Here is a 71,732-nt window from a genome sequence, read left to right on the forward strand (position 1 = left end):
TATTACTAGGACATCTTTCAACTTCTCTAAACCTTGAATTTTTTTTCTGTTGGCTGGTAATGGTAGTATCTTCCTCTCTGGGATGTGAAGACTGTAAGAGAAAAAAATAGATCAAATGTTCAGCATAGCTATTGGTAGAGGTAAGTCCTCAATAAAAGCTAACCGATGGGTTGGGGGTGGTAGCTCAGGTATTAGAGTCACTGCACCATGTGTAGGAAGCTCTGGGTTTGATTGATTTATTTATTTACTTATTTATTTGGTTTTCAAGACAGGGTTTCTCTGTGTTGTTTTGGAGCCTGTCCTGGAACTAGCTCTTGTAGACTAAGCTGGCCTCGAACTCACAGAGATCCGCCTGCCTCTGCCTCCCAAGTGCTGGGATTAAAGGCGTGCACCACCACCTCCCCGCTGGGTTTGATTCTTTTTTTTAAATTTATTTATTATATATACACTATTCTGTCTGCGTGTATGCCTGCAAGCCAGACCTCATTACAGATGGTTGTGAGCCACCATGTGGTTGCTGGGAATTGAACTCAGGACGTTTGGAAGAGCAGGCAATACTCTTAACCACTGAGCCATCTCTCCAGCCCTGGGTTTGATTCTTATTGGTCCTGGTGGCACACACCTATTATCCCAGCAGCTGATGCGAGGCAGGGGCGGGAGGATCCGGCGTTCAAGATCAAACATGCTACACAGTGAATTTGAGGCTGCCTGTGATGTATGAGACCTTGTCTCAAAAGAGAAAAGGTGACTAAGTGACTTATTTTTTTTTCTTTCTGCAAAGCATTGAGAACCAAGGGGATGTTCCAACAGGGACATTTTGGGAATGAGACAAAGGAGCCATGAGAATGCATCCTGCCCCAAACCCAGTGAATGGAAGAGCATAGCTGTAGATCAGCACTACCAACTACTAACCTTGAAAATACACAAGTAACTTTGCTTGAGGCCACAGCCCAGTCAGGCTGCTCCTGCTGGGTAATGGAGTGCAGGAAATCTCAGGAAACCCTGTTCATGAAGCCACTGACAGGCTATTGGTACTGACTTAGGCTCATGGATTTTTCTGATGGTGTTGCTGAACTTTCATTAGACTGTACAGTCCTTGTCTCCGGCATAAGACTTGCCAAAGCCTTAAGTCATTGCCGGCCATCTCCAGCTTTTTCTCTACCTCATTTCATACAGACATTCCCTCTGACCAGATCCTTGAATGTTTAATCTCATCTTGATATTTGCCTGTGTTCTGGTTCAGTTCTGTAGTTGTATTTTCTGTTTACTCTAGTCCCATGTTGGAATGCCAAAATGTAGTTGGTTGTTTTACTCTTTCAGCTCCCAAATAAATCATACAGGAAATCTTATGAATGCCCAACTTTAACTTGGCTTGTCTCTGGGAAGTTTTTCTTAAATTATCCTGTCTATCTTTTGCCTCTGGGCTTTTATTTGTCTCTGTCTGTATAACTTTCTTTCCTTCACTTTCCTGTCCTTGGAATTGTGAATGTATACCAATTAGGAGGATTTTCAATGAAGTTGGATTCACATAATATTTGCACTCTCAATTGTTGATGACCATCCAAAATATCCTTCTTTCCACTCCGTGGCTTGCTTTGTAGCTGGGTGACTGGCCCCTGATGCCCTCCTCTCCTTCTCCTTTTCTTCTCTTTATTCTCTCTGCCTTCCAGCCCTACCTATCCTTTCTCCTTCCATTCAGCTCTTTATTAGACCAATCAGTATTTTAGACAGGCAAAGAATCACAGCTTCACAGAGCTAAACAAATACAACATAAAAGAATGCAACACATCTTTGCATCCTTACAACAAAAGACCCACAGCATCAACAAATGCAACACATCTTAAAATAATATTCTATAACAGTTTACCCCGGTGACTACTGATCACAAGTGCAAAAAGTTTTCCCAGTCCTAGCTCTGTTCTCCTTAGAAAGTACCCTGAACTCCAGAAGTTCCTTTTGGCTTTGTTCAATGTCCCTTTTCACTTTCCTGTCCTTGGGACTGTGAATGTATACCAATTAGGAGGATGCTCAATGAAATTGGAGTCACATAATCTTTGCATTCTCAATTGTTGATGACCATGCAAAATATCCTTCATGCTCTTGTTACAAATAATAGAGCTTTTGCCTTTTGTGATTTTTTTTGTCATTTTACATTCAATTCCAGACATGTGAATATTTATTATGTGTGATTTTGAACAAATTCTTTCATGTCTCTGATCCTCAGATTTCTCATCATGAAACAGGGCTAGACATACACATGGTTTTCATTACTGTAAAGTAATGCATTGAGATCACATATATCTGGACCAAGTATTCAGCAATTGTTTATTTAGGTAGCCCAAAATATAAGGCAATTGTTGACTGCAGTAAGAAGAAATGAAAGTTATTGAAATAGAAATGTCCACAGGTGAGAGGCAGCCTCATATGCATTAGTATTAATAAATGACAAGGTAAGATTTGAACTCAGCTCTTCTGGCCCAAGAATGTACCTTCATCACCAGTAATTTGTAATAAAATGGGACATTTTAGTGTCTTAAACTGCCAGGCTGCTTTTTAAAAGTCCCATAAGTGGCGTATAACCACCAGAATTTCTGGAGGCTGGGAAGTCAAGATTCTGACAAATTCGGGTTGTATTGAGACCTGTATCTTAGTCTACGTATAATTCTCTAGTAGAATAACACAGACTGGGTAAATTTCTAAAGAAATGAAATTGATTTGACTCTAAGTTGTAGAGGCTTGGAAATTCAAGGTCAAGAGGCCTTGGTCTGCCTTGGTCGACAATAAGTCTTGCTGCATAAAAATAAGTCTCAACTATGTCTCAAACTTTTCTCCTTTAAGTTGCTTCTTGCCAACAGCTAATGCCCAGATCAAAGGGCAGTCTCGGGCAAGGGTTCTGCAGAAGGCAGGCCCATTGGATCACAATGGGAACTTGGAAACTATGCTGTACTGCAGAGTAGAAGATAAGGGAACTTGATGTTTATGTTCTGGCCTCTATCAGCTAAGCGCCTTCGAAGAGGTGCTAAAGTCTCAGGCCTTTCTAGTTTGGCACGTGCAGGAGAGGGGAGGGGCGAGCGGCTTCTATAGATCAGCCTCCAAAATACAGCAGGTGCTGAAGTTGTGCGTTTTTATTCTCTATCTTGAAAGCGATCATCCAACTTGTTTATGACTAAAATGTGAGATACAGGAAGATCTCTCAGGAGGTTTTCTATTAGTGACATGACGTCAACACCACTCAACTCTGTGCTGGCATTTTCTTTATGTTCTCTTATTCTACCTCGGAGTCAGAAAATGTGGGTCTCACTGGCCTGCTCTCTGATAATCCCTTTGTTTTTAATTTGTCTAAAACATTCTTGGTTCCCGTTATTAAAGCTACCATTTCGTGTTGTCCTAAGTGCTCTCTGTATTGTCTCAGCCAGTGTCTGCGGTCACTCTGCTCTAATGATAGCCAGGATCACCATGACTGCTTTGCTGGACAGAGAAATGCCCAAGTGGTAAGTGGTGGAGCTGGTACTCAAACCTCCTGGCTCTCAAGTCCACTCTTGTCATGATTATTCTGAGCTGGCTGGCTCTCTGTGGGGACAAAGTCCCTCTAAAAGCAGCTTGCGTTGACTTGTGTTCTCTCTCTGCCTTCTCACCAGGGACATCCAGCCACCCTGAATGGGACCACTAAGTACTCGATGCTGCTGGACACTTTCTTGCTCTCTGAACTTGGTGAGTCAGTAGTAGAAAGTCCAACTTCACGCCTTCCCATCTCCACTTCTGTACCATCCCTAGATTGCTTGAGGTGACCTCCAGGTTGTACTCCACAGGTCAGGGGTTTGTCATTATAGAACATCTCAGTAAAATTCCTAGAATATCCTCTTTGATAAGGAATTGGTGCAGCTTTGGAAGTGACGGCCACGTCACAGGGCACACACAGTGAAGCTTTCAGCCATGCGCGTCAATCAATGTAAAGGACAACTGTTGGGAATATTATTTTACGGTGCATATTTTTGTTTATGTTGCATTTTTAAACTCTGTGAAGCTGTGATACATTACCTGTCTCATCTGATGGTCTAATGAAGATCTGAATGGCCAATGGCGAGGTGGGAGAAAGGACAGATGAGGCAGAGAGAATATATAGACGGAAAAAGCTGGGAGGAGGGGTTTGGTCTGGAGTAGTAGCCCGAGAAAGAGGAGGACATCAGGGGCCAGCCACCCAGTTACACAGCAATCCATGGGGGTAAGATTTAAAGAAGTAAGAAAATGGGAAAAACACGAGACCAAAGGGTAGACAGGATAATATAAATTAAGAAAACAGGCAGGAAACAAGCCAAGCTAAGGCCGGACGTTTACAAATAAAGACTCCGTGTGTGATTCATTTGGGAACTGAGTGGTGGTACCCCAAAGAGCCGATGATCATAATATCACGTTACCACAGATAACATTTACATGGGTGGAGTTCGCTTATCTGCACTAATTTACGAGGTCCTTGGAGAAGATCTCTGGTGCAAGAAAGGGCTCCTGGCCAATGAGCTCCAAGATGACGCAGCACCTGCTGTGTCCTTTGAAAGCAGTGTTAGAAGGTGGCGTATCCACGGAATAAAGCCTCTGGAGAGGGGCTGTAAAGACGCTGGTGTGAAAGAGACACCACCGCCCGGCTCCAATTACGACTTTTTTCTGCCGTCTTTCTTCTATTTAGATTCCAATACGTCTCTAAGTATTTCTATTTAGCCAATGAACCATTTCCTGGTGTTCTAATTAATTCAACTTGATGATTTCAGAATTATTAAGATTAATGTAAATTTTTGGATGTTCCTTGACTTATATAAAAATGTCAGGTTTTTAGTATATAAAGATATTTCCCTTAACTTAATGAGTTTCAATGTCTCCTCTTCCTGAGAACTCATTTCCACCATAAGGATTTAACGTGTGTCCTATTTTTAAAGTTTTGCCCACTTTGCAGTTGACGTAATCTGCCGGTTGTGATGGTTTTCATTAGTTACTCTGTTCTATAATGCATCAAAATGGGGTAAGAGTTTGAAGTGCCAGGATAATTGCGTGTAATTTCTCAAGCTCTCCCAGTGTTTACACAGACCTTAAATTCGTGAGCTTGTTTTGAAGAATGGTAACTTCCCCTTTTCTCTCTCTGGCAGCTGTCCCATGTCTCAAAAGAGCCGTTTCCTGAAACTTAGGGTATTTTTACTGACATCTTTGCATTCCTCTTGGTGATCTACTTAGACCCAAGAGGAAGCAGCAATCTGGAAGTCAATAATGACAGTCTGCATAACTTCACAGTCAGATCCACTTCCCTGCTCCTTTCTTGGTGTCATCATTACTGTCTGCTGTTCACCTGCCAGCTTCCTGATCATACACACGGTCTGCATTCCTCAAGCATTTACATCCATTACACAACGCCAGACTCTGCAGTGGCTAAACATTTATTTCTCACTGTCGCAGAGGAGGGAGTTCTAAGATCAGGGTTCTGACGAGAGCTCTCTTCTGCCCTCCAGCTGACTGTCTTCTTTCTCTGCCCCAATATGGTGGAAAGAGTGAGGGAATTCCTCAAGAACCTTTTACAAGGGCACTAACCCTAGCCACAGGGGCTCCATCCTTGTCACCTTCCAGTCTTTGAAGATTCCACATTCTCTTATCATCATAAGGTGGGGGTAGAATTCAACAAATAAATCTTGCTGTGCTGAAAACTCAATCTGATCCATCTTTTTAATAGTCTACTTACCCCTACTTATCCTGGAATGTATCAGAAAATTATGGGGGACTTGAGATTAAGTTCTGCGATTACAGGACCTCACTCTCTAGCTGGTTGCAATGGAAACCCGCACGTAGAAGCTTGAGAGACTGAGGATTTCTTTCCTTGAATAAGAAAGCATGATGGGTTATCTGGTCAAGGCAGCAGCTGAGGACCAGAACTGCAGCTAACATGTCCTGGTACGCTGGCCCGAGACTGTGACTTTTACACTTCCGACTGACTGAAGTGACTCCCTTGCTGGTCATTCTGTGGAGGGTCAAAATTGTATGTCAACTGATTTGGTCTTATGCTTCAGGAAAGCAAGAGGTTTCCTGAACATCCCACAGCGTTCCTGCTGAACAGAACTAGGTGTGTGATGGAGGAGTCCGGGAAGGTATTTAGTGGGTCAATGGCACACATCCTCAGAATTACATTAGAGAGGAGGAAGGAGAAGCTGATACTGAGCAGGTACCCAATAGCGTCTAACATAGAGGAAGCCAGAGAAAGGTAACGTGAGCAGAGAATGAGGTGAGTCATGAAAACACCAGCGATGAATGCAAAAGATGTTTCTGTGCAGTAGGGACTACCTTGACCAGGTCATATGACTCTGGGTTTGCCTTATCAGAGTCACCGTGACTCTGGGTTTGCCTTATCAAACTCACCATGACTCTGAACTTGCTGATTCTGACCGTTGGCCTGCAAATATCAGTGATGACTCAGCTTTCAAAGGCATGCTCACAAAGCTGCGGACTCAGAGAGAATGCTGGAAAGTTGGGTAATTCACAACGAGACTGTTACTGACATGTATGCCGAATAGCATTATTTATCACTGTTCTATCTATCTCCGTAGGCAAATGTATGCTACCTGCAAGGCCAGGTGTCATTAGAAAGAATCAAAGAGGACTGTGGGTGCAATGATTTTGATGGCCAGGGTCTAGATTTTGCAAACCACAGCAGTCTGCATTCCTGCCATCCCAGGTAGGAGTGCTCGTAATCAAATGCTATGTCGATGGCCACACATCTGCACCCCTAGGCTGCGTACAGGATCGCTGCTGTACCTTAGACTTTCTTTTCTTGGCTTCATGGATTAACTTCTCTACCCTACGGCTCCGTTTCTTGTTTAGATGTGTTAATATAGTAACAGTACTTTCACCCAACTCCTGACCTGCTGGTCAGTGAGGAAACTGGCAAGAACCAGATGAGACTACTTCCGGGGATGAGGACAGAAAATACTGTAGAGGGTAAAGCATTCTACGTGGAAGATGATAAAAAACGGGATGGAGGTATCACCACCCCTAAAGTGATGTTGTTTTTGACTTTAACTATAGTTGAGAGTTGCCTGCGAGGAATTGAAGTTTTCAAGAAAGGAATATGGACACAACCCAACCATGGTGAGGCCGGGAAGCAATTAATGCTAATGTCTCCTGCTATTATTGATAGACAGCTGATCAGGGAAACCCTGCATCCTAAGGGGCGTGTCTTTGAGAACACAGGGCAAGATGGAGAAGCTGAAGGAGCAATCTGGAATAGCTAGTGCTGCAAAGTAGCTATTTCCAATTAATTAAATTCTCCATGTCTCTGTAGCCTAGACATCTCTCCTCTTATATCACGGATCTTATTTATAGATTTTAAATCTCAGAGGTAATCTTTGGTTTGCTCAAAGTATCTCTTACCCATAGCAGTCCAGCTCAGGACACAGGCTGCTGTGATGGGGGTCTATGATTACGACTCTTTCCCTCTCTGGGATTTCAGGACTTCTCATCTGCCTGTGGCCATCCCATTCCAAAGCTCAAGTCCTATTTGGCCTGGACCCCAGTTTGTCAAGGATATATATTTCTACTTTCATTCCAGATAGGGTACTGATGATCCATCAGAGTAATGATTCTTTCTGCCTGTCTAGGTGAATCAATAATTTTGGAGATGACTTCTAGAATCATGAGTGAGGGGTTATTTACCAGAGGGTGGGAAACCCTAGAACAGCTGTACAACTGAAAGATATCAACCTGGCATGCATGACTACTTTTCCATAGTGGCACGGATGGAGTTCAAGCCTCCAGTGAATGTTCTATGCTTTAGTTTAGCATCTCCAAAGACAACATGCACCTAGGGCAGAATTACATGCAGCTGGCAGGAAGGGAGTCCTGGAAACCTCAGAGCCCCTTCCCCTTCTTCTATGAGGGAACATCATTAGGCCCCATCTTGAAGGTCTCTTTGGGGGTATTCACTTCTGCTCTGATAAAGTTGGTGATGGTTTGTTATGCCCGGAGGACAGCACTCCACAGCAGAGGCTCACTCACATGGCTGGGATTTGATGCTCATGACTTTTCTGGAGCTAGAAGGGAGAAGCGGTATATGTTTCATGATGACCTTCTAACAGCAAAGTGGCTTGGTTTTCAGCAGGACATTTTAAGGGAGAGCATTTTAGAAGAGGAAATGGCTGCCAAGCCTTTGAAAGATTAGATCCAGCCTTGCTTTCCTCAGAACAGCACCAAATTTGAGACAACAGGGAGGAGGACACATTTTGTGGCCATCTTTAGCCTGTGACAGCCTTCTGCCGGAGTTTAGAAGTGCAGATGTTTCCTGTGTTTGATCCACTTTGGTGGTCAATAAATCTGTCTCTGCATCATCTTGTTCACGGATTTGGTCCTTGTCACAGGGAGTTCTCTGGCTCCAGCATCCCCCTTCCTTTGTCTGCTATCTAGGTGTTTGGAAAACTATTGTTGGGGAAGTGTATTACTGCAGAGGCCAGACTGAATTCAACTTCATGATTACGTGAGTGATGTGTGGGTCAGAGTTAGAGGATACATAGAGCTGTCCTAGGAAGTCAGACACAGAGCTGAGCGGGGTGAGTACTGAACGGCACTGTGCAGTCTTCCCTGATGCTAGGAAAGGGGAAAAGGAGGAGCCCAATTGTCATGTGGTATGGGATTATGTTTCATCCAAATATTGTGTCATGTTCTCCCTTTTACGGTCACCACGTGCTGCTTCCCAGTAGGATTTAGATTTTTCACTTTTGAGTGCCGTGCAAGGCAATCTGTCCCTGGAAGAGAAAATGTTGGTGGGTATGTTTAGATTTCTTTGAAAAACTTCTTCTTGGCTTGTGCCTTGGAGTTATTTAAGTGCTTTTCATTGTTAATGTCACAATTTTGTTTTTGTGACAAAGCTAGTATAATGTCCCCAAAAGAGAATGAAGATGAGAAATGCTTGCAAAGAGAGTATTATTCTTGGAATAAGTGTGATAATACATATGTGTGATGATATGTCAGAAGGATGGCGTATGGACAAAAGTCGCTCACACGGACAAGTTAGTCATCACTTTGCTAACTGAAGAGCAGAAGTGGTCAACAGGCTAGGATGTCTCTGCTTCAGAGGTAGACCTTCTTAGGGACAGGAAGCCACAGCTATGGAGCGAAGAAGCACCAACTGTTAAGTAACTGAACCAGCAGCATAGAATCTTTATGTTGTGCACCAGGGTGATTTTCTCAACTGATGGTCAACATTAGTTGAAAACAATCAAACTTTCCTTTTATCTGTGTGTGTGTGTGTGTGCATGTGCATGCACGTCTGTGTATGTGTGTGTGTGTAGGGGAACATATGTATGTATGTAGGGGGACATATGTGTGTATGTTCATGTGCCTGTGCACATATATATGTGTGCATACTCATATGGAGACTTGTGGTCAACCCTGCTGTCTTCCGTGATAATTATTCCTTTTTTTGGTTTTGAGACAGGGTCTCTCACTGAACCTGAATCTTAATGATGTGGCTAGGTTGGCTGGTTATAGAGCTCTAGGGATCCACTGTCTCTATCTTTTTAGTGTTGGGATTACAGGTGTGTACTGGATTTGAACTCAAGTCTTCACACTTGCAATGCAAACACTTTAATCACTGAGCTATCTCCCTAGCTGCCTCCCCATAATGTTAATTTTTTTTTCCACTAAAAACTGGGAAGAAGCACCAAACCTCATTAGAGTCAAAGATAATTTTGAGCAATTTTTAAATTAATATTTAGCAAATGTGTAATACAAAAGATCCCGAGACTGGTATCTTTAAAAGTTGACCCAAAGTGATGAAACAGACTCTTTCTCATAAGAGCACAGAACATTGTGTACTTTAATTTGTAAACATGTTCAGCGGGGTGGGGGGGGGAGGAAAACTGGATCACGGTGAACCTGCAGCTGAGGAAAATGCCCAAATTTATTGGCTTAGCAGCTAACACACTATGCTAATCCAGGGATTCCAGAAGGTGGACTCAGACCATATAGCCACTTGTGAATCTCTGTACTAATAGCCAGGCTTTAAAAGATGATTTCTTTGTTTCTTCTTTTTTTTTAAACAAAACAAAAAATGTGGTTTTGGTTCAAAGCAATGCATCCTAAAAATTATCATCCTTTCTTTTATCCAACCTACACTTGTTCCCTTTCTAGTCCTCTCAACTTTAGAATTAACTTAACTAATTCACAACTTAAAGATTTCTCGTCGGTCTAGGGATGAAGTCCAACTCCCAGCACAGTGCACGGTCCTTCCCATTGGTGTGATTTTTATTTCTGAAGCATCTTTCATTCTCTGTTCAGGTTTCTCAATGGTTACCTGAAGCCCACTTGAATCAATATTACAAATGCTGATCCTTCACTGGGTCCTATGGAATTAGAGTGTCAGGGAGGCAGGACCAGAAGTCAGCATCTCAATGTCCTGTAGATATTCTTGCTCACTGACATTTGAGTTGCTCGTCACAGTCCCCACAGTCTCAGCATCTCGGAATACCTCTGTAGGGAAGTTCCATGTGATCAATCAGAATACAGGCCATCACTATTGGATGAGAAAATGTTGAAGTCTTGGTCTAGATGAGAGAAGAATATGCAAACCTGCCAGAGAAAGACTGCACAGTTATTGTTCCCGGTGGTCTGGAGAATCATCAATAATAGCCATATTTTTGGTTTTGAATAAGTGAATTTATTCAGTATTCAGAAGCCAAAGTAAAAGAATAAATAGAAGCGGTAGATGGACAAATTAATAGATCATAAAATTGGGTACTCATAACATCCAGCTGAAATAGGTTGGGGAACTCCTGATTTCTTTTTCCACTGTAGACTGTAAGTGGAGTTTCCTGTCTAGAAAGCAAATTAGCTCTGTGCCACCAGCTACTCCCCAAATAACCACACAGAGACTTATTCTTAGTTATAAATGCTCGATGGATAACTTAAGCTTGTTTTTGGTTAGCTCTTCTACCTTAAATTAACCTATTTCTATAAAGCTATGTGCAGCCCCAAGGCTTCTTTACCTTATGTAATACTTCCCATCCTGCTTGCTCTGTGTCTCATGGCGTCTCCTCTGACTCAACTCTTCTTCTCCTCAGCATTCTCTCTGTCCCCCAAAATCCTGCACAGCCATCAGTCAATCAGCTTTTTATAACAAGGAGAGTCACTCGTCTTTACAGTGTGCAGAAGGATTATTCCATAGCATTTCTCCCTTTTTGTTTAATTAAAAAGGTATGTTTTAACTTTAACATAGTAAGATTATAAGTAACAAAAATAATTATCAAGTAAGAATTACATCTACAATATCCATTCTATTTATATTTGGCAAAATTAGAGAAAATATTCTATTATTTATCTTATTTTTGTGAGTCTAAGGTTCTATATCTAACTTACCTTTTGTCATAACTAAGAAAAACTTTAAGTCTAATTATTTATTCTTTGACTTGATGAAATAAATACCCCAGAAGGCTGTAATGTTACCTAACAATAGGGACATCAAACTGCCTGCACAGTCACCCAAAGTTCTTCTGTTAATGCTGGGGCATCCAACTTTGGCCTACAGGCCTAGTATTATCTGGCAGACACTTCTGAGAAGGAGGGAATTATGAAGGACTGTCCTACCTTGTCTTGGCAAACTTTGGCAATTACTTTCTTTTGCATCCTACTGGTCCAGTTTGGACAGTATACTATCAGCAATTGAGGCAAGGACAGTTTCTACCCACATGGCTAGCTTTTGACATAAAAAAGCAACACCATACAGAGGTTCTTTGATTCCCATAATCCTCTTTTGAAGTAGATTGGTATTGTCTCATTGTCATAAAAAGCTTTCAGTCATTAAGCATATTTAATGCAATATTCTGTAGGCTTGGAGTGTTTGAAGACTATCTATCTATCTATCTATCTATCTATCTATCTATCTATCTATCTATCTATCTATCTATCTATCTATCTACATCTGTTTAACATTGAAAACATACCTAACATGACTACAAGTTTATTATAGATGACTAACTACTGAACCTGTATTTTTAATAATACATTATACTTATAAATGAGCTGTGTAAGTACAATACCCCAAACATGAGTGGAAACATACATACAGTGTGCCCTGGGAACTCCTTCTGCCAATAGCCTTTAAGATACCAGCCTACTTGGGCATGGTCTCTTATACTATAAATACAGCCCTAAAGCATGTGTGGACTCTCTCTCTGCTGTTGGATTTGGTTCCTGTTTCCTATTTGTTCAGGGGACAGTGATCTATGAGTCTATCCCTGAATAAAGGACCCTTTATTATACTCAATTCTGAGCTAGTGTGGGGTTATTTTATAATGCCCATCTTCATCTGGTATCATACAGTATAACAAAATTAACTTTAAATTTGTATCAATAAACCAATATCCATACCAATGTAAAATATTTTTGAGACTAATAGTTGTTTTTTGAATTAAAGTAGATTCAATAGTCTACCTTTTATCTCATCATTTCTATATCATACCCCCTGTTTTCCTTTAGAAAGAGATCTTTGAATTTAACTCCTTCGTCTCATTTATTCTCTGACTATGACCAACAACCACTTGTAACCAATCCCCCTTAAATGATAACAAATACCCATAACCTATATTTTGGGAATTTGGTCTCTGTTTTTTTCTTGATTGTTTCCTGTTGTCTGGGGGTGTTGGCAACTTTGGGAGAATGTTGAGAAAATCAGGATAATTTTCAAGTTTTGGCTAGAGTATTCTGTGAGGCTAGATCATCATGGCCAGCAACCTTGAAACTATTCTGGATGCTGAAACAACCGGACCATCCATATTTATTGGTGTCTTGTCTCTTTGTTCTGAAAATACACAATTTTTTAAAGGTTAACATACACATCTGTATTAATATAAGTATAGACTGTGCATTATACACAAATTAAACAAAGATGATTTTTTTGTTTTACATTTAAGCAGGTAAAATATAGATCGTATGTCCTGTAGTTCTTCTAGATTTATTTCTTTACGCCTGTAGTCAGGATTTTCAGGGGGTCTTCCTTGATCAAACCTGATCATCTTTAACCTTGAAGAAATCCATAACCTTCTGTTTTCTGTGGGGAAAAACCATACTTCTTCCACAAAGCAACATGTCTTTTGACTTCCACTTAGAAATCAAGACATTTTTAAAATTTTTATTTAATTTTTTTATTTTCCATACCAACCCCAGTCCCCCCCCATTCCCTTCTCTTGCCACTCTACCTCCACTCCTCAATGGCCTTCTGAGGGGAGTCAACAAAGTCTGTCATACAAAGTTGAGACAGGAAGTATCCCACCATAGGGAATGGCGCCAAAAATCCAGTTCATGCACCCAGGATAATTCCTGGAACCTCTGTCAGCCCCCTCTCCCCAATAGATCAAGCCACATTCAGTGGGTCTAGTTTGGTCCTATACAGGTTCTCCAGCTCTCAATCCAGAGTCCATGACCTCCCACGAGCTCTGGTAAGCTGTCTTTGTGTGGTTTTCCCAATCACGATCTTGACCCTCCTTGCTCATATAATCTTTCTTCTCTCTCTTCAACTGAACTCCAGGAGCTCAATCTAGTGCTTGGCTGTGGATCACTACATCTGCTTCTGTCAGTTACTGGATGTAGGTTCTATGATGACAATCTTGGTAGTCACTAATCTGATTACAGAGGAAGGACAGTTCAGGCACCCTTTCCACTATTGCTAGGAATCTTAGCTGAGGTCATCCTTGTGGATTCCTGGCAATTTCCCTAGCATCCAGTTTCTCCCTAACCCCATAATGGCTCCCTCTATCAAGATATCTCTTTCATTGCTTTCCCCTTTCGTCCCTCCCCAAACGGAGCCATTTTGAACCTTCATGTTCCCATCCCCCATTCTCCTTTCTACCCTTACCCCCCTCCAGTTTTCTCTTCCTGAGGCCATGGATGTGTGTCCCTCTTAGGAACAACCTTTTTTACCTGGCTTCTCTGGGGTTGTGGATTGTATAGTCTGGTTATCCTTTGCTTTACATCTAAAGTGTATAAGAGCATTATCCCACAGCAGATATGTACCCCAGATCCATTTTTAAATTGGATATTTGGTATTTTGGTGTCTAGATTTTTGAGTTCCTTATATATTTTGGAGATCAGCCTTCAGTCAGATGTGGGGTTGGTGAAGATATTTCCCCATTCTGTATGTTGCCGTTCTGTCTTATTGACTATGTCCTTTGCCTTGCAGAAGCTCTTCAGTTTCAGAAGGTCCCACTTATTTATTGTTGCTCTCAGTGTCTGTATTTAGGCATTATATTTAGGAAGTGGTCTCCTGTGCCCATGCATTCAAGACTACTTCCCACTTTCTCTTCTACCAGGTTCAGTGTAATTGGATTTGTTTTGAGGCCTTTGATTCATCTGGACTTGAGCTTTGTGCATGGGGATAGATATGGATCTATTTGCATTCGTCTAGATGTTGATATCCAGCTATGCCAGCACCATTTATTGAAGATGCTTTCTTTTTTCCATTGTATAATTTTGGCTTCTTTGTCAAAAATCAGGTTTTCATAGGTATGTGGTTTAATATCAGGGTATTCAGTTCGATTCCATTGGCCCACATGTCTGTTTTTATGTCAATACTAAGCTGTTTTCATAATGGAGCTTAAAGTCAGGGATGGTGATGCCTTCGGAAGATCCTTTATTGTACAGGATTGTTTTGGTTATCCCGTTTTTTTTTTCCATATGAAGATAATTATTGCTCTTTTGAGGCCTGTACGAATTGTGTTGGGATTTTGATGGGGATTGCATTGAATCTGTGGATTGCTTTGGTAAGATTAACATTTTTACTATTTTGATCCTACCTATCCAAGAGCATTAGAGATCTTTCCATTTTCTAACATCTTTTTCAATTTCGTTCTTCAAAGTCTTCAAGTTCTTGTCATATAGGTCTTTCGCTTGTTTCATTAGAGTTACCCCAAGATACTTTATATTTGTGGCTATTGTAAAGGTTGATGATTCTCTGATTTCTTTCTCAGCCCATTTATCATCTGTATATAGGAGGGCTACTGTTTTTGTTTTTGTTTTTTTGAGTTAATCTTGTGTCCTGCTACAGTACTGATGGTGTTTATCAGTTGTAGGAGTTTCTTTTACTTGTTTGACTTGTTTTTCTTGACTTCCTTTAAGGGATTTGTTGATTTATTCCAATTTTTTGTTTGTGTTTTCCTCCATTTCTTTAAGGGAATTTTTCATTTCCTCTTTAAGGGCTGTTGTGGAACCACTAGTTTCTGCTGCTGCCATATTGGTCTTTCTGTTGTTGAATGTATCTTCTACTGCTGTCTACCCATCTCTTCCTGTCGTCGGTGCAGGTGGGGCCTGTGGCTTCAGTGGTTGCTCTTTCTCCAGGTGCAGGTGGTGCCTGTGGCTCTGGTGGTTGCTGATGTGGTGGTGGATGGTTAGGGGTTGGGAAGGATGCTGCTTCCTAGTCACTGGGGCTGCAGTAGGTGTGGGAGGGGTACAGGATGTGAACCCAGGTGCAGGGCTGTCCAGCCAGGAGCTCAGGCACTCACTTCTTCCTCTAGGTGCAGGTGGGGTCTCTCTCTCTGGTGGTCACTAAGACAGTGGGGGATGGTTGAGAGGGCAAGGAAGATGCTGCTGCCTGGTCACTGGGGCTGTGGTAGGTGGGGGAGTGGTATTGGGTGTCCGAGACATTTTCAAAATACATAGGTCGCTTTAACACAGCAGCCTTCATAATCCAATGTATTTTAGCAGCTGCCCCTCGTTCATCAGCAGTCAAAAAAATTAAAGATAACACAATAACATGCAGAATCCAGACTCTGTGTATTTTCCATCTTTACGTGGCTTATTATATTTTTATTACTTTATTCCTTTTTAAGGACTTCATTGTTTTTAAACTATTTTTTTCTATGATTATATATATATTTTCTCTTTTCTCTCCCAAGACTATGTATATTTTCAAACACACTGTAACCTGTTAGAAGTTTTTCTGTCTGGATCTGTCCTTACTGGTCATCTATATTGCTTTGTGATCCTATGAGACAAATCTTAAACTGCTATGTCAGCTGTCTACCCTACTCAGCTTAGTGCATGGCGGGAGGGTATGGCGGCTGGCGGCTGGTTCCATCCAGCAGGCAGCTGCCAGAAGACATGTCTCTGCACTGTAACTGGCATGAAACTGTGACACTAGGAAGCCATGTTTAGCTGGTTTTGTATGTTTGAAACCATTTTTAAAGCTTTCTCAGGTTTTATGTGGATCTATGTTGCGTGATGGTGGGTGCCATTGTAAGCATTTTCCGTCTAGACTGCGGATCCGTTCTGCCAGGCACATTCCAAATAACCACACAGAGACTTATTAGTTATAAATTCTCAGTCAATAGCTTAAGCTTGTTTTTAGCTAGCTCTTATGCCTTAAATTAATCCATCTCTATTAATCTATGTGCTGCCCTGAGGCTCGTTTACCTAATGTCTGTATTTCCCATCTCGCTTTCTTTGCATCTTATGAAGTTTCTTCTGACTCCATCTTCTTCTCCCCAGCATTCTCTCTGTTCTGAAAATCATGAGAGCAACACCTCTTCACAGTGTTCAGAAGGACTATACTGTAGAATAATTCTGCAGTGGTCCTTGTAACATCACAGAGCAATGGTAACCTCTGTTGGAAGTGGCTCACCTTCTAGTTGTTCTCAAGGGCACAATGTTTTCACTTTTGTTCTTTCTTCCTTGTCACAGAGTCAGTGATGGGGCAGCCCACGCTTAGAGAGGTGTTCTTGGAGGACACACCAGGATAAGCAGGTTTGTAGGGAGCTTCTGGAAGAGCTAATACCATACAGCAGAAGGCAGTTTATCGAAGCAATGCATGCTAGAGGTGTGGAAAGAAAGCAGATGACAGTTCCCTTTGCTCAGAATGGAAGGAGAGTGAATGAAGCCTCGGCACTCTCGAGAGGCTATCACAGCGCTCATCCTTCTCGCATGGTCTCTCTCTAAGTGTCTTCCCTCATTTCTCATGAAACAAATACCTGCATCATGAACTGAGGCATCTGAAAATGCTGCCCACCTCCATCTCTGAACCCCCCACCGCCTGCTGGACCACACTCATCTCAACTAAGCCCTGGTCTTTGCTCTGCTGTCCCTTCCTCACGAAGCCATCACTTCAACACTTACATTGCTATCTCATGCCACTTACGCCACGTTCTTACGGATTTTGGAGGTAACTGAGTGTCCACAAGAGCTTATGGACTGAACAGATGAAATCAGGTAAATGATACGACTACCTGGTAGCCACCCCTCTCTTAGAATCCGTGGGTTGTCTGTTTGTGTTTAAGGGGTAAATACATTTTGGGGTTGCTGGTGTTTAGAAACCCATTTCCCCCCACCTTTTCACGTTAACTCAAAAGCCAGCAATATTATCCCTTTCCACAACCCTCCCAGGGCTACAGGTCTCAGGGCTATAGGACTTAGGGGTGGTGATTCCTTCCTTAGGTCTAAATCAGGTTGGCCAGGAAAGCCCACTCTTTCTGCAGACTGATAACACTTTGCCACGAGTGCGTGCAGCCTTGCAGTAAGACGCTGCTTTGAACAACAGTGAACACAATAAAAAATAAAAACGAACAGCTGGGTAGATACCTGAGTAAGCCGCTGAGGATGAGAGCATGAGCAGTACTTGGTGGAGATGGCTGCTGGCACTGCCAGCCATTGAAACTGGGTCCATGTTTCCCGCTAGCCACAGCATAGACAGACCAAAGCAGGCTGCCAGGCGCTTTGCTCGATATTCCGGATGGGAAGCCCAGCACAGTGTGTTAGCTCCTTGGTCAATACAGCGAGCAGACAAAAAGCGCGGGTTTATAATCCTAGTCCTTGGATGACAGAGGCAGGTGTATAGCCCAGTTTGAGGCCAGCCTGGTCTACATAGTGAGTTCCAGGACAGCCAGGGTTACACAGAGAAACTCAGTCTTAAAGAACATAAACAAAACAAAAGGAAAAAGAAAAAAAATATGTGTGCAGATTACACAGGCAAGTATGAAGGGCACGGGATAATTCTCAGAGCAGCCGGTGCCGGGTGCAAGCAGCAAAGGGATTTGATCAGGGAATCATGCATATTAGTGGGTTATACATATAAGTGGGTTATAATGAGCAACGTACGCTCCAGGTCACATGCCTTGTGGTTTTTAAGGAAGGGACTCATTTGACTCATTTGACACAAACAACTTGAAGGGAAGTATGTGACCATGGGGGGGGGGGGGGGATGGCGGCGAGGGGCGGGACAGCCTCTTTCTCTCAAACCTGCTCCTAAAAGTCCTGTTCAGCTCCAGATGGAAGTTCTTGACACATCCCTTTCGGCAAGTTCAAACACCAGGCTCTCGCGCCCCCTCTGGAAAGCAGCCCAGGAGCATGGCTGAACCGAGCTTCTATGGTTTGGGGCGGCGGGGGTGAGGGGTGAGGGGCGTGGGACAGAAGATCCTTATCTGACTTGCTGGGGGCGAGGGTTGGGGGGCTGTCCTGAGCAATGCAACGACCCTTGGATGTATGGAGACATCAGCAGGTGAGAAGGAGGTGGTCCTCGGTGGTTTGTCACTCTGCCACCGAAGGCAGAGGTAGGAAGACGGGGTTGGACCCCGGGCTCTCAGTTCCAAGCTCCATCCAGAATACACAGGGTACCGCGCACCAGGCGGGACGGGGATGGGTCCTACCAGTAGAGGGCGTGGCCTGGAACGGGGCGTGGCCTGGAGTTTGGCCGGACTCCAGCCACGGGGCGGGGCCTGGGGCGGGGCGGGGCTTTAGCGCCGGGAGGCGCTGGCGGCCGTGGCGGAGTGGAGCGGAGCGCAGGGGAGGGGAGGGGACGGGCGGGCGGCCGGCAGCGCCGAGGGAGTGAGTCACCTGACCGCCGCTTGCAGCCTGCAGTCGGGCCGCGCCGCGCCTCGGCTCCGGTGAGTGGCTCGGGCGGTGCGGGGCTGTCGTCCTTCCGTCCTTCCCGGGGGTCATCCGGGCTCGCGGCGGGCGGTTGCGCGGGCCTGGAAAGGGCGGCGGGCTGCGCGCTGTTTACGCGCTGCTCCGACTCTCGGGCAGGCCGAGCCGGCGCCGCCCTGCACCGAGCTCCGCGGGCCGCGTCCCGATCTGCCTGCGTGCCGGGGCAAGGCCGAGCCAGCCCGGACGCCAGGACCTCCCGGCGGTCCGGGCTTCCCTTTGTTGCAGCTTTACGCACGTTTGTAATTTTAGACTCACACTGCCTGGGCAGAGTGGGTCTCGGTGATAACGACACCCGCTTTGTGTTCGTGTCCGGTAGCGCCCGGGCCAACGCGTTCTCGTTCTTCTCCGGCACTTTGGTGTCATTTAGTGGAATTGCACCGATGGCTTTTATGTAGTGAGCTGTCTACGTTCAGCAAGGGGTTGAATCAGGGCAGACGCTGTAGTAATTCTGAAAGAACGTGTGTGGGAAAAATCCAGCTCCAGCGACAGGCTTGGAAGAACAAAGACTGTTTTTGCAGGATGCTGCTCTTTTTTGGAGAATTGTATAGAGTTGTGACTGCTCGCTATGGAGGCTGCCCCTGCTGGGTCTTTGTTTAGGTATTTCAGCGCTCCTTTCAGCCCACTGGGTTTGCGTGGAAGGCAGTTCGGAAAGATTTAAGGATGGACACTCTAGATTTGTTAGTGGCTGAGCCTTTGAGTGCTACACACGTTCAGAGAAATGGGAAGAGGTATGGGTTGGCCTATTCTTCCTACTCTTGTGGTAGTGGTGCTGGCTCTGGGCTGGGCTTGAAGGCGCTTGCCACTTCTGGCTTTAGACGTCGTAAGGTAGTGCAGGGGAAAAAGACTCCTAGTGAGTCATCTTGGAGTTCGTTGGCTTTGGAGGAGGATCGCCTCTTGTATTGTTGTTTAACCGATGGATCTGTCAAGTGGCTTCCCTTTGTTCGCTCCGTTGGTTGGATAACAAGGTAGGGTGACTCTTTAAAAGAGTTTGTGTTGCTGAGTCATTCCCCCCAGTCTGAGAGGTAATTAGGAACAGCTGGTGCAGATACGCGCATCACATGCCTCCACTATAAAAGGCCGAGCAGCACACAGGAGAGGTTGCTTCAGGAGGCCGGAGGGGGCCCAGCTGCGGGCTGTGTGTTTTGATACAGGTAATCAGTGAGTGACGTGGAGAGCACGCTTAGGACGTGGCCAAGTATAACACCGAGGTGGTGTTTAAACAGCAGCCTCGTGGCCTACTGCCGGATAATCAATTTGTGCTGGAGAAATTTCAGATAGAAGTGAGGCATTCAACAGTGTTGGAACGAAGCGTTTCCTTCTCTTGGTGCCCTAAATGAATCGTTTCGCTTTTAGTGTTGATGCTGAGTGATGCATCCATGCTTAAGTTATTCTTTATAAAAGTTTGTTTTTGATGAGGTCACAAAGGGGATTTCCTTTCAGGGCTTTTAGGTTTTCCTGCATAGCTAGTTTCTAGGGTCAGAGAGTTGATAAAGGAGAGAGTCAGCAAGGTTTTCTTGGGTCAAGCCTAGAAAGAGGGGTCTATGGGAAGACAGCATGTGTCTGTCTTACTCTTGTGATTTTTATGGATTGGGTGTGATTGCCTTTGCTTGAAAAATGAGTACTTACACATACCCGTCACTCCTCAGTGCAAAGTTTAGAGATGGAAACGCGTGTGAGGCGGGGGAGAGCTGGCTTCTCCCCTTTGACAGAAAGAATGAAGTTTTGTGTGTGTGTGTAAATTTTCTTTACATTTATTGATTTATTTTTTGTTTTCTGCATTTATTTGTGTAGTGGCCAGAGGACGGCTTGCTGTGTGGTTCTCTCCTTCCATCATGTGCTTTCTGGGGCTTGAACTCAGGTCATCTAGCTTGGTGGCAAGTGCCTTTATCCATCAACCATTGCATGGGTTCCAAGAGTGATGATGAATTCCTTATTACTGGTGGTCAGTTCCTTTAAAGCATTTGTTGCAGGAAAGCAGTTACTTTGTTGCTTTAGGAATTTAGGGATTATCAATCATGTATCTTTTAGGAATTAGGAGCTTTTAGGTACTGTTCAAAATTATTTTTCTGAGATGAAAATACCCAAATTTTGCTTTTAAAAATAAAAGACAAAAAGTTAAAGAAGCAGAGTGACATTATTGCTTGTGTATTAAGTAATGCGCTTCATCCTGTTTTCTTTTGAGGAATACAAAATTCACTTACCATTGTTACTCCGAAACTGCAACAGGGTTGTTTTTGTTTTGTTTTTAATTTCCAGTCTCTTCCCGAGAGATTTAAAAATATTCTTAGTATTTAATTTTCACTTCATATGTAGTTTTTACATTGGAAAGACTGGAAGATGGGCCAGGTGGTGGTGGTGCACGCCTTTAATCCCAGCTCCCAGGAGGCAGAGGCAGGTGGATCTCTGAGTTTGAGGCCAGCTTGGGCTACAGAGCTAGTTCCAGAACAGGCTCCAAAGCTGCACAGTGAGACCCTGTCTTGAAAAACCAAGGAGGAGGAAGAATAGAGGATGGTAATTTCTTGCTACATTGTTGAAGTTAGTGATAGCAATAAGAAATGGTACAGTTAGAGTAAATACCGTGTTATTGAACTTGGAGGTGAGACTAGTGGGCAGGTGGATGCGTGTGATCTGCAGAGCAGGAGAAGGACAGCAGGAATACTGCTTGATAATTTACACACTGAGTATAATATTTAGAATAAAGTCTTTATAGTGTTCTCTTACCCTTTGAGAGCCTATAGGTTTCACCCCTTTTTATAGTCTTGTGGGAACTATTAAAACTGTGCATTTAGATAATCCCTTGGGAGGTGGCATTCTATTTCTTAAAATGTCAGCCTCTTAGGAGTGGTTACTAATTTTTGTTTTACTTTTTTTTTGTTTTCATTTATTCTTTTCTCTCTGTTGATGTGTGTGGGCACTCGGGTACCATGTAGGTCTGAGGACAACCTGTAGGAATAGGTTCTCTCCCTCCACTATGTGGCTCTGGGCATCAAACTCTAGTCCTGAGGCCTGGCAGCAGGTGTCCTTACCCACTGAACCGACTCACTGGCCCACGAGGTGTGGCTACTATTTACCATTGAGTTCCACCTCAAGGCCTGTGCGTTTGTACCTCTCTCCTGTGCCGGTAACTCTCACAACAATGGTTACAAAACTTGTTGAAACCACCCAGATGGCAGAGAAATCTTCACAGCATGAAATTTTAAACAACCAAGCCCTTCAGTTTTTTTAGCTTTCTGTTAATGGGACACTTGCTTGATCATTGACCCCTGTATCTCTTGAAGAGTCAGCAAAATGAAGAGATTGTTTTAGGTGGTGGGATGGATGATCTATGACATGCTTCTGATTTTAGAAAGATATGCCAAGTGAGAGACTCAGCTTGTCCAAAGTTTGGGTAATCTGACTGCTGTTTGCTAAATCCAGGCCCTTTGCAGAAGGTAAACATTTCAAAACAGCAGACAGATTACTACTTCGCATCACCCTGCCCGCCCCCCCCCCCCCCCCCCCGGTTTCTGCCTTAGTATGGCATTAACAGATCTGAAGCTGGGGTACCTGTGCAGTTGACAGAGAAGCCATACACTCTGGGTGGGAGATGTAGACCTGTACTGCTAAAGATCAGGTCTGGCTAAGTTGTCATCTTTTAGGCCTTGAGGCTAGCTAGCTTTTTAACTTACTTGTGTTTCTGAAAAGTGGTGGTGATGGTGGTGATGAAGATGGTGGTGATGGTGATAATGATGATCGTGATAGTCCATCATTGATTGCTTTGAAGATCTTGTGTGTCACTGTCAACCAAGTCGTCAGGACATACCATAAATTGGTAGGTCCTATTTTCTGGTGTCCAGAATGAGGCAGGTTGTACTCTGACTTACAAGGCCTCGTTTGGTGGCTTCTGGGAGCTGAAGTTGCAGCCACCACCACGGTGAGCTGGCTGCATGCCATCCGGTAGGTATCACTACTAGACATACAGCTCCAGAGAACACTAGCGGTAAGTCGGTAGCAGCTTTCAGGTTGGTGCTTCTGGGCTCTCAGCCTTGGCAGAGCTCTGGAGCACTCTAAGCTGTCATGCCAGTTAAATGTCACTGGTTTGTGAAGAAATGAAAAGGACTTAGAATTCTCTGTCTGGCTCCTCCTTGACATCCTAGCTGAGGATGCTCTGACCCATCAGATGTAGCAGCCTGGCCATTCCCTCTCTGCTTATTAGTGCTGGACTGGAACTGGCCTCTCAGTTCTGTTTCCTGGCCTCTGTCCAGTCTATGGGGAGCACGTGTAACATGTACATTTACCTTCCAGTCGCAGCTTGTAAGCCCTGCATTTTCTTTAGACAACAAGCCTGGAGAGAAGTTATCCGTGGTAGGGACCCAGAGACAGTGGGTTGGGCGTGTTTTTAGCTGTAGTTGTACCTGTGATAGTTAGGGAGCTGCATCAAACACTTGGATTTGCTTTCTACCCGGTGTGAGTTTCCTGCTGGTGAACAGCTGCCTTTCAGTGTGCCTTGGCTGTGTTGGCTTACCAGGAGGTCTGCTGACTGCCTCGGAGTTATCCAATATGGGCTAGTTCTGGTTCTGTGGGCTTTGAAACTTGGCAATGTTTCAGCAGCTTGACGGAGAGGGTGTTGTGTGTCTTTGTTGGCTGTGTATTAAATTGAGACACTTAGATTTGGAGTTTCTGCTGTCAGGCATTGTGATTACTGAGGAGGTAGCTGCAGTTGACTCCTTGTTCTAATCTGCTTCTTGAGATACAAAGGAAGCTAACCTTGGGATTAATTTTATTACCTGTAGTTGCCTTAGAGTGAGCAAATATAATTTGGATTGTGGACTTGTTAGCCATCTTGTATCCCTCACACTTCCTTTCAACTCATCCCTCCTCAGATCTTTCTTAGTTCCACTCAGAACCTCAGAGTTTTGGGTGCATTTGTCCAGTATTAAACCAGCCCCAAGGCAAACCTGGGGAGCAAAGCAACAGGGGCTGCCCAGCAGTCCACTGCTGTCAGGACACCTTAGACTGCCCTGAAGCGGACCAGCCGCAGGCTCTCTTCTCAGTGTAGGGAGAGATTGAAAATGTTCGTAATGCGCTAAAGTTGTGTACAAATTATATTCTGTTAAAAGGACGTTTAAATGCATTTTCTTAAAAGCCTTAGGATATTCTTTGTTTTAAAGAATAGTTTTGTAAAAGAAATTATTCCTGTTTTCTGTCTGCCGTGGTCATTGTTTAATTGCTGTGCTGAGACACCATGACCGCGGCAGCTCCTATAAAAGATAGCATTGATTTGGGGCTGGCTTACAGTTTCAGAGGTCTAGCGTGTTTTCATCGGGGCAGAGAGCATGGCGGCACATAGGCAGACGTGGTGCTTGAGAAGTAGTAGCCGACAGTTGTACATCTGAATCTGCAGACAGCAGGAAGAGAGAGATGTTGGGATTGGCTTGGGCTTTTGAAACCCTAAAGCCCACCCACAGTGACACACCTCCTCCCACAAGGCCACACCTACTCCAACAAGGCCAGACCTCCTAATCCCTCTCAAGTAATGCCACTCCCTAATGAACAAGCCTCCAAATCTGTGAGCCTATAGGTACTGATGTTTATGTCCTGTAGTTTCCTGAGGTGTCTTTTTCGGCACAGCACACCGTTTCCCACTGTGTACGAGCCGTCCTTTAAATGAGAAGATTCAGTAAACTAGTTTATGTCTCTCTTAAGAATAGTTTCTTCATTCTAGTAAAAGTCTTTGTTACCAGGCAGGACAGCCCTCCAGGAGAGGATCATAGGTGTGTCTGGTTAGCAAGACTTTTAATGGTGGAAAGCCTGCCACCCTGCCAAGGAGTCATCCTTGCTGACACGCCTTCAGTTGTAGCTGCCATGGAGAGAAACAAAGGAAATTCCAGTTGATGCTGAGTCTGTGGCCACTGCCGAGTAGCGATACTCAATTTTATGTCTTTGTGGTAAAGGACTCCCCAAGTGCTGATCAAGCTCCAGGTCTTTGAGTTTCTGTGAGGCGTGTTTTGTGTCTGAGGACTTTCATCCCTGCTCTAGTTGGGTTCAGGCTTCTGGCATTTAGGGCACCCATCCCGACAATGGGCTGACATAGGCTGAAGAGCTCACATAGGAGCTCGCCTCTCCCCAAAGTCTTCTGCTGTGCAGTGCAGCTGCTCTCCCTGGTGATGGTCAGGGTGGGGGTGATGCATGTTTGGGTTTAATGAAGCTTTGTTCTTTGTCTCCTCATGCATGCTGCGACTCTTCACACATTCACAGGCACATCTGATAAGTCTGGGTAGATAGTAGGGTGGCTTGCTAAATTTACCTCAACGTTTGTGACATCGGAGCTTGCCAGATACTGGGTTTGCATGCAATGTAAACTTACGGCTTTCTATACCTGGAGCCTCTCTAGGTTTGGCAGAACTTTATAGAAGGATTCCCAGTTGCAGTGAGATATGCCAGGCGATCATAGATTAGAGAAGCCTCCATTTGGGGAAGTCAGAAGAGCCTTGGGAGCACTAAGATGACGATGTGGTTGGGTGGAGGATACTGCTTGCGTTGGCAAGTTGAAGTTTAGCTTGGGGATCAAGGTTGGAGATACCAACAGTGTCTGTTCCCTTTGGGTGGCAAGATAGCCGCCACAAGCGTATTTATCTCAGTGACTAAGTTTTCTGCAAGGATGCAAGGAGACAGATACCCCGCACACCACCACCACCATGGGATGCTGCTCCTTTCTCTCCTCTATGTCAGTAGCCCTCCAAGCCAGTGTTGACATGGAGATGTCAGTGTCAAGGGAAATGAACGGAACCTCTGATTGGCTTTAATAGGGAATGCCTCTGCCTATGTGGCAGCTAGATGTCTTCCTCTGTTACTCCCACCCCTTTGGCTTTTGTTTTCTCTTGTGTTAAAAGGTCTCTCACTGAATCTGGACCTTGTTGATTGGGCTGGCTGGTTGGTCAGTACAGTCCCATGCTCCCCTCACCATGCCAGTGCTGAGCACCGGAGTGTGAGCTGCCACTATGTTGCCCAAGGATCCAAACTCTGATCCTCATACTTGCAGAGCGAGCACTTAGCATGGGCTCCGCCCTAGCCTCCTCCCCCCCCAGCCACACACTAAAATGAAACTATGTATTTTGGTAGTCACTGTGAGGCCATAGCCGTGGATTTCTGTGTCTTAAAGTCAGTGGTGGATTTTCCAGTGTTGATTGCATCTTTGTTGGTGAGAACAGAAAATCCCATTGTGAAGACGGAAATGTTACTTGCCCTTCAATCTAATCCACATTTAAAATAAATGTGAGCAGCATTTTAAACTAAGGCCTACTTTTATGCTTGTAGTAACTGCCTCATATTTATAGAGTAATATGTGTTTCTAGCAGAGAATTTGAATGCCAAAACTGAAGGAAGTAAAAGAAAAATACTCACCTAATGAGTGTGGTGACGGATGGCACCCGTATTACTGCACAAGCTAAATTTACCACGCCTGTTTGGCATGCATATAATAATCTGAGTATACATCTGAAGTTGAAGACTGAAGTCTGGTGTGATCTTGAGTTTATGTTTTTGCTGTGGCCTTAGATAAGCCCTTGAATGTGGTGACCGGCTGAGGTGTGAGGACTCAGCTTGGCCCTCTAGAGCTGGGGGCTTCGGGGAGAGGCGGACTGTCCTAATTTTTTTCCTGTTGCCGTGATAAAACACTCTGACAATCAGCTAGCGGGAGAAAGGGTTTGTCCTGGACCGCAGTTCAGGTCCACCGGTCCATAGCGCGGATTCTAACTGGTCTTGATAAGAAAAGCTCGGAGTCAGCTGTTGTGGGTGAAAGCTCAAGGGTCAGAGATGCAGGGCGGCCAGTTTCTAGAGTTCTTTCCTCTGCCAGTGCTCAGACCAAAGGGGCGATTCTGTCCCTATGAGTCCTCAGACTGCATCCCAGACTGCATCCATATCTATAAATCCTCAGACTGCATCCATCTCAGACTGCATCCATATCTATAAATCCTCAGACTGCATCCTCAGACTGCATCCCAGACTGCACCCATATCTATAAATCCTCAGACTGCATCCATCTCAGACTGCATCCACATCTATAAATTCTCAGACTGCATCCTCAGACTGCATCTCAGACTGCATCCATCTCAGACTGCATCCCAGACTGCATCTCAGACTGCATCCATATCTATAAATCCTCAGACTGCATCTCAGACTGCATCCGTATCTATAAATCCTCAGACTGCATCCATCTCAGACTGCATCTCAGACTGCATCCCAGGCTGCATCCCAGACTGCATCTCAGACTGCATCCATATCTATAAATCCTCAGACTGCATCCCAGACTGCATCCATATCTATAAATCCTCAAACTGCATCTCAGACTGCATCCTCAGACTATATCTGAGTGCCTGACCCCTCCCCTCTTATAGTCCTCTCTTCACCCGCCCACTCCTATCTCCACCTACCTAGGGCTGGGATTAAAGGCGTGTCATCCCAAATTCTGGGATCACCTTTGTGTGAGCTCCGTTTGTCTTTTAAACAGATTAAATCATGTGTAGCCCAGGGTTTTTTTGAACTCACAGAGATCTGTCTGCTTCTGTCTCCCCAGTGCTGGGATTAAAGATGTGTGCCACCACTGCCTAACCTCTATGGCTAACTAATGGCTTAGTACTGCACTCTGATCTTCAGGCAAGCTTTATTTGTTATAGCATATATAAAATATCCCCACATTCTGCCTGGGATGTCGAGGTTAAGAGCTAGTTACTTCACATCCACAGTTAGGAAACAGAGATGAACGCGCCCAGAGTGCTAGCTCAGTTTCCCCACACTGGATCCTCCGCCCAGGGAGCCCAGGGAATGGTCCTGTTCACAGTAATGATAGGTCTTCCCACATCATTCGGGACACACCCTCAGAGGCATGCCCAGAGTCTGACCCTGCCCCCCACCAGATGATTCTAGAGTCTGTCAAGTTGATAATTAATACTAGTCATCAACAGAGATCCCCAAAGAAAACTGGCAGCAGTGTGCCAGAGAGGCTGGTTGGAAGTCCATGAACTGTGCGGTCCTGGAAGCCTAAGGACTGTAGGGAGAAGCTGGAAAAGGTGGAGTATTGCTGAGGTAGCTGTGCACAAAAACATAATTTGCCCTTGGCAGACTGGCATGAGATTGCACAGAGAAGGAAGTAGAGACAGTGTGAGTGTGGATTGCTCTTCCTGGGGAAGAAAAGTAGAGAACCCCAAGTGTGTATTAGCCAAGGTTCCCCGGAGGAACAGCCACTAGAACTGCTGTATATTAAAAGTGGGTTAGTTAGATTGGCTTACATGATATCACCTGGGTGGCCCCACAGTGACATTTGCACTCCAAGTGAGAACCAGAGCTGCTCAGTACACCAGGCCAGAGGCCTTAGCAGTCCCCATCTTTTGCCGAAGGCCTGGGGGATTCCTCGAGAGCCACTGGTTTTCATTCCGTGTGGGAAGGCTGAAAATCTGAGTTCTGATATCTTTATGGGATGGCGCAGCAGAGAGACGGCGACGGCGGCAGCAGCAACTAGTAAGACACGAAAGCAGGCAAAGCGCGGAAAGCCATTCCCATTGGGCTTCCTTAGATTCGGCTGCTGCTGCATGGTGCTGTCCCTGCTGAGATGGAGTGTAGAAGGAGGGCCCGTTTGTTCGTCCTGGCCACCCTACTAGCTTAGCCTCGAAATAACCACACAGAAATTGTATTCATTAACGCACTGCTTGGCCCATTAGCTCGAACCTCTAATTGGCTGACTCTTATATTAATTTAACCCATTTCTATTAATCTGTATATTGTCACATGGCTGTGGCTTACCAGGTAAAATTCCTAGTGTCTGTCTCCAGGGCCTCCATGGCTTCTTCCTCCCAGCTCTGTTCTGCCCTATTAACAGGCAAAGGCAGTTTCTTTATTAACCAATGAAAGCAACACAGAGACAGAAGACCTTCTACACCAATGGATAGTCCCATTGTAGGCCGTCTGATTGAGAAGAGCCCTCCCAGGAGTGAAGAGGCTTGCCTCGGGTGATTTCAGATCTTGCCAGGTTGACCATGTTAGCTGTCACAAAGGCAATGGGGGGGGGGCGTCAAGAAATTTCAAGAGGATCCTCCCATTCATCCCCTTGCTGTATCTCGTCACTTTCCCTTACTCCTCTTTTGTTAGAATCTAAATTCATTGTTTAAGATTGATTTCTCTTTAAGACACCTTTCCTATTTGAAAAATCTTTAGACATTTTATCTGTTCTTACAGCCAATTTACCAGCAATTTCTGTTTAACTGAACCCAACTGGGTTTTGCTACTATTTCTGTGAAAACCTTTCAAGTTTGTTTTTAGTGAAATCGATACAATGTTGTTTAAAGTATTAAAAAGTTAGAGGGAACAGCCTGGTTCTCTGTTGTAATTCTGCTGAGATGTAGTATCTATTCATGTCTGGTGTTGAACTCTTTGGTGACCACTTCTGTGTCTGAAAGATGTTTATGTGCCAACCTGACACTTTGTTCATTTCCTGTGTCCCCTCCCCCTCCTAATCTTGTTAGTTTTGTTTCTGCTATTGAAAGCTTGTCCCACTCAACTCTGAATGTTTTCTCTTTTTTACTGTTTTCTTGTTCTCATTAATTTAAGCTGAACATTGCGTTATAGTCACATAGAAATGCTACCACTCTTTCTGTGCTCTTGGATTCTGTCCCCTCTCCAGCAGTTTTTGTCAAGGCCGGTAATATTTTCATTCTGTCCTCTAGCATGATGCCATTCTATGAGAACCGGTTAACAGTGCTTATATGATTTTAACTCCATTGTATTGGGTGTGAACTAATGCCATTCTATGAGAACCAGTTAACAGTGCTTATATGATTTTTAACTGCATTGTATTGGGTGTGAACTAATGCCATTCTATGAGAATCGGTTAACAGTGCTTATATGATTTTAACTGCGTTGTATTGGGTGTGAACTAATGCCATTCTATGAGAACCGGTTAACAGTGCTTATATGATTTTAACTGCGTTGTATTGGGTGTGAACTAAACTATGTGGTAATGCATTTCTTTTCTCATTGTCTTGGTGTCAACCTGAGCATTAAAGAACAACAACACACATTCATAGCATAAAAATTAAATCATACGTCAGGTATTATCCTAAACATATTATGTATACCATCTCTTTTTCCTGAGAAAAATAACTTCTGATTCTAAGAGAAAGAGACAGGAAGTAACATGCTCAGCTGGCTGGGAAGACACCAAGTGCTACTTTGTCCCTTGAGTGGCCGCCGCCCCACATCTGAGACTCTGATAGAGTCCTTGCTCCATTCTAGGAATTCTCTTGCCTTCGCTTTAGTGACATCTGGTTGTGGATCTTGGGATGTCTGAAGTGTGTACTTAGGCATGATACAGGCTTTGGGGAGGCAGAGTGACCCAGAATTTCACAATTTGGGAGATTTTCAGCCCCCCCTTGAACTTTTTATGGGAGGCTTAAGTTAACTGGGGTGGTCATTTTTTGTCCATTACTTGCTGTTCATCTAAAAAAGAAATCTATAGCTACCTCATTGGAGGTGGGCGGGGCACACTTCCTAATAAATGAGCGAGTCAGGACATCCCTGTCACCACTCGTGGTCACTGCCGTGAGGAAACAAAAAGAGGAGGCATAAGCAAGGGGAAGAAGTGAAATCACTTGTGTTCAGATAGCGTGATTGTGCACAGAAAAACCAGTAAAGAATTACAAAGAGGCTGCCAGAATTAATGAATTAGCTCAGGTTGTTGAATTTTGGTTCATATCCCAGAAATACATTTGCAATTACATAGTAAACCTAGAAAATAAAGTATAAGAGCTCAAATCTATTTACAGTGCTACAGAAATCACAAAATGCATAGGAATAAATTTAGCAGAAGATGCACAAACCTCCTTTGCTCCAGACATCATCATTATAACATTAAGAGACATTAAAGAAGTCCTTGGAACATGGAGAGGGAAGTCCTACTGATGAGCTGGAGAGCTCAATTTGTTAGCTGTTCTCTCTAAATAAATAGTTTTATTGCAACCCTAATCATAATTCTACTAGCTCATCTGACTCAAAGATAATAAAAAAGTCTAGGAAGAATTAAACCTATTTCATGCAAGAAGATAAAAAATGGCCAACACAAGCACATGCAAGGGTACCTAGCCACCAGGAACACAAATAAAAACCGCAGTGAAATACTCTGAACACAACCATAGCGAAGATTCAGAGGATGGCACCGCCAAGGGTTAGTGCTGGTGTAGAGCCACTGGAACTACCGCACACTGCTGGTAACGCATTAGTCCATCAGGGAACTATTGTGTGATTGCTAAGGAGCATCCTCCTCCCTGTCACTTAGCTCTTGTCTTCCTAGGCCATGCCCTGGGAATGCGGAGCGAGTGTGTGTCTAGGCACACGCTGTTTTATTAAAAGTTTAGTATCATCCCCAGCTGAGACCAGTCACTTATCTGTCTCTGTCACCAGTTAAGTGGGTGAACAAATTGTAGCACATTTGCATAATGGAATATTTGCCAACAGCAGCAGCAGAAAGAAACATCAGATGTTCTTAGCATCAGTGTGTGTGGAAAAAGATCACAGGACAGAATCCATTTGCATGTCGAAAGGGAGCCTTGTGTTACCGTACAGTGATGGTGACAGACCCCAGGCCAGCGGCTTTGCATAGCCAAGTGCATTGAGGAGATGACTGGGAGAGCCATGCGGATTCTGTGGGGCCACAGAAACCCAGCCGCCTCGTTGCTGGTCTCGTGTATATACACTTTTCAAAGCCTCGTGTATATACACTTTTCAAAGCCTCGTGTATATATAGTTTTCAAAGCCTCTTGAAACTTGGAGTGCCGAGGCTAGCCTGGGTTATGTAATGAGATGTGTCTTAACAAACACATCGTAGCAAAATAAAAGCTCATTGAAGTGTATAGCTCAAACACAGGCAGCTCATCGTGCCTAACGTGAAGGCCACGGTTGATAATGGTGACTGATGGCTGATGAAAAGTCTGGATTCAGGAAGGATACTTTGTTGGTGTGGACCAGTTCTAGCGGCTTGTGTGTATTTTCATAAAAGATGCAACAGTCCTTGTAAAACTTTAAGTAGTTGGCCAGCGCACTGGGCAAACAAAAGACCCGATTGTTTTCTAAGTTCTCTGAGGGAAGAACGCAGCAGGTAAAGCGATGGGGTGTCTTTGGTTTTCAGTTCTGTAGCTTGTACCTCTGTTTTTTTAGTTTGTTGTTTTCTTTCATATTGTTCCTGAACTGTCTTCCAGGCTTTTCTGAACTTAGGACCCTGAACAGGCAAAGATGAATCTGCAGATTTGGGATATGAGAAACCTTCTGTTGCTGATGTCCCAGTGGGAGACTTAACTCTCTCTCCAGCTCCCTAACTCTCCAGCTCCTCGCCTTTAAGCCCAACTCGGTCTTCCAGTTTCATATACAACATTTAATCCAGCAAATGTATGACAGGCCAGGCAGTGGTGGCACACACATGTGATCCTAGCACTTGGGAGGCAGAGGCAAGGAGATGTCTTGAGTTCAAGGCCAGCCTGGCCTACAGAGTGAGTTCCAGGTCAGTCAGGGCTATATAGAGAGACCCTGTCTCGAAAACCTAACAACCCAAAGAAAACAAAAACCAAGAAAACAAAACAAGACTGACCATTACTTAACTCTGTAACTGTTGACATTGGGAAAAGAGAGAGACCCAGCCCGAATCAAGCTGTAACTCAGTGCAAGGTTCTTAGGGACGTTTTCTGCCTTTAGAAAGCCCGTGTGCTGCAGAAGCAGAGGGGGGCAGGAAGACACTACAGGGGAGGGAAGGGGAACTAGGGGGAGGAGAGGTGTGGGGGAGGACGGAGAGGGCGAGGACCAGCGTGCTGAAGCCTACTGCTTTCTATGCTGACTTCAAATTTGAATATTAAGAATTCCTGCGTCTTTAACTGCAGAGCATTTGAATCCTGCTCTCTGGGTCTTCCTGAGCACCAGCCTTTGAAACTTGCCCCTCCGGTGTTCCCTGGCGAGTTCCACTTTAGTTCTCCTTAAGGCTAGGGAGCTAACCCAGAGACTTGCTGTCAGGGGTGGGTGACTGATATGTAAGCCTCCAAGAGGGTAAAGGAACTAGCAGCTCTCTGTTACTGGTTTATTCCTCCTTCTGGCTTTTTCCTGGCCTGTGAGCCAAGTCTCAGGAAGACAGCGCTGGATTAAATTTCCACCAAGCTTTTGATATTAAGGTTTGTTTTTTTTTTTAAAAAAAAACTTAATGAAAACATGTTTTTGAGGATTCTTTTCTATGGGCAGCCTCACCTTAATTTTTAACATTTTAAAGAAAAATAAAAGAAAGTCCTTAAGGCCAAAGGACTAAATGTGTACAAACCATAGTGTGTCTGTCACCTCCTTGAAAGATTGACATAAGGCCAGCTCCCAGATTTCAGGACACTCCCATTGTGGGTAGCTTGGTGTGGGATTCAGGAACTAACTTGGAGAGTTAGAAGCTTATCAAGGGTCAAGATAGATACCAGGTCCAGGAGTTTGCCATCAAACCCCCTGCCTTTCAGTTAAGTGGCCATGAAGTCACAGCAGGGGATGCTGATGGGGGAGACAGAAGTGTCAGGGAGAAGACACATCCAGGGGACTGGATCAGCTGTGGATCCAGAGTGTCATTTATGAAGAAAAGCCATGATGAGTGTTTTTTTTTATCAGGTAAACATTTTTTTAAATTTATTTATTAAAGATTTCTGTCTCTTCCCCCGCCACCGCCTCCCATTTCCCTCCCCCTCCCCCAATCAAGTCCCCCTCCTTCTGATGTCCTTCGTCAGTACTTGTCTAGACATATGGATATTCATGCACACACACAGGATTAACAAAACTCTTTTGACATATTTTTTCTCATTAATTAAATAGTACAATTAAATGAAAAATGGCCAGCTTTTATTTTGATACTTACCATCAATACCTTTGGGTATCTTGAATTGCTGCCTTATTTACCCTGGATCCTCGTGCTCATTCTGAGCACCTAAGTCACATTTTTGAATGGGCCTTTCTTTCCTTTGTGTTCCTGTGGTTCTCAGTGCACAGACAGAACTTGTGTCACTGTTCAGTGAAGTCCGAATGTTTGGATGGCAGTCTTGTTTCCTGTACCCCCTGCACTGAGACCTAACACACATCATTGTCTTGAGACTGTGGCAAACTGTTCCTTGTACTCTTGCAGCTTCCTGGCCCCATAAAGCCACACCCTAAACCTGTGCTCTGTGAGGCTTCACAGACCTGACCCTGCCATCTAGGCCATCTCAGATTGAGTTTTCTGGTTTGTACATTATCTGAAGATTAAGAAGTGATGAGTCTTAGCCTTTTGTCTTAATCTCGGTGTGAAAGTGAAAACACCAGCCAAACAGCAACTGTATTAAAGTGTAACTCATCCATCATGGGTAGAGAACAGAACATCTCCAAACTGAAGTCCAGGAAGCTCTGAAATGCTTGCTCATCCTTCGTCAGCTTGAGGGAATGAGTCAGCAGTTTAAGGCCGGTACCTCTGCTGGAACTGAGACACCCGTGCCTGCCCGGGAGTTAGAGATGTGAGCAGCTAGAGTGTGGTCGTTTGCTGTTAGGTTCGAGAAGTGTTGGCTGGTGCCTGGTGGATGTTAGTAGCAATGCACGGTCACCACGTAGTTAAGTTGTTAGGTAAAAGGATTTCTGACCGCTTAGTTCGGGACACCCCTGGGTACTGCCCGCTGTAAGGAGGACAGAGGTCAAGGTGGCTTTGTTTTTGCCAGTCACTGTAGTGAGGGTGTTTACAGTCGTGGCTGTTCTCTGACTCAGCCGCTTGTGGAGTGGTAGCTCCCAGAGGCCTGAGCTGGGATCCTTTGGGCCTGTTGTGGTTCTGGAAAAGTCATCTAAGTGCTTCATTCTGTGAGGTCTGATCAGTGCACTTCCAGTCACGGGTGGAACATTCGGAAGGTGTCCACGGTCTGGGTTTGGGTTGTATTAAAAATGTCAAGTCATTCAGCAGCGAGTACCTGTAGCCGGACAAAGTTCCGTCTTCTGGATTGTGGCAGAGCGCAGTCTAGACAGAATTGTGACATTTAGACTGAGGCCGAGTAGGTGAAGAGGCCGCCGCCCGCAGTCGTCCAAGTGGCTGGCGTGTGGAGAGTGGAGGCTCTGGGCTCTGCGGGTGAGTGGCAGGTGGGAAGGGCTGCGACAGGAGAGTGGCATGGGCAGGTGGAAGTGATCTGAGAGAGCAGAGGGTTGGCGAGTGCCCCGAGAGCCCACCAGCCACGCGACTTTTAAGAACATGCTAAGAAACTGGGTATGACTTTCAGAAACTTGAAGAGTTCTAAGGTGTTCAGCAAGGAAGATCAGGCAGAGACAAAATCACTGTTTGAACGCCACTTTATATTCAAATGGTGATACTTTGTCTTACATTGTAACATTTGAGGAAACCAAGGCTTTCTGCACAGGCTAAACCATGCTTTTGGTGATACCATGGCTTTTCCTGACTTTGGCCTCCCAGAGTGCAGCATGTGGAAAGTGAATTCTAAGATGTGTCCTGACACAGGGGACCGCTTTTCCTGTGCTGCAGAGTGCACTTGACCTTGTGTTGATTGGAGCCTCTGGATGGGAAGCTAAGCCTGTGCCTAATCGCTCCTCATTGTGGGTGAACAGGGTGTCCATCCCAACGTGAGACCTGGCCATACCCATGAACTGTCTCCAAGTAGAGGGCGGGATTTGGAATGAAGGTTCTGGCCAGCCCTTGGCTCTTAGCTCAGTATTTTTCAAACATCTAGGAAGTCCTGGGCTTAGGAAGTTCTTACTCCTTAAGAACCTTGCCTTAAAATTAGAATTACTGTCATCAGCCCGCTTTGCTTGAAGTTTGTTGAATGAATCTAGATTGTCCCTCTGGAGGCTTTTGTCTCCATTTCTGTGTTAGTAACAGTACACATTTTACTTCATGCTGACAGTTTGCTGTTTAAAACACATCTCTCCCCCCTCCCCGAATATGTTAAGTGACATCTTCCCTGTGTGTTTGCAGGTTGCTGACAGTTAGAAGCATGCTTTCCACTGCTCTCCCTGATCCCGTCTGCCACCCAGGATGTCTGTGAGTGAGAGCGCAGTGTTTGCCTATGAGTCCTCCGTGCACAGCACCAACGTCTTGCTCAGCCTCAATGACCAGCGGAGGAAGGACGTGCTGTGCGATGTCACTGTCGTGGTGGAGGGCCAGCGGTTCCGAGCCCACCGCTCGGTGCTGGCTGCATGCAGCAGCTACTTCCACTCGAGAATTGTAGGCCAGACTGATGCTGAGCTCACCATCACACTGCCTGAAGAGGTGAGGGGCCACAGCGCTGGCCGTCATAACCAACTCTTACCCAGCTATCTTTTGACTATGAACCAAGCACAAGCTCCAGTCTCTCTGAGTCATTCCCAATGCTGGTAGGGAGGTCAAGTGGACAACACTTCAAAAAGTCACTAGGTAGTTTCGCTGTTCTTGAAGAATGCGGTGGTGTTAGTTTAGCACTTTCGAGCTAAGGGCTGTGAGAGTAGCGTGTTTTAGGAGAGTCTTAGCGCTTTGGTCAGAGTTTTAAGTGCAGTTTGTATTTTGAACCCAGGGTGAACGCTCTGTGCACATTTGCGGGCTCTTTCCACCCCAGCCGTGCAAACACAGCCTCGGTGTAAATGCATAGGGCATAGGGGTGTGTTCGGAGGCCTTGCCTCCCAGAGCTCTGAGTCTCTGCTGAAGCCATACAGAGGCAGGATTAGAACCTCTGCATCTGGATCATTAAAATATTTTTAGAAATATTTGGCACAAGGCGGTACTCGCCTTTTTTTTAAAGATTTTTTTTTTATTTTTTAGTGTGTGTGTGTGTGTCTGTGTGTGTGTGTGCGCGCGTGTGAATGCGGGTGCCAGCAGAGGCATCCGATACCCAGGGCTGGAGTTACAGGCAATTGTGAGCCTTCCCCATGTGGGTGCAGAGAACCAAACTCGGGCTTCTCTGCAAGAGCAGCCAGTGCCATGATCGCTGACCTCTCTCTCCAATCAATACTTTGGTGTATTGTGCTGTTTTTGATAGTTAAGGTATTTCTATAAGTATTTTATAAGTACTTCTCATTTTTAAAAATTCCACTCTATAGTTTATTACTGTTCGTATTGTTTGGCCTTTGGGAACTGCACTAGCCTCAGACACCCGGCAAAAGCCATTGCCTTTTTCCCCTGGGGGCTATGAGTGGGTCTGTCCTGCTTTATTTCATGGATGACTTCTTTCCAAGTGCGGAAATCACGGTTATGTCTTACGGAGTAAACCTTATTGATGTGGAATTCCTAAAGTGAGGTTCAGTCCTGTTGAATAGGGGTGGGCCCTACTTTGCCGGTCTCCCTTACTTCTGCATTTCCAGGGCTATCTTTTCTTACAAATTACCTGCAGCCACCACAGATGAGTTCATGGCTCTGCTGCTCTTCTCCTGCTGTCCTGGCTAGACAGCTGTCAGGCTGCTAGTCAGCTGGGAGTGACACGTTTATTTTTGTCTTGTGTGTTAACAGGTGACAGTTAAAGGATTTGAACCTTTGATTCAGTTTGCCTACACTGCCAAGCTCATCCTAAGCAAAGACAACGTGGATGAGGTGTGCAGGTGTGCGGAGTTCCTGAGCGTGCACAATATCGAGGAGTCCTGCTTTCAGTTTCTCAAGTTTAAGTTTCTGGACTCCACCGCGGAGCAGCAAGAATGTGCAAGGAAAAAATGCTTCTCCCCCCACTGTCAGAAAGCAGACTTTAAAATCTCACTTTCAGACCAGAAAGATCTAGAAATCATTGAAGCAGAGGAGTACTTGGAAAAGAAAAGTATTCAGGCCCCTCAGTGTGACCCGCAAAGGTGTCAGGGCAATGTGAAAGCATCGCCCTCTCTCCAGGACAGTGCCAGTCAGACGTGCCAGGCCATGTGCTTGGAGAAGGATGGAGCCCTGGCATTGCCATCTTTGTGTCCCAAGTACAGAAAATTCCAGAAAGCGTTTGGAACTGACAAGATTCGTACTCTAGAATGTGGCATCAAAGATGTCCATGCTGCTTCTGTCCAACCGAACGAGACGTCTGACCTCGAGTGTTTGGGGGGAGCACAAGGCTTTGCAGATTTACAAGTGATTTTAAAATGTGAAGGAGCGAAGCCAGCCATGGAGAGTGAGGAGACAAAGCGCAGAGACCCCACCCCTCAGTGCCCCGTGGCGCAGACAGAAGCGGCTCCTTTCCCTCCCAGTTCTGCAGACCCTCACGGGCTCTATTCCCTGCCACTCTTACACGCATACGACCAGTCGGGTGACTTGGGCTTTGCTGGGGTGCAAAGCAAAACAGTGAAAGCAGAGAAACCTTTGTCAGCTCCAGATGCACAGGAAGAGAAACCGTTCAGTGAAAATCAGGATTTATACCTGAAATCTGAGACGGGCCCCAAAGAAGACAGCAGCAGCCTTGCTTCTGGTGATCGGAGTAGCGTGGAGAGGGAGGTGGCGGAGCACCTGGCCAAAGGCTTCTGGAGTGACATTTGCAGCACGGACTCGACTTGCCAAACGCAGTTGTCACCTGCTGCGGCCAAAGAGGGCTCAGAACAGGGCTTCTCGCAAAGGCGGTCCGAGTGTCCCTGGTTGGGTATCAGGATCAGCGAGAGCCCAGAGCCAGGCCAGCGGACTTTCACAACTCTCAGTTCCGTCAACTGCCCCTTTATAAGTACTCTGAGTTCCGAAGGCTGCTCGAGCAACTTGGAGATGGGAAACTACGATTACGTGGCAGAGCCTCCGCAGGAGCCTTGTCCGTACACTTGCGTGATCAGCCTGGGCGATGACTCTGAGACCGACACGGAAGGTGACAGTGAGTCCTGTTCTGCCAGGGAGCAGGAATGTGAGGTGAGTGGACGTGTGCTCTCACTGCGCGCGGCCTAGCGGAGGGAGGGAGGGGGGAGACCACGTGACAGATGCGGCGCTCTCACTGCACGCGGCCTAGCGGAGGGGGGGGGGACCACGTGACAGATGCGGCGTGGGGAGCCGGATGTTTGGAGTTTGAAAGACTACTGTGTGTGTATGTTTCACATGGTATGTGTATAGATCATGGGGGAGACCCCCACATGGGCAGTGTAACTTTTGTAATCAGATGCCCCAGCAGGGAGAAAGGATAGCAATGTTGTCATTGGTGGTTAATGGTAACTTTTGGAAGAAAACATCATGTTCATAGCCCCAGATCGTCAAACCTGAGAACAGTCTGGTATATGAGCCGTGGTTGGCTCTGAGGAGCTGCAGGGTTCTGGCATGTAGGGACGTTTTCGTAGACCTAATTTTTCTTATACATTGCTTTTAATTATTAATTTATTTTATTTTTCGTTAGCCATTTTAGTCATTAGTTTAATGAATATCTCAATAATTCAGCTTGGTAACTTGTAGCTACTGACTTAAATTAGCCACATCAAGCTTGCCCCATGCTTTTGGTGTGTATAAGTTTATATTTACTACGTAATACCTACTTTGTGTAACATTCTGCTTCAGTGATAGTAAGTAGGGACCCGTGCATTAGAAATTAGGTTTCTTTAGTTTGCAAAAGTCACTGAGGCCATTCTCACTTTGCTTTTATAAGGAATTCTTAATCACACTTCTCTTTTTGTGCGCGCCTTACTTGCTCTTTAGTCTGTGGTGGCCCGAGGTCTGTCCTTGGAAGGGTCCTAGAGCACAGAACGGTGTCAACACTCATTTCTGTATCAACAGCATTTCTCTGGAATGAAAAGTCACTGAACACCTATGTCCCATTTCCCTCCTCCCAGCCTATAGCTTGCCGTTAGCTCTCGCTATTGGTTGCCTGTTACAGTTACTGCCCATAGTAGGTGAGATAAGTAGGGCTTGCTCGCCAGAATTTGCTTGATTTTACTTAGGATAGTGTTCTTCACATAGCAGGCTTTCTTATAAGGCTGAGTAATAATAGGTCGCAGTGTGCGTGTATGCCATGTTGTCATTATCTGCTCACTTCAGTCTGTCTGTCTTGGCCATTGTCAGTGAATGCAGGAAGGCAGACGTCACTTGGAGATCTGATTTCAGGGGACTCCGGGCCACATGGCATGCACACAGTTTTCATTTCTGCTAGAGCTTGACGGTGGCTTTCATAGCAGATTGCTGGTCTCCGCCAGCCATGTACAGAGGGCCATTTCTCCATGCGCAGTCTTCATCGTGGTCTTTGCTTTGCAGTGAGTCGAGGGTGTTAGTCTGAAGAGGCTGCCTTTCCCTGGCTTTGGGAGGAGATGGATTGCAAAGCCAACAGGGTGCAGTCACTGGAGCCTTCAAAACAGATGAGAAAATAGTTCAGGAAAAAGTATTCCTAACTTGTTTTCACAGTGTCTCCATTGGCAAGTGAGATGTATAGCTTTTTAAATAAGGCATATGAAGCTACATTTTTGGCAGAAGTTTTATGAAGTGCTGTAGAGATGACTGGCACAATTACTCGAGTACTGCACAGTGCCATTGCTGTGTGGTAGTATTCAAAGATAAAGTGGATTTTAGTACACATTAAAATACGTTAACGTAGTAGACAGGAAAGTACATATTACCATAGAGCAGTAGATGAGTTCCAGTTTGAATGCGGTGCTGTGTGGTGGCTGTGTCTGGTTCGCTGCAGTGTTTGCCTTCTGGATGCTCTCCCAGCCACGAGTCGTCAGCTGAACTGTCCGTTCTTACTGGGGTGGATTCTGTAGAAACTGGAAAGCAGAGGCCTTTGTTTAAGGATTTATCTTACTTAGGTGCATATCTGTTTGGCCGTGTGCCATGTGCATATGTGTGCTGGTGCCCACAGAGAGCAGAGGGTGGGATCCCCCGGAGCTGGAGTCAAAGGCAGTGGTGAGCTACCTGACCTGACGGGCCCTGGGTGTAGAACTCAGCTCCTCTGCAAGGGCAGGGAGCACTTGAAGCTCTGTATCGCTCCAGCCCATGGTCTTTTCATAACACGTTAAACTCTGAGGAATGTGCAGTGCGTGCCTTCATCTGTAGCTGATGTGCAGTGTGTGTCTTCATCTGTAGCTGATGTGCAGTGTGTGTCTTCATCTGTAGCTGATGTGCAGTGCGTGTCTTCATCTGTATTTGATGTGCAGTGCGTGTCTTCATCTGTAGTTAATGTGCAGTGCGTGTCTTCATCTGTAGTTAATGTGCAGTGCGTGTCTTCATCTGTAGTTAATGTGCAGTGCGTGTCTTCATCTGTAGCTGATGTGCAGTGCGTGTCTTCATCTGTAGTTAATGTGCAGTGCGTGTCTTCATCTGTAGTTAATGTGCAGTGCGTGTCTTCATCTGTAGCTGATGTGCAGTGCGTGTCTTCATCTGTAGTTAATGTGCAGTGCGTGTCTTCATCTGTAGTTAATGTGCAGTGCGTGTCTTCATCTGTAGTTAATGTGCAGTGCGTGTCTTCATCTGTAGCTGATGTGCAGTGCGTGTCTTCATCTGTAGTTAATGTGCAGTGCGTGTCTTCATCTGTATCTGATGTGCAGTGCGTGTCTTCATCTGTATCTGATGTGCAGTGCGTGTCTTCATCTGTAGTTAATGTGCAGTGCGTGTCTTCATCTGTAGTTAATGTGCAGTGCGTGTCTTCATCTGTAGTTAATGTGCAGTGCGTGTCTTCATCTGTAGCTGATGTGCAGTGCGTGTCTTCATCTGTAGCTGATGTGCAGTGCGTGTCTTCATCTGTAGTTAATGTGCAGTGTGTGTCTTCATCTGTAGTTAATGTGCAGTGCGTGTTTTCATCTGTAGTTAATGTGCAGTGCGTGTCTTCATCTGTAGTTAATGTGCAGTGCGTGTCTTCATCTGTAGCTGATGTGCAGTGTGTGTCTTCATCTGTAGTTAATGTGCAGTGCGTGTCTTCATCTGTAGCTGATGTGCAGTGTGTGTCTTCATCTGTAGTTGATGTGCAGTGCGTGTCTTCATCTGTAGCTGATGTGCAGTGTGTGTCTTCATCTGTAGTTAATGTGCAGTGCGTGTCTTCATCTGTAGCTGATGTGCAGTGCGTGTCTTCATCTGTAGTTAATGTGCAGTGCGTGTCTTCATCTGTATTTGATGTGCAGTGCGTGTCTTCATCTGTAGTTAATGTGCAGTGCGTGTCTTCATCTGTAGTTAATGTGCAGTGCGTGTCTTCATCTGTAGTTAATGTGCAGTGCGTGTCTTCATCTGTAGCTGATGTGCAGTGCGTGTCTTCATCTGTAGTTAATGTGCAGTGCGTGTTTTCATCTGTAGTTAATGTGCAGTGCGTGTCTTCATCTGTAGCTGATGTGCAGTGTGTGTCTTCATCTGTAGTTAATGTGCAGTGCGTGTCTTCATCTGTAGTTAATGTGCAGTGCGTGTCTTCATCTGTAGTTAATGTGCAGTGCGTGTCTTCATCTGTAGCTGATGTGCAGTGCGTGTCTTCATCTATAGTTAATGTTCAGTGCGTGTCTTCATCTGTAGCTGATGTGCAGTGCGTGTCTTCATCTGTAGTTAATGTGCAGTGCGTGTTTTCATCTGTAGTTAATGTGCAGTGCGTGTCTTCATCTGTAGCTGATGTGCAGTGCGTGTCTTCATCTGTAGTTAATGTGCAGTGCGTGTCTTCATCTGTAGTTAATGTTCAGTGTGTGTCTTCATCTGTAGTTAATGTGCAGTGCGTCTCTTCATCTGTAGTTAATGTGCAGTGCGTGTCTTCATCTGTAGCTGATGTGCAGTGTGTGTCTTCACAGTATTCATGGTTCCTGATGTTTCTTTCACATCTCAGGTAAAACTGCCATTTAATGCTCAGCGAATAATCTCGCTCTCGCGGAATGACTTCCAGTCCCTGTTGAAGATGCACAAACTGACCCCAGAGCAGCTGGACTGTATCCACGACATCCGCAGGAGGAGTAAGAACAGAATTGCCGCGCAGCGCTGTCGCAAGAGGAAACTGGACTGTATTCAGAACCTTGAATCAGAAATCGAGAAGCTGGTAAGTGGGCGGGTTTCTCGATGTTATTAAAGCCATGCTCTTTCATTTTACAGATAGTTATTTAAATTCTAAGGAAGGTTCAGAGTCCAAATACCATTTTAAGAGAAATGAAGATGTGCAGAAAGATTAGAAGATGTGAAACAAGGTTTCATTGACTGCTTTGGTTATGTATGCAGTCCGCATTTTTAGCATGAGATGCTGAGATGTGCAGGTGGGGAACTATTTCTGAGTTGGTTTATTAAAATGATTTTCCAATTTAATGACTCTTCTAGCTAATCCTTAGTGGTTGAATAAAGATTAAAGTAATTATACAGTTCTTTATGATGTTTGATGTCTATAAAAACTTGTTTCCCAGTTGGGTAGAACTGTGGACCTGAATTACCTGTTTGGGTTGATACCAAAACCAAGCAGATGAGCCAGTGTCTCCCTGCCAAGGGAAAAATCCTGATGTGAAGTTGTGCTTTGAATAGAAACGTATGAGATGCAGCAAGATCCTCCGTGAGATGGGTACTTGCTTATCGGACCTCTCTCTTCCAGCTTCAGAACATAAACTAATTGGAAGACATATTAATGTGTTCCCGTTTCTAGTTCCCTCTTGTGGTGGTGGAGGTGTTGTGTGAGAGGAAGCTCCAGTCCCAGGCCAGCTGAGGGCTCCATGTGGGCCAGGCCAGCAGTCCTCAAATACTCACTTTTGTGTCTTTGCTAATCATGGGTGAAAAAAAAAAAGAAGACCAGTTGTGTTTGCAACTCATCTTCAAGCTCTGGGCGAGACTAGAAACAGTATAATGGAAAATATGTGTGTATGGCTTTAACAGAAGTTGAAACATAAAATTTTATTATGTATGCACTGTGCACATACTTTAGGGAAAGGGTATAGTTTAACTAAAACGATGAAGGAGAAACTGGATGAGATTGCAGAGTAACTAGAGCTCCTGGGATCACAACAACATTCTCACAGCTAGCGGGCCTATGCACACCTTATGAACTGTAATCTTTCGTATTAGCCCACTCCAGTGCTCATGCCTGTGAAGGATGAGATTGTAGGGTGTTGCTCGTTGTTAGGTGCTGTGCCAGATGCTTTCACACTCTTGGGCTACGGGGAACTATTTGAGCTGGCGTAGGCTTGTACTAGAGTGCTTGTTTTGCTTCCTGTATTGTTCTCTTCCCCTCAGCTGGTCAGAATTTATAGTCATCGTAGCATTTACCAGTTTTCTCACTTTCCTAAAATAAACAAGGCTGATGAAGGTTTACTCTGTTTTATACAAGCGAATGTGCTGCGCGTTTGAGTGTAGCTTGGCAGTTCTCCATTGCCTGGCTCGAAGGTCCCGTGTCTGGGGACTGATGCAGAAGCTGGGTTGCAGGATTCTATATCTAGGGTGATGAGGAGGACAGGAGATGCAGCCGAAGCGTGGGCGGGATAATGTTACTGAGCACTTTATAGTTACAACGCTCGCTCATGAAGAGCAAATGGATTAATGTGTCAGAAGAAGTCCCAACTATTAACTACTGTATAGCCCTCAATAAATGCTAGTGTTTCTTGTTACAGCCATATCATCATTGGCTCATATTCAGTTTTCTAAGCCTCTGCTGGCTTCCTTCCTGCTGTCTTCTATCATCTTAGTTCACGTTCTGCTACTGTGATAAGCACCACAACCAGAAGCAGCTGGGGAGGGAAGGGTTTAATTGGCTTACACTTCCACACCGCAGTCTTCTAGCAGGAGACGTCAGGGCAGGCACTCAAGGTGGGAACCTGGAAGTAGGAACTGAGGATTGACTTCCATGGCTTTGCTCAGCTACCTGCCCAGGACCACTTGCCCAGGAGTGGCACCGCCCACAGTGGGCAGGGTTCTTCCTCAGGGATCATTAATCAAGGAAGTGCCTCACAGGCTGGCCTATGAGGTATTCTGTCAGAAATACGTTCTCAGCTGAGGCCTTCTTCTGGGATGACCCTAGCTTGTGCACAGCTGTGAGCTCTGGTAGGGCCTCCTCCTCTCCCTTCCTCTCAGCCCAGAAGAGCTCCTTTCATCTGGTCAACAGAAAGATGGTTTTCCAGAGCAAGACTGGTAGTTCTCAGACCTATTTGTGAACTCAGAAACCAAATTGGCAAGTTTCCTATTTACCTGTTGTATTGATTTGGACTCTGGCTACAAAATCCAGGAATTATCTGCAGAATGGATGGGATAATTTGCTGTGGTCGAGGCCAGAGAAAGGAGCCACGTCTCATGACTAACGTGGAACCAGAAACTAGAACGCCTCCAGAAACCCATGAGTGGGCTGCCCCCAATTCTGAAGGGATTCAAGAGGACAAGTAGTACTTATAGTCAGCTCTAAATGTCTGGGAGGAACAAGGAGGACCGGGCTCGTGAGGCTTAGATGTTCTTGTGTATGACTGGAGGACAGAGACCATAGCAGGGAGATGAGAGTCCTGCCTTTCGGAGCAGGCCAGGCAGGTCCCTGATGGGGCTGCTGTGTCCACAGCTCAGTTCTGCCACTGGCCTCATTCCTAAAGCCAGCCTGAAGAGTCCTGTTGGCTTGTGTGTGGTGCAGGGCTGTGGGTGTCCGTCCCTGCACCCCACTCAATACTACAAGCCCTAGTAGCAGAGGCAAGGGGCATGCTATAAATGTCTGCCCTGCCACTGATGTTCTTCTCAGACAAAAGATGGTCAGAAGGTGTGCTTCTTAGCAAATAAGAATAAGGAAACTGCCGGAAGAAACAAGATGCAATGTTAAAGTACAGACACATAGTATACAGTGGTTTGTTAGTGCTCCACCGAAGCTGACCCTCCACAAGGTGGAGAAGCTGCTGGGTTGCTGTCAACTTGCAGAGGATGAGGTGGGGGAAGGGAAGCTGCAGGAGAACGTTTGGAGGGTTCAGTGGCAGCTGCTGACTTTCAGGCTAGCAACCTGCTGTGGTGAGGAAAGAGCTTGGTGCCAAGCCTGGCTTTAATCTATGGGGCTCACGTGGTGGATCAGGAGAATTCTCACAAACTGCTCTCTGATCTCCACATGTGTGACGTGGCACATGACCCACCCCCCAAGTAAATACATGTAATAGAAAAGTGCCCCCCTCCGAAGGCTTCCCTAACAGAGGCGAGTGTTCATCATCCACTCATTGCAGATATGATGGAGATCATAAAGCAAGCACACCACCTTGCACCTGTTTCTGCAAGGCGAGCCTTGGGGGGATCCGACAGAACTGGTGCTGTTACAAGAGGGGACAGGTCCATGTGTGTCACATGGCTGAAGACCCTAGAAGGGAGAGTGTGTGGGTGTCATCGGGGACACTGATGTCGCTGATCCTTTGCAGGCTGGGCCAGTGGGTGAAACACTTGAAAAAGGAAAGGGAAATCTTCAAGAAAGGCTAAGGACGGAGAAACAACTTTGGTGCGGCTGCACAGTATTAGTATTATTTTAGGCACAGGCCTGAACTCTTTGTCTTCACTATTTTATTTTTTCTGTGTTGTAAGCTAAGTGTTATTTTAAAAGAGTCAAAAGATTTTTAAAAAACTTAAGGTGTGGCTTTGAGTTTTTTTAATTTAATGTTAGCTGACGGCTTGCTGTAAATAGCTTTCCCACTAAAGCCATCTCAAAGCCATCCCACTAAAATCAGGAACACGACAAGGCTGTCCACTCTCTCCATACCTCTTCAATATAGTGCTTGAAGTTCTAGCAATAGCAATAAGACAACATAAAGGGATCAAGGGAATTCGTATCGGAAAAGAAGAAGTTAAGCTCTCGTTATTTGCAGATGATATGATAGTATATATAAGCGACCCCAAAAACTCTACCAAAGAACTCCTACAGCTGATAAACACCTTTAGTGATGTGGCAGGATACAAGATCAACTCCAAAAAATCAGTGGCCTTCCTATACACTAAGGATAAGGAAACAGAGAGGGAAATCAGAGAAGCATCACCTTTCACGATAGCCACAAATGGCATAAAATATCTTGGGGTAACTCTGACCAAGGATGTGAAAGATCTATTTGACAAGAACTTTAAGTCTTTGAAGAAAGAAATTGAAGAGGACACCAGAAAATGGAAAGATCTTCCTTGCTCCTGGGTTGGGAGGATCAACATAGTAAAAATGGCAATTCTACCAAAAGCAAACTATAGATTCAATGCAATCCCCATCAAAATCCCATCAAAATTCTTCACAGATCTGGAGAAGACAATAATCAACTTTATATGGAAAAACAAAAAACCCAGGATAGCCAAAACAATCTTATACAACAAAGGAGCGTCTGGAGGCATTACCATCCCTGACTTCAAACTCTACTACAGAGCTACAGTATTGAAAACAGCCTGGTATTGGCATAAAAACAGAGAAGTCGACCAATGGAATTGAATAGAAGACCCTGACATTAACCCACAAACCTATGAACACCTGATTTTCGATAAAGGAGCTAAAAGTATACAATGGAAAAAAGAGAGCATCTTCAACAAATTGTGCTGGCAAAACTGGATGTCAACCTGTAGAAGAATGAAAATAGATCCATATCTATCACCATGCACAAAACTCAAGTCCAAATGGATTAAAGACCTCAATATCAGTCTGAACACAGTGAACCTGATAGAAGAGAAAGTGGGAAGTACTCTACAACACATGGGCACAGGAGACCACTTCTTACGTATAACCCCAGCAGCACAGACATTAAGGACCTCATTGAATAAATGGGACCTCCTGAGACTGAGAAGCTTCTGTAAAGCAAAGGACACTGTCGCTAAGACACAAAGGCAACCCACCAACTGGGAGAAGATCTTCACCAACCCCGCAACTGACAAAGGTCTGATCTCCAAAATATATAAAGAACTCAAGAAACTAGACCGTAAAAGACTAATCAACCCAATTATAAAATGGGGCATTGAGCTGAACAGAGAATTCTCAACAGAAGAAGTTCAAATGGCCAAAAGACACTTAAGGTCATGCTCAACTTCCTTAGCGATCAGGGAAATGCAAATCAAGACAACTTTAAGATACCATCTTACACCTGTCAGAATGGCTAAAATCAAAAACACCAATGATAGCCTTTGTTGGAGAGGTTGTGGAGAAAGGGGTACACTCATCCATTGCTGGTGGGAATGCAAACTTGTGCAACCACTTTGGAAGGCAGTATGGCGGTTTCTCAGGAAATTCGGGATCAACTTACCCCTGGACCCAGCAATACCACTCTTGGGAATATACCCAAGAGAAGCCTTATCATACAACAAAAGTATATGCTCTACAATGTTCATAGCAGCATTGTTTGTGATAGCCAGAACCTGGAAACAACCTAGATGCCCTTCAATGGAAGAATGGATGAAGAAAGTATGGAATTTATACATATTAGAGTACTACTCAGCAATAAAAAACAAGGACTTCTTGAATTTTGCATACAAATGGATGGAAATAGAAAACACTATCCTGAGTGAGATAAGCCAGACCCAAAAAGAGGAACATGGGATGTACTCACTCATATTTGGTTTCTAGCCATAAACCAAGGACATTGCGCTTATAATTAGTGATCCTAGAGAAGCTAAATAAGGAGAACCCAAGGAAAAACATATAGGCATCCTCCTGAATATTAACCTTCAGTAAGCGATGAAAGGAGACAGAGACAGAGACCCAAATTGGAGCACAGGACTGAAATCTCAAGGTCCAAATCAGGAGCAGAAGGAGAGAGAGCACGAGCATGGAACTCAGGACCGCGAGGGGTGCACCCACACACTGAGACAATGGGGATGTTCTATTGGGAACTCACCAAGGCCAGCTGGCCTGGGTCTGGAAAAGCCTGGGATAAAACCGGACTCTCTGAACATAGCGGACAATGAGGACTACTGAGAACTCAAGAACAATGGCAATGGGTTTCTGATCCTACTGCACGCACTGGCTTTGTGGGAGCCTAGGCAGTTTGGATGCTCAACTTACTAGACCTGGATGGAGGTGAGGGTTCCTTGGACTTCCCACAGGACAGGGAACCCTGATTGCTTTTCGGGCTGGGGGGGGACTTAATTGGAGGAGGGGGAGGGAAATGGGAGGCGGTGGCGGGGAAGAGACAGAAATCTTTAATAAATAAATAAATTAAAAAAAAACTTAAGGTGTAACGTAAACAATTTATAATAAACTAAGTATATTACTGAAGAAAAACCCTAACATGCTGAAACCTTTAGTACAGCGTGAACATGCAGTTGTAAGGGCCCTGGTGTACACAGACCTGTCCCAGGTCCTTCGCTTGCTCACCCTCTCACCCAGAGAAGCGTCCAGGCCTGGAAACGCCACTGCGCATGCGCCTGTGTAAGTGCACATTCTTAGTCTTCTGAACCATATCTTTACTGTGCCCGTCTCGTGCTTAGATAAGCGCAGATATGCAAACACTTGGGAGTGTGTGTTGCTGCTTGCAGCGTCAGTAAGGAACACGCTGTTCACATTTGTAGCCCAGGAGCTAACAGGCGATAGCTCAGCCCACGTGTGTTGCGGGTGGCACCATTTAGATGTTTGTACAGTGGCCCAGGTGCCTCATAAGACATGTCTTAGAACATGTTGCTGTCGAGGACCATGCATGACTATAATCTTAAGGAGTTAGCTTGCATTTGAGGTTGGGGTACTGAGACGTCATGCCTCCCACCCCCGGTATTGAACCTGGGACCTTGTGCCTGTTCCATCCCCAGGTCTGTCTCCAGTGGGACAACATGGCTTCTCTCTGACTCTGCCTTTTTTCTCCCACCATTTAGTTTAGTTTCCCTGCCTGGCTCTATTCTGCCCTATCAGAAGCCTAAACAGCTTCTTTATTCACCAATCAATAAAAGCAACACATATACAGAAGGACTTTCCTCACCAATAGGGATCTTTAAGCAGACCTGCAGCTTGCCTTTTTTTTTTCTAGACTGACCAGTAAGCCTCAGCAATCCTCCTGACTCCTTCCTCTCCCCCTAGCACTGGGGAGCAGTGTATGGCCACATTTAGTTTTGGTGAGGTTTCTGGGGATTCAAACTCATGCCCTTATACTTGGGCAGCAAGCATTCTTGATCCACTGAGCCATCTCCCCAGACTCCTCTTGGATGTTCTGAATGAATGGAGTCATCTCTTACTTAGTGGGGCAGGAGGAGCGTGGATATGGAGGGTGAGATAGATAGATATTTACATGAAGGTACAGACATTATGTGATATTTGTGATCTTCATACCATCTTTAAGCAGTGGTTCCTATTTATGGGAGGAACCCAAATGCCCACTGTTAAAGCTAATCTTAGTTTCAAAGACCAGCATCACTTGGCATTTTGTATATTGCTGTTCAGAACAGCTTCATCTCATGTTCGATAGATGAACCGAGACAGGGGAGTATGGCTGTAGCTGGGTAAAGAGGGCTCTCGTCTTCTTCCGAGGTCTTCGTTTTCATTTCTGTTAGATGCACTTCTGAGAGGTCCAAAGAAGAGAGAATACAAATGCTATAAATGTGCTTTTTCTCAGGGGTGGAAGTCAGTGCTGCTCTCGTCCCCTTGGCTCCCGTAGGTTGATTTTATGTGAAGCCTGTAACTGACAGATTCTGTATAGGAGAAAATGTCTGAATGTAGACCTAGCGTGCACACAGGATGTGTGCCTTCATTCTTGATCTGTTCTTTTTTATTATGAAGCAAACCTAGAAATCTGAACAAATTGGGGAATTACTTTGCAATATAAAAATTTATATTGTGTTTATAGTAAAGGAATTCCTTTTTAAAAATTTATATAATCTTAGTATTTCCAAAAAATCTTCAATAATTGAATTCTTGCATAACTTTGTAGAAATATTTTTATATAAAGCTGTAATGGTACTTACGTATCTAGCAAAATCCTTACTACCTTTGAACCTATGTTTGTGCCCAAAGGGACATATACACTATGACAGTTAGAAGTTATCCCTGTGGCGTCCCCATCTCAGTGCTCTCCAGCACCTGTCAGTGGGCAGGCAGCAGGCAGAGGTGGTCCTGGTCCCTCAGACACTGGTCCCCTCGTTTCACAGGTGAAAGCTTTGGCCTTCTGCTGTCATTAGGTTGCCTGACTAGTAAGTGCAGATTAGTAATGAGATGGTTGAGTGTGAGAGAGGAGGCAGAATATGGGTGGTGGAAGGGATGTGCTATTCGTGATGGTAACTGATGTGGGCAGAGGAGGTAGGGACAGGAAAACCTGAAAAAGTCTGGTGGCAGACATTCTTGTAGGGATTTAAAAAATCACACTAGTGAGAGCAATAAATTCATACCAACCCTTTCAATCCTTATACTCACTGTATAAGCTCTTTCCAGGCATCTGTGCTATGCTAACGTCTTCCGCCTGTTTACTTAGTCACTGTATGGATCATATAGCTGAGATTGCATATTGAAAGCATTGGCCATAATCTTGGGCTCTGCCGCATCTCAGGAAAGCAGGCATTAGCCAAATCTTACAGTGGCTAAACCAGGAACACCGTCTTGGTGTCCACACAAGGTCACGTCCACACTTCTCCACAGTTCAGATTCAGACACTCAGAGCAGGGAGCTCGTCTTAGAGTCTTGGCTAGACCCCATACAAATTTGATAACCAGCTATACGTAGGTTCCCCCCACTTCCTGCCTTATTTGATATTTTAGTATTTTGTTTAAAACTATAAAGATGTTTAACGATGGTGCTAACTCTGCACACGATGGAGCACTCGTGTGCACATCTGTATTATCTTTCTATAGTGTGAAAAGTTAGGAATTCCAGCATAGGACTGTCTCTAGGAGTTTTTGGATGAAGGATCATGAACTTTTGATATTTAATGTGTGTGTTCAATTTTAAATTTTACATATTCCTGGCACATGGTGCTACAGCACATGGCCTGAGGATGCTGTCGTACAAGTGCATATTATCTATTGAGGACATTCCTCTCACCCCTACCTGTTTGTCTCCTCTGTTTCTCTAGACTGGTTTTGTTTCTGCTTTCCCATCATATGTGATTTTTATGTGTCTATCTGAAAGTCTAGGACTTACATACAAGAGGGTACATTTGTGTTGTGAACACTGGTGTAACTCACAATACAAACTTCAGTTTGTGTCAATTTTCTTGCAAATCACATGACTTCATTTTCCTTTATGGCGGGAAAAATCCCATGGCATGCTTATGCCACATCGTCCCTTCCTCAGGTCGGACACTTTGGTTGGTCCTGTGACTTAGCTGTTGTGAAAGTGCTGTGAGACACGTGAATGTGCAGGTGTCTGTGGTGAGCTGACACGCATGTGTCGTTGAGTTGATTGAGAGGAAGCATCCCGTGTGATCTTACTGAAGGATGCGGAATGTTTGATTGCCTTAGAAATGTCGGTGGACCCAATAAACACGAGCCCTGTGTTCTCTCTCCCCTCTGCACAGCAAAGTGAAAAGGAGAGCCTGCTGAAGGAACGAGATCTCATCTTGTCGACGCTGGGTGAAACAAAGCAGAACCTGACGGGACTTTGCCAGCAAGTGTGCAAGGAAGCTGCTCTGAGTCAGGAGCAGATTCAGATCCTCGCCAAGTACTCAGCCTCAGACTGCCCGCTTTCTTTTCTAATTTCGGAGAAAGGAAAAAGTACTGATGGTGAACTTGCTTTTCCTTCAGTTTTCAGCGTGTCTGATGGGCCACCCCCCTGTGGACCAGGGAGCAGCAAGGCAGGCCAGGAACCAGGGCAGGAGCCCCAGACAACCGCGCCAACCACCGCAGCCGCCCTGGAGCAGGCCACACTGGTGGAGCCCTGTCAGCAGAGTGGCGGGATCTCAGACTTCTGCCAGCAGATGACTGCCAAGTGCACTACTGATGAGTGAACCGCGAGCGTCCTGCAGCCGTGGATTTCCTACTGAAGTGTGGGCGTTGTCTTGAGAGCCGCGCATGGCCGTGTCTTCTTGCTTTCAGTAGCCTTGCTTCCCCCGTAGCTTTCTGGAGAGGGACCCTGAGTTCTCCTTGGTTTTCACAGAAGACATGACATGATTTACCTCTTGGATGCCGAAAAAATCACATGTGAAAATATAGAGTAATAATCTCCCAGTGTTCAAAATAATTAAGATAGTGAAAACTGCAGGGTCCGCTTCAACAGCTGGCAGCATCTGCACCCGGCCCTCCTGGACTGTGGAAGCTCAGTAATCTACCTTTTGACAGAATACTGATCAGAAAGAAAAGTTCTCCCCAAGCAGTGTGGTAGTGATCTACCCAGAAGGGGCGTGTCAGCACTGAGTGTTTGTGTAGAGCTGTGACGGGGAAAAGAATTCATCTTCGAACTCTCACGCTCCTACCAAAGTCCAGCCCGGACTGGACCCGGTGACCTGAGGCTGCCCCGGTGGTGACCCGAGGCTGCCCCGGCAGGACTTAGTGAAGGGCCACAGCAGCCTGTGCTGGAGGCCTCCCCTCCTCAATACTGACTAGAGTTTCTGGCTGCACCAACACTAGAGAGTTGTCATTTCCCCTGCTCTCTCCTTTGATCCCGTCTGCAGTTCCTGCCATGTCTAGGCCAGTCACGGACTTCCTGTTCCCTTCTTGTCCCTTGGAGGAAGAAATGGGAGTTAGGCTGAGTGGCCTGAGTGTTCATAAGCTGGACAGAACCACAGTTGCCACGGATCTGGAGACCACACTGCACGAGGCCATTCATCGTCTCGTTGCCGATCACCGATGCCCAAGAGGGCACTAGAATGTGTGTGTGTGTGTGTGGGGGGTATCTACGTTGGCCAGAGGTGCAGCTCGCTGGCATCCTAAGGAAGAGCTGCGGTCTGTAAAAAGCTCTGTTGGAGCAAGCATGGAGCCACAGCTCTGCTGGCATTTGAAACCATAAAATTTGTGCTCAGTCCATTACGGGCTCGCACTTGAGAAGCAGATTGAACTCTGTTATCCCTGCCCCCCAGTTTGGTATGGTGTAAAGGCACGTGCATCACTTTGACTTGGACATGGCCAAGTCAATCTTGTGCTTATTTTAATGTTAGTAGAAAATGAATTTATAATAATCTGAGCATCTACTCCATAACATTTTGCAGTGATTCTTGGTTGTTCTGGAATCTCACACTATAGACCTCAGCAGTAGAAACAAAGCATCATATATACAAGTTCAATATCCCTATTCAAGGAATGTGAAATGCCTTAAAATTGGAAACGTTCTGAGTACCTAGCTGATAGCAGACTTGGGGTATTCCAGTCCTGAGTTCATGAGGTGGGCCACAGGCAAAAGAGGATATTCAGAATCTTCTGAGAGCTTCTTTAGGATACATGTGTAAGGTACATGGGAACTTCATTAGGACTTTATGGGAGGGTCTTATCTTCAAGCTAACTGTAAAAGCTTCTACATTCTGTAGAAGTGGATATTTGACAAACGGGGAAAATCTGAAGTGTGAAGCACCTGTGCTCTCAAACATCTTGGTAAGGGGGTCTCTCAGGACGCTGCCGGGAGTGTTTGTAGAGTTGTGCTTAAAGGAACAGTCAATAGGATGCCATCTCTCCAAGTCAGGTAGTTGGAGGAGACACTCATCTTCACTGCATGCTGCATCCAGTGAGAGCCTAGAGAGGGAAAGAGAGGGCGAGAGCACGCCAGAGAGCCACCTGAGTGCGGTATCATGTCGGTAGGTACCTAGCTGTGCTTGCCGTGAGGAGGTACGGGACCAGCTTCAGTATGATTAGCAGTCATGATGCCCTTCTCTCCTGGGTGCAGGGAAGGAGGGAGAATAGTGTGTATTTTATCTTTGGAAGAGAAAATGAAATTGAAATTATCTTCTAGAAACTTTGAAAAGTCCCCTCCGTTTGTCTGGGAGAGAACGCTAACGGTGACGAAGCATCCCATGTGACAAAGAGCTGTGTATATATGTATATGTCCCCACGCAGCTGTTTGATACTTGTAATTTTAGATTTCAACAACGTAAAATAATATGAAAACGTCTCTGGTTTACAAAGTGTAAAATCTTCTACAAGCCAATGGAGTCCTTGATTTCCTACCTCACTGTACACTCGACTGTCTGCCACCAGTGTGCACACGTCCAATTTTTTTGCTTTAAATGTAACTGTAAATATTTGCTTTGGAAAGTTTAGCATTTTATGATAAGACCCAGTTCTCTCCTCAACGTAAAGATACTTTTTAAGACACTTCCTTTAAATTTCTTTCTACCTTTGAACGTTTAGCATTAAGGGTTAATTTTAATGGTGTTTGGTAATTGGCCAAGTGTAATAGTTGTTAAAATTTAGCATTACTTTTAACAGCCAGCATATAATACAAGTAACTATACTACCTCATTCCTGTGTGATTTTCGAGTTGTATTGGATGGACAGGAAAGATTTTACCTTTGTCTTTGGCCATGACGTGGGTAAGTTGTCTGTATATTGCATAGCATTACACATTTATGCCTATTTTAACGTGAACTTTTAGAGACCTTTTTTTTCTAAGAAAATTTGTTTTAAGGCAATATTTTTTTTTGGGGGGGGGATGCCGAAGACAAATGATAGGATCATATGTGTACACATATGCTTTTTCCTTCATGCAGAGTTTTGATGATGTTTTTCATTTGTTATTTGCATATTCCTGCAATCATTGCTCCTCGTTGTATGATCCAGCCTTCTCAATGCCTGGTGATTTCTTTTAAGTTGTCATGTCTGACTCAGTACAATTATGTCCTCTTAAATTTTTGCCCCTTATTTGAATCCTATAGCTGCAAGCACATAATTTGTTAAATTCTTATGTTCAGAATAAAAATGGATATAACTTTGGTTGTCCATCTGCAAGCATTATAACAATTTACTGTAGCTTGATGCTTAGCCAATTTTAAGTAAGGAATTCAACATAAATGATGTGTGGATAGTGGAGATGGCATGAGGACATGCATCCACGTTAACAACTTGGGAAAAAAGAGAAGCAAACGGCGATGTCACAGTGAATTCTCAGGTGAACCTTTCGGTTACAAAAATCTATTTTGAATTTGTAAATATTTTAACTGTTTTATTAAAGCATGTACTAAACTATTCTTTGACACCTGTTCGGTAGAATGAAAATTTAAAGCCATAATGGTAAAAGATGGCATACTGATTGTAAAATAAACAAATAATAATATTGATTTTTTTGTATCTTTCATAATATAATTTTTCTAACTGCAATAAAACCACTGAACTTATATATTCATGTCCTATTAAGCCCATGTTTCATTAGAAGTATACTTTATAATATTTCATTTACATTTTCTTCCTAATAAGCTTGTTTATGTGTCAGATATAAATAGTAGATGCTGACGGTGGACAGACAGTTCAATAAAGTTCCTAATGCTACCTTTAATTGAACAGAGTTGTACCTTCCCCGTCTCCCTGCTCATGTGAACTTACTAATGCTAAACTTTTGATCAGTTACCAGAGCTCAGACTATGCGTTGGTAAGGGAGACATTTTGATTAGTTGATTATCTTATGTCTGAAAAAAGACTCCCAGTGCCCTGGCATTGGAAGACACACAGGTTTTAGCCTTGTATTTGATTTACTTAATTTCAGTCTGTGAATTAGGGGCATGCAAAGGGTCCGAGGAGATTGGTTTGTTGATAAAGTGTTTGCCGTAGGCCTGAGTTCTATTCCCAGAACCCATTTAAAAAATGCCAGGCATAGCTGGGTGGTGGTGGCGCAGGCAGGCAGATCTCTTGTAGACCAAACTGGCCTTGAACTCACAGAGACAGGCTCCAAAGCTACAGAGAAACCCTGTCTCCAAAAAAAAAAAAACAAAAAAAAAAAACCCCAAAAAGCCAGGCATAGCCACAGGTGCTTGACCCATGTGTGCCTAATGATGGCAACATCAAGAGAGGCAGTCTAGGCACCTGCCTGGCCTGCTTGTATAGTCCCAGGCCAGTGAGGGTCACTGTGGTATCTTGAGGAATGACATCCTATGTTATCTATGAAACCCACACATACAGGCAGGCATGCGCATATGCATATGCACACACAGTCCCAGATTTCTCAAAATCTGTTGCTCCGACAAGGCCTTGAGCTGAGCTTTGAGCAGCTACCGGTGTTGAGGCCATCCAAGGGACCGACGTTAGCTTGAGATAGGTGGTTAGCATTTGAACCTATAATATTCCAGCTTCTCCTAATCAGTCTGCCTGCAGACACAGCTGCTTTCTGGGCATTCTCATTGACACCCAGGAGGAGGAAGCCACTTCTGTCAGATTCCAGTTTCAGACTCTCATGTGCTGGGCTGTGGGTGGTTGAGATAGTTGGTCCCTCAGAAGGCTCTGGAGTGGATCCAGCAACACACTGGTAACTAAATAATCCAGACATTCCTCGTGTCCTCCTAGCCCTGCCATTCATAATTGCTTCTCTCTCTCTGCCCCTCTCTGGCATATCAGAGATTCTGCATGGGGAGCAAGTGAATACCCACACAGGAGGATGCCCGTTAGTATGATGCATGTTAAAGACTGCAGTGATTATACTCTGCAGATGAACCAAAGTCGGTGGGGTAGAGGTTCTCATAGAAGCCTTAGCTTTGCTGCCCTGTGAAAGCTCCTAATGGAACCTAGAAAGGGTTAAGGCCAAGGCTGGATGTCTGGTGTGACCAGTGGTTCTCAGCTGTGACCCTTTAAATGCAGTTCCTCATGTTGTGACCTCCAACCATGACATTATTTCATTGCTATGCCATGAGTGTAATTTTGCTACTGTTATGAACCGTAATGTAAATATCTATGTTTTCTAGTGGTTTTACGTCACCTCTATGAAAGGGTTGTTTGACCCCAAAGGGGTCATGACCTACAGGTTGGGAACCACTGGTTTAGAGTATGAGGGGTTATAACATCTCAACTGTGGTCCCACTGCCATATTTATTTGAAGTAAGCTAATTCCCAAGCTGTGAATCACTTGTCCCAGATGGAGCTAGAGTCCCTGAACTCAGTACCTAGTACTGCCCATGTAATAAGAGAATTCAGTGATATATGGGGGAAAAAAGTTCTGGTTTCTACTTATTAGAGATGCATTTGTTGTGGAACTCAGAACCTGTGCTCAGATTCTCTGTTGGGACTACTTAGATACAGCTTGATTTTCACTATAAACACACTAGGAGACAGACCCAACTCCTATGCCGAGATTTACACTCGTTCCAACAGGACAGTTTGGGGGCTGAGGGGGCCTGAGCAAGCTCTCTCAGGGCTTGAGCCCACTTCCTTTAGCACAGATGTGGTCAGGCCAGGGCTGCTGGGATGTGGCCTAAGAAAGTGGCTGCGCCAGGATTGGGTGGTCTCTAAGTAGCTTTAAACAACACAAAGTCTACTAAAGAGAAGCCACTTGTATCCAAGGCTGGAATCTCCGCTGCTCTCTCCTTGACTAATGTGAAGTTTAGTGTGTCCCACTGGCCTGAAATTCTCTCCTAGAAACTAGAACCTCTAAAGAGTACTCTGCATTGGAACCCAGTTGCCTTGGGAACTGCAGAACTACTACATATTCTTTCCATTTATACCAAGAAGTCTTCGAGCATCCCTCTTCCTCTGAGGACTGCAGCTACAGCATCTACGCGCCTTCCCCCCACACAGAGCTTGCTGCTCGGGTGTTGCTGTGCCTTGTACAGCTGCTGGAGCTGGAGAGGACTCCCACAAGCCTGCTGCTCACATTTTAACTCGGGTCGCATTGCACACTTTTTCCAAAGGCCTGGAGTCCACAGGGTTGGAGATGGAGGAGGGTTTCTCCTAACTGCTTAAAGACCATAGGTAATAGATTCCCCAGAGAAGAAATGGCTGGCAGAAGTCAAGGCAAGGCTGATAAAATGGCATTCCCTGTTGACTTTCCTTCCTTCAGGCATGCTGCGTCTTCTGCAGAGTACCGAGCACGGCTGGTGCTGCATTCTGGTAATACCGCTTTTCCTGGCATACCTGCCATTAGCTCCTGCACGTTACATGTTTTCCCCACACGTGGCACAGTGCTGTGTTCACCTTGTGTGTGTATCGTTGTTAACAGTCACTTCAGACTCAGCGTTTGGGCCAGTACAATGGAACCCCTGAAGGACTCTCCTGTGAGTGACGGCCACATTTCTGCTGAGGTTCCAGTGACTTAGGCCCAAGGAAGGCAGGAAGCAGTTACCACAGGAAATCACATTTGTTGGCTGAAACACTACACTATGGCAACCTTCCAGATAAATCTAGCCCAACTTCATTACCAAAGCAACCCGCATGCCTGCTCTGCCCTAGACCAGCACGTAACGGCTCACAGATGGTAGTCATACATGTTTTGCTTTTCAAATCCTGCTTCTCACACCTTCTCTCTGCAGTGCCTCTCAAATGTCTTTCATATTCCTGCTCTGGAGTTAAAGTTAGAGACAGAAAATGATGTTAGAAGGAAGACCAAACAACCCGGTTGATGGTGCAAGGAGGTGTCGAGTGGCGGGCTCCAGAATTGGGCAAATAGACATTCAGTAGTGCTTTGCTTCTTGTTGGATAGAAATAATTTCCCTGCGTTCATTTTCGCGGAGGGAAGGTTTCCTCTCATCAGCATGGTCTTTACTGCTTCTGGTGGGAGGAACATTATTCCAAGGAGGAAAGTTACTGAGGAGACATGAGGGCTGCCAGCTTTCTTCCCTTGTTCATCGGTTATCCGGGGCACTCCACCTCTCAAGGGCTGGAGTGAGGTTAAGAGGAAACTTACAGAAGACTGGAGGTCAGGGGGAGGTTATGTTACATGAAGTCATAAATCGGGAAGCTTCAAGAAGTTTGAGGGAAACAGCAGGGTACCCTCATGAGGGGTAGAGCCCAATACAAGCCCCGAACTCATCCTCCCATCTTCTGAAAGGGGCATAGGTCCAGGTTTAAAATCAAAGTATTCTCTTCTGCCTAGGCTCCCCCAAAGCCAGTACGTAGAGGTGGGCGGTCCTTGGGTTTCCCACAGGTCAGGGAACCCTGATTGCTCTTCGAACAGATGAGGGAGGGGGACTTGATCTGGGGAGGGGGAGGGAAATGGGAGGCGGTTGCGGGGAGGAGGCAGAAATCCTTAATAAATAAATAAATTTAAAAAAATAAAAATAAAAAAAATTTAAAAAAAAAAAGAAAAAAGTATTCTCTTCTGAGACACTACCTCCGTCTCTCTCATCTCTATTACGGATGTTGCTCTTCGGGTCTAAATGAAAAGGTGAGAACCAAGCAGAGTGCATTCCTTCATCATTTAGACATGGCCGTCTTTTCTGCGTTTACTATTTCCAGCTTTAAGTTTGCTTTTAAATTATTCTTAGAAAGTCGGTGCTTTCCTGAATAGTTAAGTTCCTTTCTGGACACTGGGACCCAGACAATTTTCTAGTTGCTGTCTCAATAGCATGGAAATGCTGCTAGAATCTTGCTTTGTGGTGCAATCATGCAGAAGGCTTCATTTGTGTTGATTTAAACGGTAGCTTTAAACGATGGATACAGGGTTATCCATTAGTGCCTTTAACGCAAAGTTTTCTGCAGAAGGGCACTTTTGGAAAACCTGTTTTGGCCTTGTTTGAGGTTTTTTTTTAATCTGATGTCTACAAGCTCTCACTTGAGAGGTGTCTTTCAGGGAGCCGTGGAAAGTTTACTCTGCAAGACATCTTTCCTCGAGCACAGAAAGTCTGCTCAGACTGCTCTGTCTCAGCCTTGCTGAGGAGTAGCATGTGGGAGTGGAGCTCAGGGTGGAGCCACGCACAGAGTTTGTGATTTTATAGGAATGAGGAGTGGAGCCCGTCGGTGCTCTGATAAGGTGGGAGACGCTGGCCAGGCAAAGCACTCAGGAGATTGTGTTCATCCGGGTCTGGTAGGGTGGACAGCGATGGCATGCTTGAAATAGAGTCAGTGTGAAGTTATGTGCTTAAGAACTCAAGGAATGACACGGGTTTAGGTAATGCTCAGGCATAACTCCAAGTCCCCATTAAAGGGACTGTGAGGAATAAAAGGGCTTGGTCCTGGCCTCAAGAGATACCAGGTTCTGGAGCCTGGGTCTGGTGCTTGACAGCTGTACAGCTTAAAGAAAATGAATTTCTCTAGGACATGGTTTCCTTACGTGTTCTCTATCAGTGTTGGTGGCAGGGCAGGTGATATTTCTGTGGCATGTACGGGTTATCACTATGCCTGGCTTAGCGTGTCATGGCCACCCTGAGTGTCTGGGTTCCTGATTCCATCAAACCCATTCAGGTTCTCAGTTGTCTTATTCTATGTTTCGCATTGGCAGGGGCATGCCCTTCCATCACGCGCTTGGAGATTAGGTGAGTAAAGAGCTCATTCTCTGATTTGATAAGACTCACGGAGAATGTGGGCAGTACTGTGTTTACATCTCAGCAATTCGGGCAGCTTCAAACTGAATGCTCCTGCATTAGGGGCTCCATGGTCTGCCCATCTCACGCTGCCTTAGCCATGTCCTGACACACTGGCACCTCCCCTTTTCCTCTGTTTATTACTTGGTCTCTGATGTTGGCTTCAAATCTTGCTCATAGATCCACCCAGGGTTCAGAAGATTTTGCATTCCTTCCTTGGAGTGCCTGCCTAATCTGTAGAATACCTCAGTCATTCATGCAGAAGGACACTGTCTATCCCCCCAAAAGTCACTTTGGGCTCCAAAAATATAGAGCAGGGTCACATATCATATGTCCTGCACCTCAGATATTTACAAGGAAGGACGGAAGGTGTCTGCCCCTATGACTCTCCACCTTATTCCTTTGAGACAGGATCTCTTGCTGAACTGGAAACACAGGGATTCAGAGTGGTTGTCTGGCCAATGAGCTTTCAGGATTTGGCTGTCTCTGCCCTTCCTCCTCTTGCAGGCATGCAGAGTTATGCCTAGCACTTTATGTGAATGCTTGGGATTTGAACTCAGATCCGCATGTTTGCAAAGCAAGCACTCTTAACATGCTGAACCTTCTCCCTAGTTCCTCTGATATGTAATTTGAGACACAGGTCTCTACCGAGCCAGAAATCCTGCATCTCCTTGGAGAAATGTAACATCAGAGAGGCTGGCAGAGCGGCCTGTGGGAACAGGTGGAGGAGAGGCAGGTGGAGAAGCAAAATTATAGTTATGAAGTAGCAACGAAAACAGTTTTGTGGTTGGGGAGATTGAGAAGCACTGCCTTAGAGAAAGACAAAATCTATGTCATTGTCAATCTTATCTTGTAACCAAGATACAGGAACAACTAATTGAAGAATAAAACATGCACCTATTGGATGATAAGAGTTACCTAAGAAGAATAAACATGTATTAATTAAGATTGGTAACATGATATAAATTTTCCGTATTGCTGGCTACATTTCAAGAGCTCACAGGGCTCTGGTGTGCACAGTGCACACTGAGAACACTATAGTCACTGTGCTGAGTTCCGCTGGTGTCCACACTGAGAACACCGTCATCACCGTGCTGAGTTCTGTTGGCAGCGCTGATTAGAATGTGTAGCACTGCTATATCAAGGAAATGTAATTGTATATAGAAGAGAGGTGCGCTGGGGCTCCACCACCTTGGAATTTCAGTACAAGCCTCAAAACTTTGGGCAGCCGGAGACAAGTGTCGCCACGTTCTAGAAATGTCAGCGGAGTGTGGTGGTATACACCTACAATCCCTGCACTTGAGACATGGGGACAGGGGAACTGCCACAGGATCCCAGGCAGCCTGGACTACATAGAGACTTCCAGGATAGCTTTGGTGGCTGAGTGAGACATTATCCTAAAACAGAGAAAAAGGGAAGGAGAGGGCGGAAAGGGAGGTGACAGACAGACAGGCATGTGCGTGCACACACACACACAGAAGGGGGAGGGAGGGAGGGAAGGAAGAAGAGAGAGTTTTACCTGGGTTCCTAGTTCCTAGGAGTAGAGAGTCTGTGGAATAATAGCAGAACCACCTCCAGGGAGCCCCTTATACAGACGGCCTTGTCTAGGGACAGAGGAATTTGACATCTTACTCTTTGTTAGACTTGTGTGATCTCAGTGAACTTGAGTGAACCTTCTGTTCCTTGAGTGGTCCTTGGATGAGACTGATATGTGATTCCATGTGTGTGTGTGTTCATGTTGGCCCATGTGCATGTCTGTGTGTGTTGCATACATTTACACATGTTCACGCAGGTGTAAGCAAAGAGCAGAGGTGGACAGAATATCTCTCTCTCTTGTGTGGAGGCCAAGGAAGGACGGAAGGTGTCTGCCCCTATGACTCTCCACCTTATTCCTTTGAGACAGGATCTCTTGCTGAACTGGAAGGAAGCACAGGGATTCAGACTGGTTGTCTGGCCAATGAGCTTTCAGGATTTGCCTGTCTCTGCCCTTCCTCCTCTTGCAGGCATGCAGAGTTATGCCTAGCACTTTATGTGAATGCTTGGGATTTGAACTCAGATCCTCATGTGTGCAGAGCAAGCACTCCTGACCTGCCGGAAGCTTCTCCTTACCTCCTCCGATATGTAATTTGAGACACAGGTCTCTACAGAGCCAGAAATCCTGCATCTCCTTGAAGAAATGTAACATCAGAGAGGCTGGCAGAGCGGCCTGTGGGAACAGGTGGAGAAGAGGCAGGTGGAGAAACAGCCTGCATTGCCATGCATAGCACTCTGGAGGTGGCCACAGAGAAGTGAACTGTAAGTGTGCCTCACGGGCCAGCCAGTCCAAAGCCATATAAAGCACCTGCCTTAAATGTCAAGGGACAAAGTCTGTGTTTGTACAGGTAAGAGCCTGGGCGGAATGGCCCGATGTCGGTTACAAGACGCCTCTCTGTGCTGCAGCAGAGGGTGTCATTTGATGGCCTGCCTCAGTAGCAGGGATCAACAGCAGGAAAGACCCAGACTGACTGGTGAAGGGGATTGTGGTGCTAGGACAGAGAGAAATGACCCCGCGCTGTCCCTGGGCTGATCCCAGGGTCCGGAGACCAAGCAGAAGGGAATGGGGTTCACAAAGGGAGAAAAACAGGTGTGCAGCGTGTTGCTGGGCTCCAGATATCTGCTGTAGTTAGAAAAAAAATAGAATTTCAAAGGCAGCTGGAATGTTGAGTTTCCATGGGACGCAATCCAATTTCCAAAACTTGTGCATATTTTAAACATCCTGTTTTGTGTTTTTAATGAATTGAAAATAAGACTGTCCTTACACACTTATTAAAAGCTGGGGTTTTGAGATTTGCTGTAGCCATACCCCCCAAGAGGCAGGAAGTGACTGTCTACCAAGACATGACCTCATTGTATCTTCTGCATTTGGTTGATCTTGCCGGCCAGGTATGCAGCATAAACAAACGTTGTTTTCAGTGTCCGTGTGCACTGTTAGTCCGAGGTCACTGCGAGTTAAGCTGCCTGCGTCTCCTTCTGCCTGATCTTCTCATATGAAGCTGCTCTTCCCTTTCCCGCCTGGCCTCCCTTCTTTCCGCTGGCCTTCCTTTTTCATTTCTTGCAGTACTGTGGATGGAACTCTGGGTTCTGCTTGCTAAGCAAACACTCTACTGAACTTTATCCTCGGTCCTTCTTCTAGTTTTTATTTGTAGAGAGTATCTTACTAAGTGGACTGGATTGGCCTTGAACTCACTCTGTAGCCTAGCAGCCTTCAAATTTGGGATCCTCCTGCCTCAGGATCTGAAGTGGCTGGAGTTGTAAGCTACACCTTTAGGCTGACCATGAAGCAGGCCTCTTAAACTCAGGATTCTTTCCCATTTTCTTTATCACATGCAGAGATACCCCCTGCAGGGTCGCGTGTAGCCCAGGCTGGCCTTCAACTCCGGGCCTTCTGGTCTGCGGCTCACCAGCTTGATGCCTGAGATTCTTTAGAGGCAATGATGCCCTTCCCTCCTCCATATCCTGGCTATCTCATGTCTGCTTTGATCGGTAGGGAGCAGTCCTATGGGAGAGATGGCACAGAAGGCTATGCGTGCTTTTGTTCAGCTCCAGAACACTGGTTCTTGGAACTTGAGTCATGATGAGCAAGCAGGGATGTCTTGAGGTCATCATGCTGTGAGAAAGCCATGTGGAAGGGCCATGTGTATGCACCCCACCCACTGACAATACCCACTGAGCCTGGCTGCAAACTCAGAGCCTCATCTTTGAGTAAAAGCCATTAGATAATGTTAACCCTGGTCACCATGTTAGCCTTCCCAGCTGAAGCATCAGGTATACAGGACAAAGACTAGTTACATCCATCAGAATCCATGAGCATTGATGGGTTAACTGTGTTGTTATAGGACCATGAGTTAGGAGTGAGGCAGAGTAGTTGTCTGAGGTGTAAGACATCCAGGCTTTGAACTCCAGTTGCCTTTTCTATATTTCCACTTAGATATGCAATCATCACATCACTTAAGATAACCAAGACAGATTTTTTAAAAATGATTTCCTGATGTAAATCCTGCATTTCTTTGAGTCATTCCCATTTTAGCAATTGTACCAACAGTAGTTCATTCCTTTGCTGACTCAGAGCCCTGGAGTCATCTCTGGGATTACTTCCTCTCTCATCCCCAGTACACCACAGTGCCTATTGGCTCTACTGCAAGACAGCTTTCTTCTGCCTGAGGGCTCCCAATATGTGCCAAGATTCCCCTCAGAGCCTTGTCCATCTCCCCACGGAGCCCTGAGAACTTTCTAACTGGACTCCTTGTTTCCCTCTACATTCTGTTTCCTCACAGGGCCTTCTGGGGAGCAAGGGATCCGGGAAAGAAGGAAGCTGGGATTGACATTCAGGTTTAGAACTGAGGGGGGAATGCATGCAAGTGGAATTCAGAGAGCTGAGCAGAAAGGTGAGCCTGGTTTTCAGAGCCTCGGCAAAGGCGTAGGCAGATGCGGAGAGAGGCAAGATGGTTTTACCAAGCATGGGGATGTGGTTGTCAGCAAACATCTGTTTGTTGTGCTGTGCATGTCAGATTGTGAGGAGGTGTTAAGGCCTTCAGAATGGAGGAGAGGGGTGCCTGAACTGAGAAAGGGGTACCCCTCTTGAACCTTCTTTTATATTGTGTAGATTCTGGAATCTCCTTAATTGTAGCAGGAAACTTCTAAACTGTGATATGACCAGCTTTGAATTTCTGCGCATTTCTTTGGTGATTCAGAGGACAATGGCTTGGGCAATGGATGAGTGGAATTGGGGAGATGCATGAGAGGCCTTGGCTATGGTTAGGCCAAAGCTGTGGTCAGCTGGAGTAGAGATGGGCTTGTAAACGTGGCTAGATTCATGAAGTTTAAAAAGGGACAGATCTGAGTTATGGAGAAAGGGTGGCTAAAAAAAAAAAGAGGAGTTAGTATCAGTGGAGGATGTTGCTAGTGAGTGAGATGATGAGATGGTGACTCACAAGGGCAAAGGTTCAAGGGACTCTGTTGGCTGATGTTTCTGTCCCACCTGGTCCTGCAGTCATTCTGTTCCAAAGAAACACACCGAGGTCTACATTAATTATAAACTGGGTGGCCTATTAGCTCGGGCTTCTTATTAACTCTTATAACTTATATTAACCCATAATTCTTGTCTGTGTTAGCCACGTGGATTGGTACCTTTTTGAGCGAGGCAGTCACATCTTGCTTCCTCTGCAGCTGGGTCACGACTGCAGACTGACTGTTTCCTCTTCCCTGAATTCTCGTTGCTCTGCCTCTACTTCCTGCCTGGTCGCCCAACTTAAACTTCCTGCCTGGCTACTGGTCAATGGGTGTTTATTTAAAATACAAGTGACAGGGTACAGACCCACAGCAGGACTCTTTCAGAACATAGAGGTGAGCGTACAGCTATTGAGTTATGGTCTTAGGGAGCTGGTGGGATGGGCTCACTGGCAGGATCCCAGGAGAAAGCAAGTGAAGTGTGGACAGGATGATCTAGGTGTAGTAATTAGCTAAAAGTCCAACAAAATTCTTTCGGTAGGGCTGATTTGGATATCCGTGTAGCAGCGGAGAAACTGGTCATGTGTGTGTCTGCCATTCTAGGCACACTTTGCAGATTCAAAGCCAAGTTCTTCACTTGAGACTCCAAGATTTCTGCCACACACTGCAGCTCTTTTGTCCGAAGGGTCAACATGTTCAAGTCATAGCTAGTAATTAACACAGTGGCCCTTTTGTGAGTTCTCTGTGCCCCCTTTATGTGGCTGCATGAGGCAAACGGCTTTGCAGTGGGAGGAAAGACTTGAGAAGCGTGAAGAATGAACAAGAGCGGTACTGCTCACTGGGACCACTAGTGACCATGTGTCCTGCTTTGTCCTTTCGCTTAGGAGTATGAAGATTGGACGGTTATGCCTAGCTACATGGAATGTTGAAGAATAATGTGTTTAAATGTTCTTTGGGTTTTAATTTTACTCTCCAAACCCTCTTGATTGGTTTATTCTTAATTTGTCGGTGGGGACTGGACCCATGCCTTCTGCATAGTAGGAAAGTGCTCTACCACTGATGATATTCTGATGTGGGAGTGTCATATATCAATCTGTTGATTTCATTGTTTAAGCAATAAAGAAACTGCTAGGCCCATTTGATAGGCCCACCCTTAGGTGGGTGGAGTAAACAGAAGGGAAGGCTGGGAGGAAGAGGAAGTGAGGTCAGACTCCACTGCTCCGCTCTCCGGAGCAGACGCAGGAGAGACGCCATGCTACCTGCTCCAGGGAAGACGCACACCATGCCCCAGCTCTGACCCAGGATGGACTTAGGCTAGAATCTTCCCGGTAAGCGCACCTAGGGGCGCTACATAGATTATTAGAAATGGGCCAGAGCAGTGTTTAAAAGAATACAGTGTCCGTGTAATTATTTGGGGCATAAGCTAGCCGAGCCAGGCGGCTGGGGATTTGGGGACGTAACCCTGCCGCTCCCCTTATTACTACAAATGACGCCCAGACGTGTGGCTAACTAAACCCACTTAAAAAACCTGAGAAGTCTTAAAAATAAGGGAGAGAGAGTTTAACACAGATTTTTGCTGTTTGTTGGTGGCGTGCTGTAGAGAGATTTCCTGATTCAGCAAGAGCAGCAGAAAAAAAGCTGCGTTATTTTAAAGCACAGCTTCTTGGGGCTGTGCTGCCAGTGCAAACTCTGGCTTTATGTTTGTGTTCCCGCTTGGGATCGGAAGGAGAGTGCTCTGAGACCTTGACGATGACTCAGAGCTCCCCGCCTGCTCCTGGGCAGAAGGCAGAATCAGGCTTAGGCAGGCGGAAGAGCATGGCGGATTCCTGCTGCCATACAGAGATGTGTTTTCAGACTGCGTAGTGCTCTGCGTGTCAGATTTGGATGTAACTTGGATGAAAAGAATTTTTGTGCTGCACGCTCAGTCTCAGAATTAAAGTGCTGAGTGCCGCTCCTACCTGGTAGCCCCAAGAGGCTTCCTGACTCAGCTTTAGCTGCAAAACCTGCAGCTCATTAAGAGGTCCTGCCACGAAACACTTAAACGGTGTTGATGAAAAGCTGAACACATGCTTTTCGGTTTTCAGCCGTAGCAGGAAAAAAGCTGCGCCATTTAAAAATGCTGGCTTTCTGGGCCATCCTGCCAGGGCAAACTCTGACTGTTTGAGGCAGGAAGGCTGGCTACCGAGAGAGGATTTGAGTGTTGTCTGTTGTAGCTCGCTGGCTGGCAGGGACCTTGAAATGCTATAAATGTGGCTACAGCCTGTATATCAGCCATGAGGCTGGAAAGCTAAGGATCCAGCTGTCAAAGCCACACCTTTAGTCCTACTGATATTGCTTGGTAAATTAAAGGCTCTTGTGGTCAGAAAAAGAGAGATATACAGTAAAGAGAGATTCAAAGACAGAGAAAATTTCTGAATGGTTTAAAGTGTGTTAAAATATATGCAAGCTGAAAGTTGAAGTTCTTAAAGCAAAAAACAAAAAAAGGAAGAGAGTTGTTGTGTGTACACACCTTTAATCCCAACACTTGGGAGGCAGAGGGAGATAGACCTCTGTGACTTCAAGGTGTGGTAGCACACGCCTTTAATCCCAGTGCCTAAAAGGCAGAGACAAACAGATCTCTGTGAGTTCAAGGTATAGTAGCAAACACCTTTAATCCCAATGCCTGGGAGGCAGAGACAGGCGGATCTCTGAGAATTCAAAGACAGCCTGGTCTACAGGGTTATTCCAGGTCAAAGATGTGTATGCTCAAAAAGCAAAAAGTTTATCTAGGAATGTCTCAGATTAGATTCTTAAGCGCCTAGTGATTTAAAGGCGTAAATCAAAAGTGCTCCTGGATAGTAAAAAATTGCAGATTCACAATAGGACAGATTCAGACCACTAAACGAGTCACACTGTTGGATGAATGTACGTAGGCTTGGGAGAGAGAAGAAAAAGAATATAGAGAATAAAGTTAATGTTAAAAAAAAAAAGGTAAAGTCTTTAAAGAGACAGAGTACAGATAGTTAAGAGATTAAAAGAAATAAAGAAATATAAGCCGCGTAAAGATGGAAAATTCACAGAGAGTCTGGATTATGTACATTGTGTTTTCTTTAAAATTTTTGACTGTGAAGGAGCTAAGTACAGAGAGACATTTCATTATATGGGCTGCCAAGTGGAACCAGAACGGATATCATGAGGGTATGATTTCAGAATTTGGGTCTAAGGATATGATGCTTTGGAGAGAGTCTTCTTTTGTTTTCACAGAGGATGAGACTCTATGGATTTCTTCTATTCCGATTTGGTATGATGGACCACGTCCTCCTGAAGGGTTGCTGTGAACATCTTCAGAAAATTGCTTTGCTCAACTGCCAACTGAGATGAAACTAGCACACAGGTTATACCATGAAAGACCTAATTAACGACGCCCCCATTCAGCAGGAAGCAGTTTGGAGAGAAAAAACTGCGCCCATGTTCCCAAATATGGTTTATAAGTTCTTTTACATTTAAAGGGGGAAATGATATAGGTATGAATAATTTGCATTGGTATGGATTTTAAGGTCAATTTTGTTATATGTATAAATGTTTCTGATGTAACTTTTACTTGATAACTGTTATATGTAATTTTGCTATGTTAAGGTTAAAGCCTTCGTTTTTTTTTTGTTTAAACAGAAAAAGGGGAAGTGATGTGGGAGTGTCATATATCAATCTGTTGATTTCATTGTTTAAGCAATAAAGAAACTGCTAGGCCCATTTGATAGGCCCACCCTTAGGTGGGTGGAGTAAACAGAAGGGAAGGCTGGGAGGAAGAGGAAGTGAGGTCAGACTCCACTGCTCCGCTCTCCGGAGCAGACGCAGGAGAGACGCCATGCTACCTGCTCCAGGGAAGACGCACACCATGCCCCAGCTCTGACCCAGGATGGACTTAGGCTAGAATCTTCCCGGTAAGCGCACCTAGGGGCGCTACATAGATTATTAGAAATGGGCCAGAGCAGTGTTTAAAAGAATACAGTGTCCGTGTAATTATTTGGGGCATAAGCTAGCCGAGCCAGGCGGCTGGGGATTTGGGGACGCAACCCTGCCGCTCCCCTTATTACTACAATATTCCTAGCCCCCCTCCTCTTCCTTTTCTTGTGAGAAGGTAAGTTACACAGGCTGGCTTGAACTCAAAGCCCATCCAGGCATTAAACATACTATCCTCCTGCCTCAGTGTTAAGATGATGAGCCTGTCCCACCAGACTTAGCTTCCTCTTTACTGATTTATTTTAAAGTAAGCATACAAGGTGATGTTTCCTCATGACATTTTAATATATAAACATAATCACAGTTTTCTTTTACACCTCCATTCTCCAGTGCACGCACTCTTGCTGGTCTTCCTTCTCCCTACAAACAGTGCTTTCGTGTCACACTTATTCTAATGCCTTCTCACCACTTCCTGGAGATCTCCTCCTCCCCATGTAGCTCTCTCCATGCTTTTATCACACCCATGTACACCCCAAACATACTTGCACAACACACTTACATGCACACATACATACTCAGTCATGCATGCGTGCACACACGCATGTGCATGCACACATACAATTTAAATCTAGATTCTGCTTATGAGAGACAACATGGGATTGGTCTTTCTGTTCCTGGCGTATTGGTTTCCAGTACTCCCTGTTCTCTTGCCAATATCATGATTTCATTTTTCGTTTCAGCTGAACACAATTCCATTGTGTATCTGTCCACATTTTTTATCCATTTACCTGCTAATGGATGTGGAAGCTGGTTGCACTTCCTAGTGCAATAGTACAGTACACTATACACTTGTGAATACTACAGCAGTAATCGTGGAGGTGCAAGCATCTTTGAGATGCATTGACTGAGAATCCTTTAGGTAAGTTCCTGAACTCAGGTCTTACATGGAGAGCACTAACTGACTACATTAATACTGTGTCTTACATGAAGTTTTAAAAGACATTTTTCTGTCTGTGGACTGTTTCTAATTCCAGTGATCAGTCCCCCTCCCCATCATGTAGAGCTTTTCAGACTCAATCAATCCCATTTATCGGTTCTAGTAGAAGCCTAGAAGATGGCGGCGCTATGAGTAATGCAGAAAGCAGAGGCCAGGCTCATGAGGTTTCAAAGGGGAGAGGGGTCTCTGTTAACGATGGTGCTGAGGGCCATTTGTGTGATATTGTGATAATCTACATGAGTTATGCTCATGTCCCGAGAACCTGCCTGAGGCTAAATTTAAAGTACTAGATTGATTCTTGTCTATGTTTAGCCATGTGACTTGGTACCTTTTCTCAGTGAGGCATTCTCATCTTGCTTCCTCTGGGTCTGGCTGGTGGCTGACTCTCTGCCTTTCCTTTTTTCAGAATTCTACTAGTCTGGTTGCCCCACCTTCCTGCCTGGCTCCTAGCCAATCAGCATTTTATTAAACCAATATGAGTAACAAATCTTTTCAGTGTACAAGAACATTATCACAAGAGTTTAATGGCAAGGATAGCATGGCATTTAGGTAGGAAAAGGAAGCTCAGTGGTTATATTTTTATTCACATACCAGAATTATGGGTTAATTTAAGTTGTAAGAGCTAGTTGATAATAAGCCTGAGCTAATAGGCCAAACAGCTTTTGATTAATATAAACCTCTATGTGTTTATTTGAAACTGAATGGCTACAGGACCAGACAGGACAGAAACTTCTGTCAACAGACTCTAACCCTCCAGAATCATAACCCAAAGTACTTTCAAAAGCAACCCTTTCTTCTCTGGGTTGCTTTA

The 71,732-nt window shown here is 45.1% G+C and overlaps 1 protein-coding gene across 1 annotated transcript; it reads left to right on the forward strand.

Annotated features, from left to right (window-relative positions):
• Nucleotides 1–18,759: 18,759 nt before the first annotated feature.
• Bach1 (BTB domain and CNC homolog 1) lies at nt 18,760–56,052 on the forward strand. The gene is made up of 5 exons (XM_075959441.1): nt 18,760–18,887; nt 35,903–36,196; nt 37,406–38,752; nt 42,612–42,818; nt 52,156–56,052. Exons 2-5 carry the CDS (start codon nt 35,963–35,965, stop codon nt 52,582–52,584), a joined length of 2,217 nt encoding a protein of 738 aa, XP_075815556.1. The 5' UTR covers nt 18,760–18,887; nt 35,903–35,962; the 3' UTR covers nt 52,585–56,052.
• Nucleotides 56,053–71,732: the final 15,680 nt, after the last annotated feature.

Source organism: Microtus pennsylvanicus, chromosome 1 (assembly GCF_037038515.1).
Source record: "Microtus pennsylvanicus isolate mMicPen1 chromosome 1, mMicPen1.hap1, whole genome shotgun sequence".
Classification (NCBI taxonomy): Eukaryota; Metazoa; Chordata; class Mammalia; order Rodentia; family Cricetidae; genus Microtus; species Microtus pennsylvanicus.

Excerpts from the sequence above, each read along its gene's own strand:
- Bach1 (XM_075959441.1), top strand. The coding sequence starts at position 35,963 with ATGTCTGTGAGTGAGAGCGCAGTGTTTGCCTATGAGTCCTCCGTGCAC. Across the intron at positions 38,753-42,611 it reads CCAGGGAGCAGGAATGTGAG|GTAAAACTGCCATTTAATGC; the intron begins GTGAGTGGACGT and ends TTCACATCTCAG. Across the intron at positions 42,819-52,155 it reads AATCAGAAATCGAGAAGCTG|CAAAGTGAAAAGGAGAGCCT; the intron begins GTAAGTGGGCGG and ends CCCTCTGCACAG.